The 72089-nt window shown below is 40.3% G+C and overlaps 1 long non-coding RNA gene across 1 annotated transcript; it reads left to right on the top strand.

The window, feature by feature from the left end:
- The first annotated feature begins 27192 nt into the window (after positions 1 to 27192).
- Positions 27193 to 61370, top strand: LOC109271892 (uncharacterized). The gene is made up of 11 exons (XR_002082155.2): positions 27193 to 27290; positions 30051 to 30112; positions 35431 to 35607; positions 35735 to 35943; positions 36474 to 36575; positions 37599 to 37731; positions 39126 to 39200; positions 44928 to 45293; positions 48727 to 48892; positions 59791 to 59871; positions 60180 to 61370. It is a non-coding gene; the product is annotated as an uncharacterized LOC109271892 (long non-coding RNA).
- The last annotated feature ends 10719 nt before the right edge of the window (positions 61371 to 72089 follow it).

The following is a 72089-nucleotide window of genomic DNA, read 5'->3' as shown; positions in this document are numbered from 1 at the left end:
CTGTCAGAGGTCTAGTAAAGGACTTTCAGAAAGGAAATCTCTAAGGACTATGTGGTCATTTAGCCATAGAGCCCAGGAAGCACATGGTGAAGTGGGTGGTTATTCCAGAAGGGCTGAGAGAAAGCTTTAGCGAGAATGAGTATTAACTTCCAATGCTTATGTCACTGTGAGCTCCTATGAGATACCTCTGCTCTTGAAGTGTCCAAGGGACTTCCAGTCATAGCCTTCTTTTTTTTAGTGTTTTTATTTATTTTTGAGAGAGCTAGCACAAGAGAGGGAGGGGCACAGAGAGAGGTGGGGACAGAGGATCTGAAGCGGGTTCCACGCTGACAGCAGTGAGCCTGATGTGAGGCTTGAACTCACCAACCTCGAGATCACGACCTGAGTCAGACGCTCAACCGACTGAGCCTCCCAGGGACCCCCCCAGTCATAGCCTTCTTATAGGGAGCTTAAGATAATTCCATCTTTGATGACTTTTGAGTGTTTGTATATGATGTGGGGTAAAAAGTGGCAGTTTTACTGAATTTTAAAGAGCAATGTTTTGCTAATTTTAGGGTTCTGCATCCCCTGGACTGTAAAGCTATTGGGCTGTTGGCTTCATGTCAGCAGCAATGTTCTTTCTGTTTTTAACATCAATTTATATAAAATATAACTTCCTTTTAAATGATGATGCTTTAAAGACTGTCAAGGAACTTAAGACCTCAAGTTATCTACAGAAGGGATTGAATTTTTTCTTACTAAGGCATCATTAACATACATATGGTGTATTAGTTCTAGGTGTACAACATAGTGATTCAATATTTTTATATATTTAGATTAAATTTTTTAACATAAAAATTTGAAGCATACAGGAATTTTCTTTAAAACATCTAGATTCTTTAAATTGTTTTAGAATAGTTGACACACAAGGTTACATTAGTTTCAGGTGTTCAACATCGTGATTTGACATCTTTTACAGATTATGTTATGCTCACCATAAGTGTAGCTACCATCTGTCACCATACAACACTACTGTAATACCCCTGACTATATTCCCTCCACTGTACCTTTCATCTCCATGACTTATATACTCCATAACTGAAAACCTGTATCTCCCACTCCCCTTTACCCATTTTGCCCATTCACCCACCCTTGCCCCCCCCACCTCCACAGCCATCATCCGTTTGTTCTCTGTATTTATAGGTCTGATTCTGCTTTTTTAAAAACATTTTTTTAATATTTATTTATTTTTAAGAGAGAGAGAGAGAGACAGAGTGTGAGTGGGGGAGGGGCAGAGAGAGAGGGAGACACAGAATCTGAAACAGGCTCCAGGCTCTAAACTGTCAGCACATAGCCCGTTACCGGGCTCAAACCCACGAACCTGAGATCATGACCTGAGCCAAAGTCGGATGCTTAACTGACTGAGCTACCCGGGTGCCCTGGTCTGATTCTGCTTTTTGTTTGTTTATTCATTTGCCTTGTAAAACATCTAGATGCTTAAATATTCAGAAAATTTTGGAAAGATGAAAGTTTTTTGCCACTTCACCGAGTCCAAGTTATTTGAAATTTGCTCAGGACCATTTGGTCAACGTCTAGTAACTTTCTACCTGAAATAATGTCTTAGGTTCTCCAATACAAGATGTGATAGTCTTAGGTCTGGGCTTTCCAGTTTGCCCTCAGACTCTCCTTCCTACTTATCCTGTGACTTCCATTTTAAGATTTCAATTTGTAATGGGATTTTTATTAAAATATGAACCAGAACTATTACTCTTTCACATTTTTAACTAAAAAAGCACAAAATGGAATTCCAAATAAATACCACAGGTTGAGGGGGTAGAAGACAAATATTATCAATGATTTATAGTTATTTTACATCAAGGATTTAAGATATTTAAAATATTATTTACTTTAAAATATTTATTTGTTGAACATTTTGGATTTTTCCAGATATGAATAAGTAGGGTCCAGTCAGGGAAACATAAGGCTCTCTAACTGTTTCAACAGAGAGAGTTTAATATTGAAAATTGCTTCCACAGATGATGGCTTTCCACAAAAGCCACCTAGGGGTTGGTGTAGCATCCCAGACAGTAAGAAGAACAGGAAACTACTACCATCCCTAGGGCTGAAATAATCAAAGAGGTTGATGTTGTCAAAATTTAGAAGGTGGGCTGTGTGGTGGGAAATGGAACTCCCAGCAGCAGAAAAAAAGGACTCTCTGGTCAAATCTAGTTTCTCTGGAGCTACAGGGAGGACTTATCCCTGACACCATTCAAAGGAATCTGGGAAATACGATTTATTGGGATTCAGAGCAGAGCAGGAGCACAGTGGTGAATTTATCTCAGAACATACAGGCTAATGGCCGGGACAATGGGAACCAAGGTAGATGTTGTCTGATACATGAAGCTATGTGACGTTTTTGGTACCAGAGATGAGACAGCAGGCCTATCATCGCCTTGCATCTTGGAGAGCATCTCCAGAATGGTGGCTGATTTGCACTGATTACTCCTTCCTCACTCCTTATTTTGTAAAGGTGCAACAAAACCCATCCATAATGGGCATGACATAATTAAATAGTTTAAACCCATGTGGCTGTAGCCAAGTGTGTAACAAAGTGTATAAGTGTGAGATGCCAAGTATTATGCTCATTCTAGATAATACTCTTTGCATCCCAATGCTGTGAATACTGAAAAATCCACTGACTGACAAGCATATCTATTCCTTTAAGATACAGGCCACATAGACTCAACAGAGAGGTGTGGCTCAGGGAAATGGACAAACTCCATTTGTAGCTGAAGAGGTAACAGGCATCTGAAGAGAGACAGAAGGAGAGGAAGTCTCATATTTCAGCACTTGTGTGGGTCTGAACAATAGCTGGTAGGAACAGGATGTGCCAAATCTACAGAGATACAGTTATTAAAGACCTGACACTTCAAGTGTAAACGTTGAGCAATTGCTGACAGAGAGGCTCAGAAGTCTTTACAGTTGTAATAAAAGCTCTCATGAAAGAAAACAGCAATTCCAGTTTTGGATAGTATAGGATGCAGAAGAGGATCTGTGGATAATTTGGAAAAATAATGAAAGGTAAAGGATCCAAACAGAATCGGAACATTAACATTTTCTGTAAAGATTCATCAGTTCCCTGGTGGGAAAGAATAGGAAGGAAAGGCCTGGACAATGCCATACATTTTGTTTATATTTTTAAAGATGAGTTAACTTTTAGTTCATTTATGCATTCAACAACTATTAAATGCCCATTATGTGCCAGAAGATAATGAGAAACTGGATTAAACATGTTCTACATCCTCTGGGGGTTTGTAATCTAGAGGAAGATACTAACTAGTAAGCAGAAAGCTCCAGAAAACCTTAAGAAGTGTCCTTAAGTGAGTGTCTTGGCAAAGAACCTCAGAGGAGCACCTAATTGAGGTGGGAAAGAAGGGAGGGCAGGGAAAGGTGGGGAGAGGAAGCCAACAAAATTGAGCTCTCAAGGATGAGTGGGAGGTGTTCTGGAGAAAGGTAACTGGGGAGTTAGCATATGTTATAAATGAAATAACTCAAGATGACTGGTAGGTACATGGTTTTGTACTAAGTGGCAAGATGAGATACCGGAAAGGTAAGCAGGCTTCAGGTCCTTATACGTCATATTGAGGAATTTAGATTTGACCCATTCATTCATTCATTCATTCATCTAACTGAATAGTAACTAAGTAGTTTTTAGTTACTCTTATGGGACCTATATGCTAGGGGCTTGGGAAAATGTAAAGGTAAACATGTCTTCTACACTCACAGAACCTAATAGTCTATCAGGGAAATACTGAAAAAAAGTAATTTCAATCAGGCATGAATAGTTCTACGATGAGGTAACTATGTTCACATGTAGGGTTGCCATGCAAACACGCAGCAGAGGCGCTCAATCTGATTTTGTTGGTGGATGTGGTGGTGGGGGGTGGTGGCAGGGGAGATAAAGATGTTCCAGGAGAAATGATGTTTAACCTAAAACCTAAAGAATTATTAGGAGTGAGGGAGAAAGGGATACAGGAGTACTGATGCACAGGGGCACTTGTACCCCAATGTTTATAGCAGCACTCTCAACAATAGCCAAATTGTGGAAAGAGCCTAAATGTCCATCAACTGATGAGTGGATAAAGAAATTGTGGTTTATATACACAATGGAGTACTATGTGGCAATGAGAAAGAATGAAATATGGCCCTTTGTAGCAACGTGGATGGAACTGGAGAGTGTGATGCTGAGTGAAATAAGCCATACAGAGAAAGACAGATACCATATATTTTCACTCTTATGTGGATCCTGAGAAACTTAACAGGAACCCATGGGGGAGGGGAAGGGGAAAAAAAAAAAAGAGAAGTTAGAGTGGGAGAGAGCCAAAGCATAAGAGACTCTTAAAAACTGAGAACAAACTGAGGGTTGATGGGAGGGAGGGGAGGGTAGTTGATGGGCATTGAAGAGGGCATCTTTTGGGATGAGCACTGGGTGTTGTATGGAAACCAATTTGACAATAAATTTCATATATTAAAAAAAAAAAAAAAAAGAGAGTGAGGGAGAGAAGATGGAGGTAGCAGTGTTCTAAGCAGAGGGAAGAGCCAGTGTAAAGAACTCAAAGGAAGCAGAACAGAAAAGGCAGAACATGCCTTTTCTGAAGACGTGGGAGAATTTCTAAAGCATTTCTAAAGTTATTCTAAAGAATAACTGGTTTGAAAGCGTGTTGAGTTTGGATATATCCTAGAGGCATTGGCAAGAAACATTTGGAGCATTCAATAAAATAACTGGATATACATTTGAAGAAATCAATAGATATCCTATATATTAGCAATAATCATTTAAAAATGTAATTGAGAAAAAAAATGTCAACAATAATATTGATAGTAATAGCAAATACATATGAAATCCAATTACTGGTATGACTGGTGCCAAAGCGTCTACTGTGAAACACTCTACAGAATATAAATCTCCTACTCCAGTGCCCTTCACTGCACTACACTGTTTCTAGCAACTTCACTGTGTAATTCATATCTGCATTGGAAAGTTTTCTCTCCCAGATGACTTCTCAGTCCACCCTCCTTCCATTTACTGTAGGGGCACAGGCATTTAGCTCTGCCCCTGCCTAGAGGCAGCCCCGTGACATGCGGTCAGCAGCATCTCTGAGCGCAGTTCCTCGGGTTAGGGCCTGGGTCCTGTCCTAATGCCCTGTCCTGAATCTCTCTGGCTTCCTTTCCAGCGTCTTCTACCTGCTCTCATTGTTCCTTTTTACAGTTCTCCCCCGACTTAAAGCCTCTATTGCTTCCCTGCGCTCCTGGATCATTTCCATTCTGCACGTACTATGTTGGCTAACATACTGACATTTTAAAATGCAATTTTATGATTCTATGGACATGCACATAAGTTTCCCGGCATGCTGGCCTCAACGAACACATTTCCAACAGTAAAGGCAAGGTGCGTGGACAGCCCAGATGTCAGCTAGTTGAAGAAAGTCTCTAAACCTTAGTTAAATGACCTAACATGCCACTTTGGAATTACCATGATGCCTTTGGGAAAGACATTTATCTGGCTATGTTTAATTTTCTAAGGCAATAGCTTCAAGTAAAAAAAAACAACAACCCAGGGAGGATTTATTTGCGCAATTCTTTCTGTGGTGATATTTTTATTTTGTATTAAACATACGCACTATATAAATTCAGTGCTTCCACGTTTTATCATAGTTTAGGTATATTTAAAATATCACATGCTATCAGCATAAGCGTGAAACTTGTTTACTGAATTTCTTCCTGAGCTGAGTCCAGACACTCCTTAACTTAGAACAAATCACACATACAAAATGAAGATAAAATGCCAACATCCAGAGCAAGGCGAGTAAATATTGTCACGAACACTGCTTGAATAGAGGAAAGAGCACTGAGCTTGGAGTAAGAAAAACTGGGTTTGCTACTCAGCTTTTCTCATTAGTAGCAGTGGGACCTCAGATAAAACTCACTTTTCTCATACAAGATTAGGACAGTGGATCTTGCCTTACTTCCTTTTATTTGTTCACTTATGAATTTATTACTCATGAAACCAACATTTACTGAATGCCTACTATGAGGCAGGCACTTTGGTAGGTAAACACTCACAGTCCCTGTCCTCACAGGTTGTTATAAAAGTCAAATGTGATAATAGTAGCAGGTGCTACCATTCATCAAGGGCCATGGCCTTATATTATTATCTCTATTGTACCACCTTCCAGGGACTTAGCTGTCATCCTCGCTTAAACCTTTGCTGGTAGTTCTTACCCTGTTTACACGGGAGGTAACTGACACTCACTTGAGAAATTTGTCCAAAGTTGGATACCCATAAGGAGTCTGACTGGGATTTGAACCAAGGTGGGTCTTATTCAAGTGATCCTGATTTTCGAATAAAGCCTATCAGTAAGAAAGGTCTTTACAAACAAAGCACCATATAAAAAGAAATATTATTTACTTTATTGTTACTCATACCCTTGTGTGATTCATCAAAACCAGAACAGGAAGTGATTTAGTCATGTTACTATGGGAATTCTCATTATAATGCTTTCGATTCCTGGTTTTACAGTTGCAAATTTCCATTCTTTTTGCCCCTGTGGGCACACATTGCTGCCGTTCCTTTTTCTGTCGACAGATCATGGCAGGGCTTTTGGTAAGCATGGTATTTTTAAAAAATTGAATAGTTTTGCTGGAGAATCACTGTGTCAAGAAGGTTGTGTACCTCCTTGATGATGAAAATGCCAATTTCTCATAAAAAGGCAAAACTCTCATTTCAAAAGGTTGAATATAATGTTACTTAACTAATTTCAAATGACTACTTTTAGGTCACTGAAAAAGTCTAAATATAAGAATTATCTCTGGGGTCTGTAACATTTTCATTTGATTCTAGAGTAGATAAATTTTAATTCATTTTAACCTCTTGCCTTTTGGTATTTGGCTCTTCTGACAGGAAGCATCTGTCTACTGTGAAGTTTGTCTCAGTACGATAGCCTGCCTTAACCAGGAGTCTGTTTTTATATATCCTTGAAAGCTAAATAAGGTCCCAAGCCTTCTGACACAAAGTACATATGCTATTTCAATAGCTATATTGAAACTTTAATTGAAATACAACATACATAGAAAATTACAAAAATTGTAATTGTATTTTTACAAAATAGAACATTACGAGTACCTCAAAAGCCAAATGCATGCCATCTTTCAAGTACAGTTTGCCCCAAGGTAACCACTATTCTGATTTCTATTACAGGAGATTAGTCGTTTCTGTTTTTCAACTGTATGTGAAGGACAATAGAATCCTATAATATATACCTTTTTGTCTCTGATTTCACTCACTCAACATATTTTGTAGGATTCATCCATATTGTTCTATGCAGTAGAAGTTTGTTCAGGTTTCCTGCTGAATAGCAGTCTATTGTGTGAATACACTATAACTTATTTCTCTATATGTAGACATTTTAGTAGTTTCTAGTTGGTGACTAGTAAAATTACTGCTGCTTTGAATATGCATCTATATGTCATTTGCTGCATATATGTATTTACTTCTCAAGAGCATAGACATAGAAATGAAATTGCTGGGTATTAGAGTATTAATATTTTATGTTCTAGTTTTCCAAAGTGGTTGCATTAATTTAAAAAATTTCACCAGTGGGGCACCTGGGTGGCTCAGTCCCTTAAGCGTCTGACTTCACTCTGGACATGATCTTGCCGTTTGTGGGTTTGATCCCTGAACTGAGCTCTCTGCTGTTGGCACAGAGCCTGCTTTGGATCCTCCGTCTCCCTCTCTCTCTCAAAATTAAATCAACATTAAAAAAAAAATCTTACCAGCAATATACAAGAATTTCTATTGTTCTACATCTCTACAGACTTTTTAATATTAGCCATTCTTGAGGGGTATAGTGGTATATTATCGTGACTTTAATCTCCGTTTTCTGAACGACTAACGAAGTTGAACACCTTTTCACATTTCTGTCGGCTATTTCTATGTTCTTTTTTGTATGTGTTTTGTAGTAGGTAGAAAATGTCTCCCTAAAGATGTATATCCTGTAATTAGGGTATGTGTATATGTCTATATCCTAATTCCTGGAACCTGTAAATAGGTTGCATGGTAAGAGGGACTTAAGGCTGCAGATAGAATGAAGTTTGCTAATCAGCTGGTCTTAAATCAGGAAGATTACCCTGGAACATCTAGATTAGCCCAGTGTAATCACAAGAACCCTTAAAAGTGGAAGATGGAATCAAAAGAGAGAACCGGAGATAGCACTGTAAGAAGGACTGGCCTCAATGTTACTGGCTTTGAAGATGTGGGAATGGGGCCATGGACCCAAGAATCAGGCCCCCTTTAGAAGCGGAAAAAGCAAGGAAATGGATTCTGTCCTAGAACATTCAGAAAGAATGTAGTCCTGCTAACACCTTTATTTTAGCATGGTGAGACCCATTTCTTACTTCCAAACTATATAACTGTAAGATAATAAATTGTATTATTTTTATCCACTAATTTTGTGTCAGTTTGTTACAGCATAAGTAGAAAATTAAATCATGTGTTGAAGTCTTTTGCCTATATTTCTGTTAGGTCCGTCGTTGATTTGTAGAGGTTATTGATATATTATGTATATGAGTGCTTTGGTTTGTTTAGTATTTCTTACCTATGTTTTTAAGAGAGAGTCACATAATTTTCTTTTCTTGCAATGTCCTCATCAAGTTTTGGTAACAAGGTTTTCCTGGCAAAATTAAAATCACTTTAAGATGTGGTCTCTCTTTTCTCATTCTCTCATAGAATAAGTGTAAGATCACTGTTCTGTATTTCTTAAATGGTGGAACTAATCAATGAAGCCATAGGAGACTGGAGTTTTCTTTCTGGCAAGATTTTTTAATTAAAGGATTCTATATGGTTGGTAGATATAAGATGATTCATATTTTCTATTTTCTTCTTATTTTAGCTTTGATTCAAGGAAAATCTCTTCTAAATTTTCAAATTTACTTGCATGAAGTTGTTCATAATATCTTCTTTTTTAAATGTTTGTAGGATCTGTACTGATGCCCCCTTTTCATTCTTTAATTTGGTAGTGCTTGCCTTCTCTCCCTCTCTCTCTCTCTCTCGTCTTGATAAGTCTTGGTAGGAATTTATTAATTTTACCTTTTTAGGAGGATAAACCTTTGGCTTTGTCGATTTTCTCTGCTGTATGTGAATTTTCTATTTTTTAAATTTCTGTCTTATCTTTAATATTTCCTTTATTCTAATTTTTCTGCATTTAACTTGCTGTTTTTTAAAGTTTACTTAAATCACTTAGTATTTTAGTCTTTACTTATTATCTAATATATATGAATTTTAATGCTAAACATGTCCGTCTAATCACATCTGCTGCAAATCACAAGTTTTGATATTTTTGTTTCACTCAGTTAAAAATTTTTCTAATTTCCTTACTGCCTTCTTTCACCCATGGATCAATTAGAAGTAAAACAGTTAATTTTCAAGTATTTGATAAATTTCTAGTTATCATTTGTTAATTGATTTATTTTTTTTTAAGTTTATTTTGAGGGAGAGAGAGAGTGTGCATGTGAGTGGGGGAAGGGCAGAGAGAGGTAGAGGGAGAATCCCAAGCAGGCTCTGTCCTGTTAGCATGGAGCCCAACATGGGGCTTTATCTCACAAACCTTGAGATGATGACCTGAGCCAAAATCAAGAGTTAGACACTTTTGTTATTGATTTCTAAATTAATTCCACTGTAGTCAGAGCATAGATTCTCTTTGATTTCAGTTCTTTGAAATGTGTTGGGATATGCTTTGTAGCCAAACTTATTGGCTTGACTTATTATTGGTGAATGTTTATTTTACATCCAAAAGATATGCATTTTATAGTTATTATGAACAGTGTTCTATATATATCAAAAAGGGCTAGCTTGTTAATCATGTTGTTCAAATAGTCTGTGTCTCTATAATATTTCAACATCTACTTATTCAGATATTGAAAGAGGTGTGTTAAAATCTACTATGAAAACATATTTATCTAGTTCTTGTCATCCTGTCAGTTTTAGCTTTTTGAGATGATTAAGTATGTACAATTATAGAATTATATTTTTTCCTTGGGGTTTGACCTTTTTAACATTACCAAATGTCCCTCTTTATACTTAGTAATCCTTCTTACCTTAAATCTACTGTGTCTGGTATTAGTTTCACTATGGTGGCTTTCTTTGCTTAGTGTTTGCTTGGTATATTGGGCACTCCTTGTGCATGGCCTCACATTCTCTTGGCCATATGTCTGATTCCAGAAGTAACTGTACAGAAATAAAATTTTTTAAATTCTTTCTAATGTAAAGATTTGAATCAGATCAACTGGTCCCATGTACTAGGAAAACATTGTTAGAGTAATTAATACTAGTATATATCCTAGTGAAGTTATTGAACCTGAAGGCTAAAAAAAATAATAAATTGGGCATTGGCATCAAGACAAAATTCAAGTCATGTACAAAGGGGAAAATAGCAGATTTATATCAGATTTTTTTCCCCTTTATAATCAATGCTAGAAAACAGTATGTTGCATTCTGGGGGAATGCGTACTCCCAAAATTTTCATATGAGCAAGTTGTCCTTTGTTTGAAGCATAATGAACAAACATTTTTGTGTTCATGGACTGTAGGAATCCAGAATTTGCAAAACAAATAACCCAAATGTAACTGGTTTGACAGAATCCAAAAATTTAAGTTTTGAAATGATGAAAATATAATTAAAAAATACTAGTGATTAGCATTTAATCCATCGAAATACAGAACTAAAATTTGAAATCTACTTCATTTAATGGAATGTGAATGCTATAAACCTGAACAACATACAAACAAAATGATCAGAAGGGGGAAAAAGTTTAAGTGTGTCAATCCCATGCTACCATTTGGGGATGGTATGTTTTTGATGATTTAATTTTTTTTTCATCATTCTTTACCTTATCACTTGATTTTTCCTTTTTATGTAATGAACATGTACCATTTTTACAAAATCTATAAAGTCATTTTTCTAAAAAAAACCAAAGGGAAATAGCAATAGAGCCATCTTTAGCTAGATGAATTTTTCCCACCTTTTTCTAAATTACTTTTAGGAAGAAACTTCATATTTTATCTTAAAAGACACTACAGAGTGAATTATTCTTTGTTATGGTGGACCTAATGCGATCAATTTTTATTTGGGTATCACTAATGAAGAGTGAATCCTTTTTCTCTGCCATTCCTATCATTCTCTATCATTCAGGATAACCTTTCATATCCCAGTCTTCCCTGTTTTAAGTCAAGTCTGTCATCTCTTCTTAGATCTATGAACAGACAGCGTCACCCAAAAGGACACTCTCTGAGGAGCAGGATGGCGGTGGGGTGCTACTGGTTTGAAAGCTCGTCAGATTGACGGTCGTTCTGCTGTGTTCTACGATAGAGTCAAAAAATTAAAATGCAGAGTGTCCTATTTTAGGATCAAGGATGAAGAGGACAGGAAAGATTGGCTCACAATTATTGAGCACCTGATGTGTGCTGGGATGGCCAGAGTAAGCCTGTGAGTTAGGTGTTCCCAGTCTCCTTGTATACAGGAAGAAACAAAGTTGGGGAGGCTAGATGAATTGCCTGTGGTCACGTAGCTATCAGAGAAAACCTGTGTTCCACCGTGCCCTTCATTCTCTTTCTATTGCTGTGGTGGAAATGCTCCCATTTGCTTTTTAGAAGTTTTACAATTTTGTTTAATCTTTTTTTATACATTTATTTATTTTTGAGAGACAGAGCACAAGTGGGGGAGGGGCAGAGAGAGAGACAGAGGCACAGAAACGAAGCAGGCTCCAGGCTCCAAGCTGACAGCATAGAGCCCGATGCGGGGCTCGAACTCACAAACTCAGGTGAGATTATGACCTGAGCCGAAGTCAGACGCTCAACCGACTGAGCCACCCAGGTGCCCCTATAACTTTGTTTACTACACTTAAAAAAGTCTCAAAGTTTTGGGGGGCCTGGATGGCTCAGTCAGTTAAGCGTCCGACTTCGGCTCAGGTCATGATCTCACTGTCCGTGAGTTGGAGCCCCGCGTCGGGCTCTGTGGTGACAGCTCAGAGCCTGGAGCCTGCTTCAGATTCTGTGCCTCCTTCTCTCTCTGACCCTCCCCTGTAAATGCTCTGTCTGTCTCTGTCTCAAAAATAAATAAACGTTAAAAAAAAACTCAAAGTTTTACGTCTGATACAGATAGTAAATTTTTGCTCCAAATTGTTTTTACTTAAACAATTTCTGCAAAGACAACAGGAGAAGATGATTCCAGCCAGAATCAAAATTTCGTGGTGAAACAAGATCAAGTCCACAAAGAGTTAATTGTTCTAGCTCTAATTAAGTGTAGTCTTCTAAAAAAAAAAAAAAAAAAAAAAAAAAAAAAAAGCCTGCTTTATCCTGGCAAGAAGCCTGTAAAAAAGGGACGATCTGTCACAGACTCACAGAACACAGTAATTAAGGGCTGAAACGCTTCCCAATCAAAGAACAGGAAGAGTTCACTCAGAGTTAACTGTTTAAACAGCATCCCTTGTGAAATGGCATTGCCACTGTATGTTTTTAGACTGAATTGATTTAATTTCTGACTGTTTGCTTCTACGTAGGAATTAGAGCCTCCATTAGGAATCGCTAGTGGTGCTCATTCTGCACTGTCTTAGCCCAGGACAGAAGAGAGAAGGACTAAAATGCAGCGTGTGTGTTATGTATGCGGCAGCCAGAGCCCAGTCACAGGGCTAATGTTTGCAGCAGGCAGGAATAATGAACAATTAATGAACCCACATTGTGTTTACAGGTCTCATTTTGAAACCAATCATTTATATGCTCTAAGTAAGATGTTATGCTTTCACAAAAGCATTAAAATTCACAAGTGAATGAAAATGTGTGTATTGTTCCAAAAGTATGCTTAAATTTCAAATGTTTCATTTCACAGCAGAGCCCTAGTCAGTCAACACATTCATGTAGTGACACCTGTAACTCACACATGGTGGTTTAATTGAGTAACAGTTGATTTCCTTTCATAATAAAACAATCACCTGAACCCTGCTACATGTATTGGTCCATTGTTCTTCCTTGCTGTCACCATTAACGTGTATTTAGGCTTCACCCAGGACATCTACTCCACTTATAAAGTATAGCAAATGAGCAAAAATGTTGAAATTGTCATTATCCTCTAAGAACCGAGGATACGAGGGTTGCCATTTTTCTCCACTCACTGGGAGTTTGTTTTTATATGCACATCACACGATCATTTGTGGCTTGTATTAAAGGACAGATTTGGTAAATCCAATTTAGGTCTAATGTGGCTTGTGAACAAAAATATGTTACTCACTTTTTAAAAGCAATTAACTATTTCAGTTACTTGATTAAAATAATAGCTAATACTTGTTGAGATTCTATTTTTAATCAGGTGCTCAGACCTTTTGTGCATTGCTTTTTAAAAATATTTTTGGGGCGCCTCAGTGGCTCAGTTGGTTGAGCATCCGACTTCAGCTCAGGTCATGATCTCGCAGTTAGTGAGTTTGAGCCCCGCGTCGGGCTCTGTCCTGACAGCTCGAAGCCTGGAGCCTCCTTTGGATTCTGTGTCTCTGTCTCTCTGCCCTTCCCCTGCTCACACTCTGTCTTTCTGTCTCTCTCTCTCTCAAACATGAATAAACTTAAAAAAATTTTAAAAATATTTTCAATAACCCTATGAAGGAAGTATTATAACTATTCCTGTTTTACATGTGGGGAATCTGAGATTGGGTTGAATAACCTGCCCAAGGTCACGTAGGCCAGGGTTTCTCACCTAATAGCTTAACCACGAAGGCTTGATGGCAGTACCTTGTGTCCTCTTCAGAGATACGAATGGCAGATGCTCTTAGTTTGTGCACCAGAAGACTATTTAATGATTAGAAAGGAGAGGAGAATCCTTTAAGCGTTTAACGTTATGTCCTGATAGTGGATTAACTAGGAGGATATGTCTCATGTCTATGCAAGCAAAATTCTGAATCATTTAAATCAGTGAAATGAGAGAAAGATGCTTTGGGTTTTCCAATTCTTACCCTTCTCATTTCCAACTACCGGAATGTTTTGTACAAGCAGAGCAAATGGAAGGGTCAACCATTTATGGGACCAGATGGATATCCTCTTCCTCCATTTCATTCCCTCTTTGTTTTGCTACCCTTTTAAAAGTTAGTTAAAAATCTCACCACCTATGGGTTTACTAACTCATGCAATCCATTTTCCATTAAAAAAAAAAAAGTATCTTACACTGGAAAATTGTGACAGTCAATGGACCAAGACCATGAAACATTTTATATTTCTTAGTATGATCCAAACAAACTCTTTGGAGAAACTGTGGCCTCTGGCACAATATTTTCACCGCCATAAGAGTTTAGATTCCTGTGATCTCAGTGGTATTTAACAATAAATCCTGGACTACATGGTTAGCAAAAGCAAAGGGAAAATGGATGTCAAGTCCATTAATCACAGATGAAAAAAATTTTCTGGGTTGGAATGTCAACCAGGCATTAGCTGTGCTTTGCACTATAAAATCTATTCAAATGACCTCCTGATTAGGTCAGCTTGTCCTTTTGCCCTGAGATATTTTAAAAACAGAAACTGGCAGTTAGGGCTATAATCCTCATGATACTTCAGGCTGTACAGAGTAGATATTTGGTCATAAGGACAACCATAAGCAACTCCTCTGTAGCATTTTGCTCGTAGCTGTCAGCTTGACCAAATCGCATACAAAATCGATAGCAAACTGCATGTTCTGTAAAGTAAATATGTCCATTAGATGAGAAGTGTTTCAAGGTAATTCAAAATAGTCTGAAAATACACATTTGTAACTGAAGGATTTATTTAAGATTGATTTTGAGAAAAGTAAAAGTAAGCAAAACGATGTTTACTTCGTACCTCCTAGATAAAAGGAAGCACTAAGAAAAAAAATCTGAATTATACCTATCAACACTGATATGGTAGAGAATCTGATGTTGGCATTTGTGACTGTATTAGGGAGTGATATTAACCGCTAGCCATTTGTAAGTTGCAAATGCCCATTTATAAACTCCTGGTGTAAATGTACAGCCACACAATCAAGTGAGTGCATTTACAACCTGTGAATCACTAAAGACTTGGGAGGCAGCCCCTCGTCCCTGGCAGATGCTATCCACATTCCTCAGCTCTCCTGGTGGCATTCAGAAACACAGGCTGCTTCTGAAGAAAACGAGAATAACGACTCCAAAAGGCTTAGATTAGAGCAGCTTTCAAATGGAATGCATTTTAAAAATGTGCTTTAGTGCTGCTGTAAAATGATGCTATTGTTGTGTTTGTCATACTTCTGTTAAAAATGAGGCCATTTATACAGCGTTAGGCTCAGTGAGGTAGGAGGGAGAATTGGGAGATGCTGGAATGTTTGATGATATTCTTTTCCTTTCTGGGCATCGGAAATTCCGCAGTTGTCATTCACATTAGCAGAATGTAGAACATTAGCTGAGCAAAGCCAAGATGCCCTCCTGGGAGGAATGAAGGCCACTTTGCCCATCATGTTAACCTCTTGAGTACCACATTGCTAAAGGATTTAGTGTGCATGGAGTTAGGAGTTTGGTGGGAAATATGATTCTACAAAACAAGATGGGTAAATCCAAAGGATAGGAATATCATAATGTTGGGGGACAGTCTCTGCGGTCCAGAAATTCTGGTACTCAGAGGGGCATCCATTTTACTTCCTGCTTTGTATATTCCATTGCAAAAATGAGCCTGCCCACCTCCCCACCATTCCCAACCTTCTCATCCTCCTCCACACTCCCCTACATGCTTTCTTGGAAGAAAACTTCAGGAGACAGAGAGCGCCACAGCCAACCTATTCTGATTCGTGCACCCAGTGAATGTAGTTTCACTGTTCACCTTAAGACCCATTTCTTTCAGAAAGTTTTTTTTTTTAACTCTTAGATTTATCTGATCCATGTCCTTGAACTCTAAGTTTGAAAATGGGTGTAGCATGTATGAGTTTATTTGGGGGGACAAATGATTTGCTTGTACTTAAAATATCAGGCATCTCCAGTGAACCAAGAGCTTTGTGTGGGGTGCAGCATGAATAAAGTACGATTTCTGCCCTCCAACATCTTACACTGCAGCATCACAGCATAATTGTTTGCATATCGATATGTACAATTCTTCCTTCCCTTTCCCCCCAAGTTAGCAGAAAGATATATAGAACACTCCATTCTCCAGCCCAAGGATCATACATAGAAGTATGTAAAAAAAAGACATTTTGATTAGGAATTGAGAACAGAAAGTCCTTTCTGCAAAAAACAGCTCATGATTGAACAAAGTCTTATTCTGTTTATCTTAAGAGAAAATTCATATTTAAAAATCCAGCCTCCTCACCTTATGCATTCTTTCTGCTTTGTTAATTTCCAACTGTTCAGCTCATAGGTATATTCACTAATTTATCAAGTTTTCTTGATTTTTTTTGTTGTTCCCCAAATCAAGAACCCCACCGTCTAATGGAGGAGAAAGGTATCAACAGAAATTAACTAGTTTCTATCAGAGAATTAGGAAGAAAGTGCAGTAGGGGCAAAGAACAGCCACAAACTAACATGGCTTGGTGAGGAAGTGAGCTGTATCTTTTTGGAGGAGATGATATGAATTTTCCAAGTGTAGAAGCAAAGGAAGTGTAACCTAGGCAACAGGAACAGCATATACAAAGACACAGAAGTGAGAACAATCTTCCAAGGTTGGGGAAATGTGGTTTATCAGAGGCTTCTTGAGAATCAGGCTACAATGAGGTAAAATAGGTGGGAAAGTAGGTAGGAGTGTGAACTAAAGAGTCTTAAAAGGCAGATAAATGAATCTGGATGGTCCTTTTGGCAAGAGAGAGTTATGGCAGGATTTTGAGCAGGAGCATGGCAGGATCAGTATAACATTATGAAGATCATTTTATAACAAGAAAGACATTAAAGCAAAATAAAAAGATGCCATCGTTGTGATGTCTGGTAAGTGATGGATGACCAGCTGTGACTCCATGAGGATAACCCAGAGAAGAGATGCCCAGATCCTAAACAGGACAGTGGTGGTGAGGCTGCTGAAGAGGAAATACATTGGAGAGGCTGTCAGTAAATACACTAAACAGAAAAAGTGGTGACTAATTTGGTATGAGATGAGGTACAGAGAGAAGACATGAATGACTCTAGATTTATCGGATTACTCAACTGATGGTTGGTGGCACAAGGCAAAAGAAGAAAACAAAACAGACAAAAAAAACCCCACAACTGTTAAAAGGAGCATCTGGTGGGGACAAGGCAATGAGATTGGTTTGGGATATGTTGGGTTCTGGCTGTCTGTTGGGATCTGTAAACATCTGCCTAAACTAAACTTGAATGTTTATTTATTTATTATTTTGAGAGAGAGAGAGCATGAGCAGGGGAGGGGCAGAGAGAGAGGGAGAGAGAGAATTCCAAGCAGTCACCATGCTCAGCACAGAGCCTGATGCAGGGTTTGATCTCACGAACCTTGAGATCGTGACTTCAGCTAAAACCAAGAGTCGGACGCTTAACCAACTGAGCCACCCAGGTGCCCCTGACTAAACTTTACACAGAGAGCCTGTCACTACATGCCAACACACAATGCCAGCCAGTTTGGAGCTCTCCTGCTTTCCGCATGCTTCTCTGTGGACCTGGTAGCAACATAACGGAGAAGTAGAAGGACCACCTGAAGGAAGAGAGAAGAGGCTGACCACGGCTTCTTTTTGCTTTCAGACTGCACTCTCAGGGAAGAGAGGTGAAAAACCCAAAGTCCAAACTGAGCTTAAAGCATCCAATAGCAGACAATATGAGACAAGTTAATTACCAATATGGCTGAGTTTTTCTATTTCATTAACTTTGGGACTTTTTGTTGGCTAAGAGTAACAAGAGAATAACTGGAAAGTCAACCAATGGCAGGGAAAGAACTAGTGACACAGAGGAAAGTTGAAGGGACAGTGGGTGAAAAAAGTAAAGTGCATTGTAATCACCATCCCCATCAGGAGTCAACACAGAGGAAGAAGAGAAGGTCTGACACTGAAGCTTGAGTAACACCAACATCGAAAGAGCTGGCAGAAAAACAGCCACCTTCAGAGGAGAGATTGCTGGCATATTCCCACTTTGTTATGGATTGAAACCTCATAACAATGGCTTTTATTACCCATCATCTTTTCAGGTAAGTAAACTGAAACTTATAGAGGGAAATATTAGCCTTGAGGCCACATCACTAGTAGACGGCAGAGCTAGGACCCAGAGCCTGATGTGATTGATCTCAAAGCCACCGTGCTATCTATTCCCTAAATCTTCAAAATATCACCACTTTAGAATTACAAGGAAAATATAAGTAAAGAACTGAGTGATACTAGAACCAATAGCATAATGTTGAACCTTTGAAAGACAGGGATGGTAAGAATGTGATGCTGAGTCAAAGTACTGGAAGTGAAATTGGCATATGATTCAAGATACTGTAAATCTTCAATACCAAACTGTAAACCCTAATAACAAATATGTCTTCTCTCTGATGTTTCCCACAAGGTAGGCTGACATTCAACTTATTTCAGCCATTGAGGTCAGCTGGAGATCCTGACCAGCGTTAGTGACCTGCTGTCCCTGCTGTGGCCCTGTGTCTGGAGGTGATCCAAGGAGACCCCGTTCATCATTTCTCTCTGCACCTACACCTCATTTGTAGGTTTTTAATTTAATTTAATTTTTTATTTTTTTCTATCTGTGACCCATCATTATAGAAAACCGTCATAAAAATAATTTCACATTTGGGCTTCAATTATGTACTGAATGAAGATCTTTAGTGATGTATTTATTTAAACAAAACAAAACAAAACAACCCACAAAAAACCAAACTGGTTTTTATGGGTTAATTCACCTATTTGAACACATGTTTATAAGTGAAGCCCTAAACTGATTTGAGAAGCATAAGCTTCACTTATCATTTTAGTTTTCACGAATAATAATACATAATAAGAATGAGGACAGGAGTGCCTGGGTGGCTCAGTCGGCTGAGCGTCCGACTTCGGCTCAGGTCATGATCTCACGGTTTGTGAGTTTGAGCTCCGCGTTGGGCTCTGTGCTGACAGCTCAGAGCCCAGAGCCTGCTTGGATTCTGTGTCTCGCTCTCTCTCTGCCCCTCCCCTGCTCACACTCTGTCTCTCTCTGTCTCAAAAATGAATAAAACATTAAAAAAACTTATAAAAAAAAAGAATGAGGAGACACTCCTAACTGAAAATGAGCACTAGTGAGCTAGATTATGGTTTGGGAACAGGAGAACCCAGCAAACACTCAGCAGTGGGAGCGAGCCATTGTTAGTGAAGGCTGTCATGCAGTTAGTGGTGATTTTTTTCCCCTTCTTAAAGAGTTTCTTTCTGCTTGACCTGGTCTTCATTTACGTTTTAATTTTGGAATTTTTTTCTGATAGAAACATCATATAGAACAATAAAAATAGGGTTAACTTGTTCTTTTTGAAGGAAGGCAGATTACTGAAGTGAGAGAGCCCAGCGACATCCCCAAACTGCAAAATTTGTACTGTCCAACTAGAAATAAAAGTCTGTGGCATCCTGTTCTCCAGTATTACATATCCATATTTTCTGCTCTTGCAACCTTGCAAATGTCATCTTATTCCAAAGAGTGCCTTACTGGGGCTCCTGGGTGGCTCAGGCGGTTGAGCGTCCAACTCCTGATTTTGGCTCACGTCATAGTCCCAGGGTCGTGGGAGTGAGTGTGGAGCCTGCTTGAGATTCTCTCTCTGTCTCTGTCTCTCTCTGTCTCTGTCTGTCCCCCTATCCCCTGCTCTCTTTCTCTCTGTCTCAAACAAAAATAAAATAAAATAAAAAAATAAAGAGTGCTGTATTGATAGTGCAATTTTCTGGTAAACTGAAATCTTCCCTCTCTCTTTCAGTCTTTTCTTTCTCTGCCCCCGCTCTTTCTTTCTCTCCTTCTCTCTTCTTTCAAACACACACCAACACGCACACAAAGACACACACAACTGTATTACTAGTATAGTAAGGCTGCTTTGCCTGCCATTTGCCCTGGGTATGGACCTGACCACTGAAGGAAGACTCTGTCCTGACCCTAGTGATACTTGTTATTTGATTTCTTAAATTAATTTTTTATTTGTAATCTCAGGTTTTGTTGACCTTGGAGAACTCTCTGAAAGAGCAATCTGAGAACCGATTTCAGTGTGTAGACAGGCCTATGGAGAATACGAAATAATAGTGTAGTCTGATAGGTCAAATTTTGGATTCATATTTCAAAGGTCAGAAGTGCAAATTCCATTAAGGTTGTACTTATGATAAAATTTCCTTTAACTCATTTTTTTTATCTTTAGTTTGGAAATCTAGAAGATGATCTATGATCCAGAATATTTCCTATGTTGGGAAAAAAAGCTGAGTTGTAAAAATAAATATAATGATTATGGCTAAAAATAAGATCTTATTACACTGAAATTTCGTTGAGTTCAATACGAAACAAGGGTTCAGAGGTGAATGGACAGATTTGCAATTGAAAATGCTCCTTTGGAAAAAATTAGAACCCTAATGTCACCAACAGAATTTCTGCTACACTCTTGATGTGACAGACTGGCCCGGTTTCACACAAGCTCTGGGATGTGGGTATGAGTTGGCTCAGGAAGCCTTGGGTGTGGGATGGTAGCTATGTTAGTTTCTAACAATTCAGTCCATAGCATTGTGCGGTTGCCCCCCCCCCCCCCCCCCCCGCCAAATCCTTGTCCTTCTCACATACAAAATACATTCATTCCCTCCCAACAGCCCCCAGTGTTGAAACTTAATCCAGCATCAACTTGAAAGTCTAAAGTCCACTGTCTCGTGTAAATATCATCTAAGACAGATATGGCTGAGACGTGTGGTATGATTCATCCTGAGGCAGAATTCCTCTCCAGCTGTGAGCCTGTGAAATCAGACAAGTTGTGTGCTTCCAAAATACAACGGTGGGACAAGCAGAAAATATATATTGCTGTTCCAAAGGGAGACGTTGGAAAGAAGAAAGGGGTGACAGGTCCCAAGCAAGTCCAAGATCCAGCAAGACAAATTCCAATGGATCTTATGGCTTGAGAATAATCCCTGTTGGCTCGATGTCTCATTTTCTGGGCCTACTGTGGAGGCAACTTCACTCCCACATCTCAGTCCTCCCTGCCCTTCAACTTTGTGAGGTACCACCCTTGGGGGACTGGATTGGGAGAACTCTGGCCCCAGAAACAGAAGAGGCCCCCTACTTTTGGAAACCCAGGAGGAACCAGCCCTAGTCCCTGGGACCGTGGTGGGAGAAGCAATGTTACAACGTCTGAATCCCCTTCAGGGTTCCTTCTTCCCTTCCTTAAGGAATAGTGCACATTCACAGCTGAATAGTTTTATGGGCCAGTCTTGTCAAATCCAGCAAGTCTGGCGGCCTTCCTTCCTTCTGTCCTGCTGTCTCCCTTTGTTCAAAATGGCAGTGTCTTTGCTGGTATAATCCTATTTTCTTTTTATTGAGCCAGGCTGTTGGTGTTATGTTCTGAACATGCATTCTTTCTTTCTTTTTTTTTCTTTTTGCTATATAGACAGGCTGAGAATTTTCCAAACCTTTAAGTTCTTTTCTGCTTAACACTTCCTTCTTCACTTCCTCTTCATTTCTCTCTTCTCACATTTTGCTTTAAGCAGTCAAGAGGCTCCAAGTTGCTCCTTCAACACTCTGCTTAGAAATCTCCAAAGCTAAATATCCAATTTCACTGCTTGCAAGTTCTACCCTCTGCAAACCAGTAGAATACACTTTATAACAAAGACCGTCTTTCCTCCAGTTTCCAATAACACGTCCCACATTTCCAGCTGAGACCTCACCAAAATTGCCCTTAATTGTCCATATCTCTGGCAAGCCGTTACCCAGTTCCGAAGCTGCCCGCATGTGCCTTGGCGTTTCTTACAACAGCATGCCATTTCCTGGCACCACATCTATTTCAACCTCATCTAAACCTAATTACCTTTCAAAGAATCATCTCCAAATATATCAAATTAGGGGAGTAGGACTTCAACACATGAACTGGAGGTGGGGGTGGGGGTGGGGGGATCTGATTCAGTCCTGAGCAATAGAGAAAAGGAAGGGAAAGAAATACTTTTTCCTTTGGCTGCGACTTCCCTGCCTCAGCTCTAGTTGACTCACATTATCTGTGGATGAGGAAGAGCTTGGGAGATTCCTGTGTTCACCTGTCTCCACTCCTAGTTCCACAAACACATGCTTTGTTAATTCTATCATGCTGTGGTCTTGAACAAATTCTTGAATAGTCCTGAAGCACGGTTTTCAGGTTTTCTTGCGGCTGAGTGAATAATGTCAAAGGCTGTGCAGATGATAAAATGTGGATAGAGCTACACCATAAAGGTTTCTGGCAAACCAATAGTGCATGCCCCAAGTAAGCCTATGCAAGTGGTGTCAGTTCATTTTAAATGTCAGAGGCCAAATCGAACATGCTAGACAAGAATTGGCCACACCTGGACTAGATGTTCTCTAAATTATCTTCAAGACTGAACTGTGTGAATTAGCTATAGATACCAACTGTATTTCCTCCTACTCTTCCCATTCTCTGAGACTCAATGAGGATCAGGAAGCCTGTCCCATCCTTCATCACTTAAAAATATTTATTTAAGATTCTCTGCAGTTGTGGTCAATGAGATTGGATCCTTTTTTCCCCATAGAATCTTCCTTGAGATAGTAAGACCATGATGAGGCAGGTCAGATTTAGGAAGATGGTAAGTCAAAAGCACCCACCATGGGGTGCCGGGTGGCTCAGTCGGTTAAGCGTCCGACTCTTGATTTTGGCTCAGGCCATGATCACACAGTTCATGAGTTCGAGTCCCACATTCGTGCTGCACTGACAGCAAGGAGCCTGCTTGGGATTCTCTCTCTCTGCCCCTCCCCCCCACACTCTCTCTCTAAAAAATAAATGAACATTTTTAAAAAAACACCCACTGAGATATTCAACTCTAATGAAGTCTTGACATTTTAAAAATCTGTTATTACAGTTAACTAGCTGGCTCAATGTCTTCTGGAATACTATCTTTTCTCATCCTCATTTCTCAAGAAATGGTAATCACTTTTGCTATTGTCATTTTTTTTCCTTTGTAGGAGAATCTTCATGTGGGGTAGAGAGGGAAATCATCTGAAGGTCTGTATATTCCAAACTGTCAGATATTATTGAAGATCAAAGGGCAAGATTATTGATGTCCAAATTGATTGGCTTTCTTGGCATCATGATTCCAGAGCCACTAAACTGATAAAATCAAAAGGGTATTTAATATTGCATATGAACATTTTATACAGAATCAGATGATGGCATGAAATGTAGGCTCATCGTCTCTTTAAAAGGTTGTAAGATTATTTCATAAGATTTCAGATCATCTTTAGGGATTTTATCTGTAGCTAAGTCTGTTGTTTGGGTATTTATGCCACATACAAACCTAAAACCTGGAGAAATTTGGTTTCAAATGAGTGGTGGGGCGGTGGAGGGTGTGTGAAGGTGACTGGATCCAACAAGAAATTCTGCTGGCATCTCGACTGTGACCTCCTGGGGGCAGGAGTGTCTCACTCCTTTGGTTCCTTTGGATTTGGTGATAATTTAGGGATGGCCCTACTGTTTTTTGTTTTCATTTTTGTCTTTTGTTGTTGTTGGTGGTGTTTTTTTCCTGGGTTATAGCAGAACCCAACAGGAAGGATACACTTAAGCAAAGGGGATCCAGATCTTAGGCTCTGAATCATATTCCTTCACCAGGGACTTGCTGGACCTCAGCTCCATGTGTCCCTGGGGAGTTCTTATGAGGACTGGGTGACCATTATTGTTATATTTGCTACTTCCTCTCTTCACTGCTCCCCTCTGGCACACCAGCCCCTCATTCTGTGGCTTGCCAGCTATCACAAGGCCCTTAGCCTCTGGCTGTGGCTGTGAATCCCCTGTGGCTTTGTGAAGTCCCTGACTACCAGGGGTTTACTACTTTTGATTCTGATGATTACCTCCTGAAGGGAGAAAAGGCTCATTTTCCCTTTAGTGTTTATCATTTCTTAGGCCACAGTACAGACAGGCATTGCTTACTGAGTTCTATTCACTGGCCTTAATGGAGTATTATTTCATTTTATCTGAACTTTGGCACAATTTCCCTTCACTGAATTTGGGATAAAAATAAAGGGGTTTTGTATAGTACCATACACAAATCATTCCCCCCAACCAGGGTCCGTACACTGGTCTTTGATGGAATGAAGAACCCCTCGATCTTTCCTCCCTCAAGTTGATTTATGGTGCCATCCAGCACCCCATCCCCCTTTCCCTCTTCCCTTTCCTTTCTTGCTTCCTTCCTCCCTTCTCTCCTTCCTTCTTGATTGCTAATGGATGTGTGGAGGCCAGACCTTGAGGAAAAGATTGAGAACTGGCTCCTGGTTCTGGGGAAAGATGAGGTGAGCAAAGACCAGGAAGCTGCGAGAAGCTTTTGCAGACATTTACTTCTCCAGGCTGCCTCTGGAGAGCGAGCAGCTCACTAATCTCCCCAAGGCGGGGCCACTAAGCATTTGGCTGTATCCCTTGCTGCCCCGGAGACAGGGGCTTGGACTTAGTGTTCAGACTGCCAGACACGGTACTTTAGGAGCATCAACTTGAGGGGAGAGGCATCAGTAAGAGAGGGGGCTGGGGTAAGAACTGTTTTGACGATGACTATTTTTTTTCAACTGCAAATAACCCAGAATGGGGTCTGTAATATAAGATGAAGAACTAAGGACAAAATGTAAGCCCTGTTTAATTTACCTGTTTGTCTTTGTGGGTTTACGTTAACCCTTATTATTGAGTCCCCGTAGTACTATTTTCTAATTAAAACATATATGTCTAATGAGTTTTCAGAATAACAAAGCATTTATAATACTCTAATGAAGGGCATTCTTTTCATCTTTATTTACTTAGCAGCATAATCAAGACCAACTTAGAAAGGTTAGCTGTGGTCAGAAGAAATTTATGAAGAGTGGCTATTAAGAGATAGAGCACATGTATGCAGACTGTGTTTAATAATGGTAAGTAGGACGTGTTTATTAAAATGATGCAGGGATTTTATCCCTTCATTCTTGATGTCTCTTAGTACCTGACATTATACTGCTACGGTTTCCATGGAAACAGCACACACTCTTCCTTTCAGCTGTCCTGAAGTTCAAGCCCTGCTGTTGCAATAGAAATTCTCAGGAACACCTCCACTTTTATTAAAAACAAAAATACCAAGTCTATGCAAAAAGTAAAAGCAAAAAAAAAAAAGAGGGCAAAAAAAATCCATCGACTATATTGCAGAGAAGAAACGAGAATGTGCAATATTTTCATTAAGAGGGAATCAAGAAACAATTTACTATGCTGGAGGTTGAGAGCATCTGTCATTTCCTTCCCCTAAATTACCTTAGAATTGATCCTCTGGAGCCTGCCTTAACATCTGCACCTTTCATTTCTAATTCAATATATTCTATTTTTAGTTTTCTGGAAATATCTCTTTTACTGATTTAAGAAGTCGTTTCTCTGTGACTCCCCCCAAAAATGTTGATTTCTGTCTATAAGTTGTGACTTTAATAAAGAGAGTTTACATTTAGGATACGATTGTTGGAATAAGACATTTCACATATGTTCACCATGAGGTGGGTCTCCTGTCCATAGTAGCCTTTTGTTTGGTTTATTAGCTAAGATGCTTTGGGTTGCAAGTAACAAAAAACTTAACGTCAATTGTTCCGTATAGGAAAGTGGATTTGTTGGCTTGCGTTACCAAAGCGTCCAGAGGCATGATTTGATCTGGGCTCTGGGTCTGGTCCTCCAAGTGCCAATACAGTCCTCAGGCTGGCTGCTTCACTGTGACAAAATGCCTGATGCAGTTACCCAGATTACACCAGCCTGCCATACAAGAGCCAGAAAATGAGGACATCCTTTTTAGGATCCCCTATGAAATAGCTTCTTTAGATCTATAATTCTGATGGTGTCAAAGGCACGCCCTTGAGTCAATAACTGGGCAGGACAGAGGGTTATGTTGACTGTCCTTGGGCAAGAGACACGTGTTCCATTCCTGGGTCATAAGGGCTGCATGGCAGAGGTATGGATATCAATGTAAAACTTGCGGAGATTACTGAGAGAAGAATGGATAGAGGCTGGAGAAACAGCCACTTTCCACAAATTTTGGAAGAGAGATGTTGCTTAGATGCAATCTCACCTTCTTTCCTATCCCTGATTTAACCTTCCCTGTTTATTCTGATTTAATATTGCAGCCTGCCCTCCCAATCACATTATCTTGTATCACTCTACGCTCTGTTTTCTTGCACAGTACTTAAGACTTTTACCATATTATAAAATTAATGTTTAGGGTGCTTACTGTTACCATGTTTGTTGGTTATTCTGTTCAATGGTGCATTCGAAGCACTTAGTGAATGTCTGGCTTTATAGATATTTGTTGAATAAATGAATGAACTGGATAAATGAATAATTGAATCTGGCAGATACTTTCTGGCCATTTATTAAGCCAATCTGATTGTTCAAATTTTTGACAATTAGAGATAGTGTCCAAAACCCTATTTCTAAGAGATCATTCCCCAGAGATTTTTGTTCCTGCATGTTGTTGGTTGTTGTGCTTCTGTAAGCAGGTGGCAGAAACACCAGCCTGTCTTGGACATTCTGAGAGAGATTTGTTTCAAAAAACCCTTGACTTGGTTGGGAATCAGAATGGTGGGATATATGAAAGGCTTGTTTCTATTGTAAGGACTGTATCTCTCTGCTTTATGCAGCCAAATTCATTCTGGGCTTGAAGGAATTAACTGTGCCTTAGAGGAGTTGTCACCTGGCCGCTTAAGGTGCCAGTGGAGAGGATCTGGTAGCACTTGCCTACAAGCCTCTCTGGACAATTTGAAGTTTTTCTGAGAGAGAGAGAGAGAGAGAGAGAGAGAGAGAGAGAGAGAGAGAAAGCATGAGACTGTGAGAGCAGGGGAGGGACAGAGAGAGAGGGAGAGGCAGAATCTCAAGCAGGCTCCACGCCCAGCACAGAGCCCAATGCGGGGCTTGATCCCATGACACTGGGATCGTGACATGGGCCAAAACCAAGACTGAGCCACCCAGGTGCCCCTGGACAATTTGAAGTTTAATGTCAGCCTGAAAGCAAGATGTCCTCATTTGAGGGTAAAACCCATCTCTTTCTCTACAGTGGCTATTCAGCTGCGTTCATGTGACTCACGAGTGACCTAAGCAGTTTCTTCACAAAGCACACATGGAGAGCACAGACACAGAGGCAAGTTGGGGGAGAGCCCTGGCAGGTAAATTTTCTGTGCTCAGTGACCTGGGAACAGGAATGAAAAATCCTATTGCTCTTTTGGGAGAAAGGCTAAAATTCACAGTGCTGCTTAGCTTGTCGGCAATCCTTGCTCAGGACATTTTGATTGCTGAGGGCACGTTCTAACTTTCGGTTCAGCTCTGTCTATTGGCCTGTCAAGCATACCTCAGGTGTCATACAATGGGTTCCACTTCAGTACAGTGACCCCATTCTCTACCACTGGGGTGTGAGAGTACAGGATTTAGGATACCACTCACTGGAGACCACGTCCCCAGCTCCAGACATAACTTCATCTAATTATTCCAAACAAATGCCTGTTCTGTGGGTTCTCTTGCCTTACACATCAAGTCCCAGTGACTTCCAGAGATGGTAACCACACGAATCAATATTGCCATTGTGTTAGATGTAGCACTCCCTGCCAGAAATCCGTCTCACTGTGATGATTACGTAAAAGGTTCTTAGATGGTTTTCTCACCACAATGCTTGACTCTAGGGTTAGATAAAGTTACCTGAAAAGGTCACCTTATTCAGGTGACTATATGCAAGAATCATCTGAGGCCAGTGTAGTATGAAACCTGTTTAATGCCCTATACAGCATGGGCACCAGGCAATCCAAATGGAGGCTGGCCAATGAGCCGAATGTATCAGCCTTGCCAAAGAACTACCTATGTGAGCGGTGATCTCAGCCTCCAGTTCCCCTCACGATCTGCAGATTAAATGATCACTTTTCAGAGTTTTTGTGTGTCATCTCATCTATTTCAACAGGCTACCTCCCTTTTTTCTAAGGGAGGTAAGTGACATGCTTAAGGTCAGAGGTAATCCAAATAAATTCTGGAACCCCATGTGCTCCAATCTGGATATGTTGTCTCAGGCATAGAAACACAACCTAGAAAACCAAAAGTAACCGTACATCTTTCAAACCTTTTATCAGTTCTTCCAGGAAATGACAAAGAGGAACGCGTGTTCTTAATAAACAGCTAAAGTTATCATCTTTTCTCACCACTGCTTCCTTCCTTAGCACATTTCACATAGACTGCAGCTGCTCCTTTACCAGCCTCTCTATTTTCCTCCTGTCACTCTCTCTGAAGGTCTTCCACATGTGTGGGCTCAACGATCCCCCTTCCACTGCTTAAGGGAGCCCAGTGAGGTCTTGCCCAGCAGCCATCTTGGCCATGCTGCGGGAGGAGCCGGGGAACCGGAAGCCATATTCCCCGTGTCCCCAGCAACCTAGACCTTCATATTTGTTAGGGAGAGAAGCACCCAGAGCCCACCGAGAAATGCAGTTCCTGCAGTCTGACAGATCTTGTGACAAATCATTTTTGGAAATTTCGGTCGAACAAAATTCTGAACCTCTTTGCATGTATACCTGCAAAAGCTAGAGTCCAGACCAAACCCTAGAGTTTCTGGGGTCTGTGCAAATGGAGAGAGAATATGTCTCATTTACTGCCAGCACATAGTTAGGACACAGTAAGTATGTATTAAATCCAGGATAAATTGAGAAATAATTTAGGAAGAAAATGACATTAGGAGGGACCAGGTATTGGATAGTTTTTGACTGTCTGCCTGCCAGCGTGCCTGCCTTTTTTTTTTTTTCCCTACCAGAATGATTTGAATTGACCATCTACATTGAAAAACTTCATTGATTGATGGTTTCATTCTTCCATTCGCTTTGTGCAGACCCTTTGTAATTTACTTTTATGTTCGGTCTCTGTTTTCTCTTCCTGTCACTTTGCCCCTCTCTTTTTCACTGCTTGCCTGAGAGTAATTTTCCATCATATTGTTATAGCCAGAGGTCTCTGACAGGGTGGCAGTAAAATGACACAGCTAAGTGATACAGATTTTAATGACTTAATGCCATAATAATTTCTAACAGAAACATAAGTAGAGACAGGGGTGATGTTTTAAAAGACATAAAAATAGGAAGTGGACCATGGACAAGTTGTACCTGAGAAAGAACCGTGGCAGAAATGGGAGCGAGACAGCTACGGACAAAGTTGGCAGAGGCAGGCCCATAAAACAGATGCTGTTAGTAAAGGGGGAAAAGTCACAGAAGAGAAAAATATAGCATTTTGAAAGTATTCGAGAAAGAAAAAAAAGATGACAAAAAGAAAATGTGGACTGGCTTCTTAACAGAGAAAAAGAGAAAATAGGAAATTACAGAAAAAGGACAGAAGGCTTGGCCTGTCTTATGAGCCAGCCAGGCTTGGTGACAAAGGTAACATCCAGAAGAATACTTAAGGTAATAATAGTCAATGAGGAAAGAGCACGGAGAAGCAATGCGCCTCAGAATGCCCAGGGTAGGAAAATCGCTGCAGACCACAAAAGGAGAGAACAGAGGAGTGCAGGCCAGCTGGCAATTATTTCTGAAACCTCGTGGAGGATTATTAGGTTCCTAGGAATTTGAAAAGGGAAAGATACCAAATTGTTATTTTGACAGTGTGATGAAAATGTGTTAAAGTAGGTCACAGAAAATCTGTGGAATTGGTGGGCTTCCTTGGCACCAAGGTAAACTCTTGGTAAAATGAAAAAAGTGGCTAAAAGATAAATGCATAGCTAACTTGCCCACGGGCTCATGTGTGGGTCTCTAAGGGCCGTGGGTCAGATGTCCGCCTCTTTCCATCCCCGCCCCCATTGCGTGAAAGCTGTTTGTTCCTCTGAAGTTGGCTACAAATCCACCTGTGGTAGACCTAAGCGCCTCTCACCGGGGGTTCTGGTTCTCTTCCCTTCTGCGCATGCACGGAAGGACCATACCTCCTCACCCCAGGGCAGATGGGGATGAACTTGTCTGGATGGACGCATTCAAGGGTAAGGTGTGTTTCTCCATATTCTTTCTTCCCCTGTGTTTTAAAATCCAGTGTATTAACAGAACATTTGAGGTATACTAAGGCCAACAGATAGGGAAGTGATCACCACTGTAAAGACAATTTACTTACTCCTGGTTCTCCTGAGAAGGAGGCACATGGTGCCTCGCAGGGTCACACAGGGGGCCCCAGGGTGTGCCACAAAGCAGAGGGAGATGAAGGAACTATGGACCAGGGCTTTTATTGTGGTTCCTGCAAGAAGGAATGAGCGAGGTAGAGTAGGCAGGCCTAGAATTGGCCAGTTTGAATTATTTCAGCAGATCTCAGGGCATAGAAGCTGTCCCTAGTTTTCTGCTCCCTGGACCTGGAGTGATTAGGGCAAGTGGATAGTGGTCCTGGGTGTGAGCGCCTGATAGAAGAGGTGGTTGTGGTGTTGTTTGGTTGGTTTTTATTTATTTTTTTTATTTGAGAGAGAGAGAGATTGGGGGAGGGGCAGAGGATGAGAGAGAACCCTCTCCCGGTGGAGAGGCCAATGCAGGGCTTGATCTCACCACCCTGGGATCATGACCTGAGCCGAAATCAAGAGTCAGATGGCTTAACCGACTGAGCTACCCAGGTGCCCTGTTTAATTTTTTAATTGAGAGTGCGCCCTAGGGAGGAGGACTCTTCCAGAGGGGTAGGAGGGTGATAAGAGAGGCAGGCGGCCAAAGCCAGGTGACTCAGGCATATTGCTGGGTTGCCCAGAACAAGGCATGTCCAGCATATGCATGTAGGGCAGGTGTTAAAACATCAAGCCGACAGAAGCTAGAAGCATGGTTACTATGTCCTGCCTCAGTGACCATGGTTGCATGTTCCTAAATAATCAAAGCAGCTTGGAGCACTGCCGCTAGGAGCTTATACCCGTTGCATGATTTTGCGTGAGAAATAAACTTTTGTAGTTATGAAGCCACTGAGATTTGAGAGTTATTTATACCACAGCATAACCTAAATTATCCGGACTAATCACTGCCATGCCACTTGCAGTGGGAATGAAGTGAGGTAATCCAAGTAAAATACTTCCTGACACATGATGTAGTCTCAACAGTGTTAGCTATTATTATCATCCTTTGCTAATATTCTTCTGCTGCTTAGTCTGCTCTCTTACTTTTTCCCTGGCACCGGATAAATTAGTATTTATCTCAAATAAGATCGGTTGGCTTGTTGTAATATGTAGCTATAAGCTATATATTCCTGTTCATATTTATCTTCAGAACAAAGGGTAAGGTAGTTATTAATAGAATAACGAATAATAATAACTGCAATAATAATTATGTTATTGTTGTTATTTTTACATTTTAAAGATGAGGAAACTGAAGATCAGAGAAGGCATATAACTTGTCCAAGGTCACATAGCTAGTAAGTGGCTGAGATAGGATTTGCTCCTGTCTGTCAGATTCTAATACCTAGCCCTGACCACAGTATTATGCCACCTCACATGTCCAGGATACCTTACAGATTGGAGAGATTCAATGTAGTGAGATATTTAGCTGAAAACTCTGCAAAAGTAGAGAATCTTCTTGGCACAGAAGCAGCCTTCCAGCGGCACCAGAGTGGCTTAGTTAAACTTCCAACTCTTAGTTTCGGCTCAAGTCATGATCTCAGATTTTGTGAGTTCAAGCCCTGAGTCAGGCTCTGCACTGACAGTGGGGAGCCTGCTTGGGATTCTTTCTCTCCCTCACTCTCTGCCCCTCCCCAGCTCATGCTGTCTCTGTCTTTCACAGAATAAATAAATAAACTTAAAAAAAAAATTAAGAAACAACTTTCCATCAGCTTCACTGCCCAATTTGCATTTAAAGGTCCTCCCTAAGCAGCCTACTCTCTAGTCCCTAACGTTGGGAGAAATCGAACGTTGATCCTGAGGCTGGGACCAGATTGTAAAGTTATCCTGCCTAACACACTGCCTTGTTTCAATATGGCTGCTTCAACCTCTTTTACATTCTGCATTCTCTCTCCCACCCGCCTTCGGTCCTTCCCCTGCATACTGCTGATTGACTACTTCCTTCTGCCATTCCCACCTCTGCGACAGAGGAGGGAAGGTCAGCAACCACTTGCTCAATCTCCCTGACAGCTAGGTGGCCACAGGAAATGGCACTGGCCCATGGGACACGAATGGGGTCTTCTAGGAAAGTTATTTCACTTCCTGATGAAAGAGACGAGCATAAGAGGAGACGTTTCTGATACCGCCATTTTTCCCTTGTCCCTGCACTGAAAACAGATGTGATACTTGAAGCCACAGAAGTCATCTTACTACTATGAGGCAAGAAGCATAAGGATAAAAAGCCAAGGCTTGTCAGTGACACACTGAACCAGGCGCAAGAGCCTGAGTTCTGATGTTATCAATGAGCAGCTACATTAAAAACAGCAACCACCAGCCCCCAGGCCTCTACTTATGTAAGAAGAACAAACCTCTTTTTGTTAAAGCTACTGTTGGTCAGGTTTTTCTGTTATTGGCAGCTAAATGTGTTCCTAAATTATATACCATGCCATCATAAATCTTCACATACATCATAAAATACCATACTTGGAATTTATCCTAATTTGTGTATCTAGTTCTCAATTTTGGAGAATTTAGATTACACCATTTTAACTACTTTAAATAATCCCATGTTGAACATCTTTGTATATAAAGCCTTTTCCATATTTATGATTACTTTCTTTACTCAGGATAGAACTTTCTGGAGTAACTTCAGACTCTTGACACATATTAACAAAAAGCTTTACAAAAAAGTGCACTAAATCTCAACATCTTGCCTCTTGTAAGATACCATATTATATGGATTCTATATTTGTTACACAAATTTAAAAAATGGACAATCTAAGCAAATCAGAATGAAACTCTACATTCTAAATTGTGTGCATTTTCCTCCCAGGGGAAAAAAAAAACTGCCTTCATGTGTGTTTCAACTTGTTTGAAAAGTATAAAACAATCTTTCTATAAAATAAAGCATTAATATTATGTAATGGTTGTCTATGAATGGGTTTTTCTTATATTTACCAAGGTGGATGCCCTGGTGAGGCGTTGCAGATGCATTAATTTGGGTAAAAGACTAGACTGAAATCTCACAGGTTTTGTATGGGCTCAAAGGTTGGCACGCTATTTGAAGCATGCAGGTAGGGAACAGGCGAAATGGGTAGGGTTGGGAGACATTGGCCTGGTGCATGTACCTTCCAGACTTCCTCTCATGTATTATCTCACTGTAGTGTTTAAATGATCTCATTACTGATTCCATTTTACACATAAAGAAATGGTAGCCTGGCAATTTAAATCCCTTGCCAAGCTCACAGAAATGGTAGCATTGCTGGGATTGAGCATAGGTCTGTCTGATTCTCATGTTTCTGTACTTCCTATGCCTCCTCATCTATAAAAATGGGGGAAAACAGTGGATGGAGAGGCTAACATGACTTTCCTCACACAGAGATGATCTAGAACCCAGTATGCCATGCACTTTACATTCTAAGCTTTGACTTCTCAAGGGAAGTGGTGAAAACCTAGGGAATGAGATTTAGCAAAGGCACAGCCATACTGGTGTTGTGATTTTCCAAGTGACATTGATGCTGTTGGATTGTAGTGGTTAAGCCACATGTCTCTTACACAGTTTGGGGGATAAAGTTAACCTGATGAAATATCATTTATGATGATGAAGGATTTTCTCAAGGAAGAGATATCTGAGGGAGACAGTACTGTGAGGCTGAGTGGTTAAAACTGCTGTCTCAAGTTTAACAGATCTGGATTCAAGTCCTAGCTTCATCCTGTGTTAGCCATAGGACCCTGGACAAGTTATTTAAATCTCTCTGTGTCTCAATTTTTACAGCTTAAAAATTGGCATAAATAATGGCATAACATAGAAAGTTTTTGTGAGGATTAAATGAGACAAGAAAATGAAACACTGGTCTGTACATACTAAGTGCTCACTAAATCAGACAAGTCCTGGATTGTAATGATTCTATAACTGGATCCATTCCCCTCTTTATTTTCTTATCAAGCTTTATCTCTATGCTGAAAGTGTCTTTAACTTCCCTGGTCACCGTCTGGCTGAATGCCTTGAATCTAGTTTCTGTTCGGCAGACTGAAACTTAGATGCTCTGATTCCAAATGTTCTATTTGGAGAAGGGTGTTTCACACAGAAGTTTTAAAGTAGATCAGTATGGTTGACTTATAGCTTGCCAGCCTCCCTTGCAGTAGGTTGGGGTCATTTCTACCTTAAAGATACAATGCAAGGGGCACCCGGGTGGCTCAGTTGGTTAAGGAACTTCGGCTCGGGTCATGATTTTGTGGTTCATGAGTTCAAGCCCCGCGTCAGGCTCAGTGCCTGGAGCCTCTTCAGATTTCTGCGTGTGTCTCTCTCTCTGCCCCTGCCCTGCTTGCACTCTCTCTCTCTCTCTCTCTCTCTGTCTCTTAAAAATAAACATTTAAAACAAAAGGATACAATGCAAGATTTCAGCAGAGACTTGTGGCTCATTACTCGTTCTTCAGACTCAATTCAAATATCTTTGGCGGTTTCTAATTGCCTAAAACCACTTAAGGTTCTTCTTTGTACATCCAGTCACCAAATATTTATGTGGTTACTTCTGGCAAATGAACTGTGTGTAGAAATGACATGTGTGCTTCTGGGTCAGAACAGCTAGAAGCTAGCTAGGTGCCTCTTCCCTTGTTGAGATGAAGCCACATGTTCCAGATGGTGTAGCTGCAAGATGCACAAGACCTGTCCGGGCCACAATGGGCTTTATGTGAGCAAAATATAAATATTCATTGAGTTAAGTCATCGAGACTTTGGGATTTATTTGTTACTAAATGAAGATTAGGCAAGTGGTTCTCAAAGCGTGGTTCAGGAACCCCTAGGTATCTCTAAGTCCCTTTCAGAGGGTTTGGCAAGTGAAAACAATTTTCATAATAATGTTGAGGTATCATTTGCCTTTTTCACACTCATACTTTCCTGACCGTCAAGCAGAGCTTTCCACATGCTATATAATGTGTGATGATGTCATTGCTCTGATGTCTAATGGAATGTGTCTTTGTGTATTTCTGTGTTAAAAAATGTTTCTCTTTTCATTTCTAATATGCCAAATATTGATAGTTGTAACCCTCATAAACAAAAGCTCTTTGGGAGTCCTTAACAATCTTTAAGAATGTAAAGGGGTCTTGAGACCAAAGAGTATGAGAACCACTGGATTAGTCTACCTTGCATAATGCAGAAATCATATGGGCAGTTTGAAGTGGGATGTGGTGATCCCAACCTATTTTGTTCTTAAATTTTTTTTAATGTTTACTATTTATTTTTGAAGGAGAGAAAAAGACAGAGCATGAGCAGGGAAGGAGCAGAGAGAGAGGGAGACATAGAATTCGAAGCAGGCTCCAGGTTCTAAGCTGTCAGCACAGAGCCCGATGCAGGGCTCAAACTCAAAAACTGTGAGATCATGACCTGAGCCGAAGTCGGACGCTTAACAGACTGAGCCACCCAGGTGCCCCATCTTTTGTTCTTATATTTAATTTTCAAAGCTTTCTTTATGAAGGAAATACACAATCAAAAAAAGCTAATGTACTTTTAATTCAATCAAATACTTGATAAAATAGTTGTTTTTTTTCCAGTGGACTGAAAGAGATTGGGAGTTGATTGGATAGTCAGAGATGGGTGCAGAATTTAAACTCCTGGATCATAGAAAAATTAATGAAATAGCAGAAACAATCGTATAGTGGGCACATTTTGTTGCTGAACATTTTAGTCAAATGTTGGTTGATAATTTCTACCTACAACGTTAGCAAGAATTTTGGTGAATGGACTATGAAAAGATGGGCAGGTAAGTTTAAAAGACTGGCTGTACTGTAATTAATTGTTAAATCAAAGGAACTAGGATTTTATACAAACCTACTATCTGCTAGATCTTTTATATACATTAATAATAATGATTAATCCTTATAACTTATGAAAAAGGATTTTGATTATAACCTCCACTTTATAGATGAAATCAACACTGTTAGAATCAGAAATTTAACTTTGGTATATTTTTTACTCCAATCCTTACTTTTTCCATAATTCCAAGCTGGCTTGATAAGATTATCAAGTCAGAGATAAACAGAGATGCATTTATGATGGGATAGGGGAAGAAGTCATGGCTTTTTTCTGATATTTTGTTTTTGGATAGTTGCCCCTGAAATGCAATTTCTACCCCAAAGATGCAATGCAAGATTTTGGCAAAGACTTGTTTCTCATTTCTCTCTCTTCGGACTCAGTTCAGACATCTACAGTGGTTTCTCATTGCCTGAAACCACTTAAGGTTCTTCTTTGTACATTCAGTCACCCAATGTTTATTGAGTTCCTATTATGTAGAGACACTATCCGGGATGCTGGAGATACAGCAGTGAACAAAACCCACACACCCCTCTGCCCCCTGGGAGCTTACATCAAAGAGGGAGGTGGAGAATAAACAAGGTAAATACATAAAATACCTAAGATTGACCGTGATAAGTGCAAAAAAGAAAAATAAATAAAAAAGGGTGCCATTCTTGACAAGGTGGCTGGAGTAGGTGACCTGTGGCAAGGTGGCCTGTAAGCAAAAGGCGTGAGGACGTGAGGGCTCTGTGGATGTCCAGAGGAAGAGTTTCCAAGGCAGACTGAATGATCAAAGGCCGTGAGGTGGGAATTGTAAGAGCAGCAAAGAGGCTATGTTGGCTGAAGTTGAGGGAATGAAAACTTGCACAGCCTTTGGAAGAGTTTGGGGCTCTCCTGTGAGCAAGAGAAGGGCATTTTCAGTCTTGTGAGTTGAAGAAAGACATGGTCTGCCTTGCATTTAAACAGAATCACTGTGGTGCCTGCACTTAGAACCCTGTGGGTACAGGAGGGGAAGGTCTAGGTCTGTTAGGAGGATGTTGAAATCCAGGTGAGTGAGGATGTGGCTCAGTCTAGAGTGTGGCAGAGAAGGGGAGGAGGAGTGGTCAAACTCTGGTTGTATTTTGAAAGTAGAGTCAACAGGATTTTCTAATAATTGTTTGTGGTTGTGAGCAAAGGAGGAGTTGAGGTGATGACCCCAAGATTTTTGGCCTGAGAATCTGGAAGGCAATGAACCAGAAGGGGAGAGTTGGAGGAAGAGTAGACCTGGAAAAGAACACCAGGCAGTTTTAGGACTCATAATATTCTGATGTTTGTTAGACTTTTTGGTAGAGATGGTCTACGGGCAACTGAATGTCCCAGTCTGGACACTTCAGGACATGCACTGAAGACAGAAACTAGGGAATCATCAGAATAAGGGTGGTGCTTAAAGCCACGAGAGTGGGTAAGCTCGTAACAGATAGGAGTAGAAAATGGAAGGGGTCCAAGTACTGAGCCCTGGGCTCCATTATTTGAGGTGAGGGCAGGAGACGAAGAAAGAAAGCAAAGGAGTGTGAGGTGGAGCAGCCAGTAAGGAAAGAGCTCAGCCCACCTTTCTCAGAATCTCATCAGCCCACCTCTTCACAGACTCCCTGTGATCTGGCTACATGCTGTAAACTGCTCATAGTGGTTCCTGCCTCCACGCCTCATGAACATGGTTCCTGTGTGTAGCCCAATGCCAACCAGTTCTTTCCTGACATGACTTTGTCCTGGGACACCTGTAAGGACCATTTTAAATGCCTTTCCTATATCCCCAAATCTCTCCCTTTTATTTGTACGAATGACCACATTTTAAAACAACTTACGCAGCAATTTCATATTCCTCTTATTACAGTCCTTTGTGTACGTGTATGTTACTTCTCCAAACCATGAGGTTTTTGTAGGTAAGGGCCATGCCTTCCCCGAGACCAAGAAAGACTGAGCAGGATTGCATTTCACTGGACAATTACTGGGCGGGGGGGGGGGGGGGGGGGGGGGGCGGTATATATAGACAGGAGGAAAATGCAAAGAAGCGTTGGGTGTTTTAGACTAAATAATACCCTCATTTGTTATTATGTGCTGCTGTGGGAACAGACAGGCTACACTTCTGTAATAATAAGAAACAGAAGTAGTGGCTCATCTGCTTTTGGTATAGGCTGGACCTTACTGCTGCGGTGCCTTTTGATTTAAAAATCCTCCTTGATAGCCCATAATCAAAAGAGAATTTTGAAAATCCTCCCAAAATAGACATAACACTGAAATATAATAATTTTAATAAAATGGGAGACACAATTCAGTTTTCCATAGATAAATACTTCTTTAAAATAGCTCTGGAATGATATCATAAACTGGTGACCTGTGATCCAAAATTCAGCTTGCAGACATGCATTTGCTTTGTGTGCAGTGTTCTGTGCCCTCCAGTTGATGACAGGCCCCTCTGCTTCATACTGTTGTGTCTAGGGCTGCTCCACACATCGACCTTACCTGCTGTGTAGCACCACTGGGTGTCCCAGCTCCACACAGTTATTAATCCCAGCCCCCCCCAACATGGAACGCAGCATTGAGTGAACGGGGCCTTGTAGTTGTGCAATTTCAACAGGCTGTTTGGCTCCTGAAGGCATTTAAGTGGGTGACCTTTATTTAAGTTAGTAAGTAACATATAACTATTTAAAAAAATTTTTTTTAAATCAAGTCTTACCATTGCCTGGTAAATAACGTATCTTCATTGTTACCTGGGCTAGAGAAACCACTAGAAATGAACAAGAAGATTCCGACCAGATGTAAATAGACTCAAAACAAATAAATAAAAAAAGGACAAATATAAAACTTGAGAAAACAAGGGGCACCTGGGTGGCTCAGTCGGTTAAGCACCCGACTTCGGCTCAGGTCATCATCTCACTGTTCATGAGTTTGAGCCCCGCGTCAGGCTCCGTGCTGACAGCTCAGAGGCCAGAGCCTGCTTTGGATTCTGTCTCCCTCTCTCTCTGCCCCTCCCCGACTAGTGCTCTGTCTCTCAGAAATAAACATTAAAAATAAAAAAAATTTAAAAATTTTGACAAAAGTCTTATTCAGGAATGAAGTTTTTAGTTTTGATCTTCATTACTGACTGGCTTGATTTTCTTATTTCTACTTTAGGCTCTTTCCTGCCCTGGAGACTCAATGATTTTATGTCTGGAGGTTCATAAGTCACAAGATATCTGGAATTAGGTGGTAAGTCTTTTTCTTCCTTTAGTGTGAGCTTATAAAACCTCAGCAGTTTGTATTTTAAAGCAATCAAAATTAAATGGAGTCTTGCATAATTGGCTCTCTCTTTCTAATGTTTCCATAAAAACAAAATACTATAGACAACCCCTGAAAATGTAGAGACCTTTTTCTTCCTGAATGTAAACAGAATGAAAATTATGTTAGGAACACTCTCCTTACTTTGATACGTGTACACACACACACACACACACACACACACAAATAGATGGATACATTATATATATAACATACATATAATGTGTATATATATATATATACATTATGTATATAATGTGTATATATATATGTACATTATGTATATAATGTGTATATATATATAATATATATAATGTATGTATCTATCTACATGTGCACAAAGCCAAAAGTGATGAAATACACACACACACACACACACACACACATACACACACACACAAACATATGACAAATATCACTTTTGGCTTTGTGCACATACTATAGAGCGATCAGAAATTTGGAGAATAATTGGAGTAATTACTCTTCTTAAAGATGAAATGCCAATAGGGGCACCTGGGTGGTTCAGTTGGTTAAGTGTCCGACTTTGGCTCAGGTCATGATCTCATGATTTGTTGAGTTCAAGCCTTACGTCCAGCTCTGTGCTGACAGCTCAGAGCCTGGAACCTGCTTCAGATTCTGTGTCTCCCTTTCTCTCTGCCCCTCCCTGGCTCATGCTCTCTCTCTCTCTCTCTCTCAAAAATAAAATAAACATTAAATTTTTTTAAAAAAAAGATGAAATGCCAATAGAAAACTTTTGAATAGCTTGAGCTTAGAGCACGAAATGATGATGGATCATTATTATTGTGTGAACTCCCTTCGAAATATCTCTAAAAATAAAAGGGATCAGAGATAAGACCAGTGAAGCCTCAGAACTTTTATTAAATTGCCCATCTTTTCATTTTTATATCTTAAGAGTAGTCAGCTCTTTTGCTGTTAGCACAAAATGACCCATATGATATGTGCAATGGATTTTCTTAACCTTTTATTATAAGAAATATCTATCCTTGCTTTTCACCTTCTGGGGGCTTTTGGTCCTAGAACTTCTAGAAAACCAGAAAGAAATGCCTGAAGGAACAATGGAAGCTGACTTGGAAGATCTGGCCATGGTTTGGGTGATAGGCTCTGACACTGAGTTCAGAATTTTTATTGTGATGGGAGATACTATTTTTAGAATCAAACATGCTACTTTATGGAAACATACAGTGTCTTTCTTCTAAAGTGCTGGCACTTTGATTGGGCCAGAACAGCATTCACGGGAGGGGCCTGGGGAACACGGCTGACAGGAAAAATCGGTAGACACAGCTCCCAGCAGAAGTGGGCTTCTGGGAGCTAGTTGAAGATGAAGATAGAAGGTATCAGGGTAGGAGATTATTCTGAACGTAGGAAGGCAGCCCAAAGTAAGGCACAGAGTGCAGACCTGGGGAGCCCAAAAGAAGTTGCTGCTGGGAAATAAAAATGACAGAGGAAGGTCAGGTGTAACAATGTATAAAAGAAATAAAGAGCAAGGGGGAAAATGGAGAAGAATTTAAAGAGACTTACACTTGGAGGAGAGGGCCAAACAGAATTAAATGACCTGGGAAAATAACTGACATATCCTAATGGAATGGCTACTGCGTGATGTGTCATGTCTGTATTTTCTGGAATTTTCTTCTGTCAAAATAACTCAGAAGTCTTTACTGCAGGTGGAGTGACTGGGCCAGAGGGCATTAAGGTTGTCTTCTACGGTACAAATTCTACATTATAAAGACTAGGAGGAGGATTCTTGTGGAAATGACCAGAATGTGAAAATAAACCCAATTAATTTATGGCTTAAATATCTGGAATACATACAAGGGAGCAAAAAATTATTTATAAACTTACCAAAGTAATAATATTTTCAAAAGTAATTGTTACTAGTACCTGAGAAAGGCCAAGAAGAGGCTAACAATAAAACAAGGGAAGAGAAAGTGTGATTTTAAGTCTAATTGGTACATGTATGATTTGGCTGTTAGGAGAGAAATTGATAAAACTCAATCATCTGTCTATAACAGAAATAATAATGCAAATAGGACTTAATTGGCTTCATTTAAAGGGTTCAAATGGACACAGCATAATTGTGGAACACTTTCTGAAGTGAACAAATTTACCACAATTTCATACATAAAGCAGAAGAATTTAAAACTAATGAAGATGTGCCTTATAAAGCCCCCAGATCACAGTATTCCATTTGCTTATTGTAATTGCTAGAAATACTACCTGTCTAAAAACAGTGGATGGGGCTAGAAGATATAAGGAGCCAATAGGTGGCATTTTAACTGCATCACTGTGTAAAGGTGTGGCTCGTGTCCCTATACTCGCTCCCCTTCTCTTCCTTGCGCTTACCTCCACTGGTCACTATATATACATCTGTCTTTTCCTGCACAAGACTTGTCTTGTTCAATGCCCTATTGGACAGCCTAAAGCATTGCCTGGCAATTAGTAGGTATTCAATAAATTTTTTTTTGATAAACAAATGAGTGAATAAATTAGACAGCAGATATCAGATCTTGGCGTGGAATAATGGCATCCATGCTTTTAGGTTAGCGTCTTAAATATCTCCTCAGGGAGAAGATTAAAACCTTGTTTCAAATATACAGAGCCTCTGTATTTGATGACAACGAATTTTAACCAGACTTATTGTGGTGATTATTTCACAATATCTAAATACCTTGAATCACTATGTTGTATACCTGACACTAATATAATGTGATATGTCATTTATGTCATTTTTTAAATGTTAAGTTAAAAGAATAAAGTAAAATTTGACAAAAAAAAAAATACACAGCATCCCTTTTTTCTGCCTGGCAAAGTATCTCATAGTATTATATACTATTAAATAATACATGTTCAAACATATTAATGTGTTTGAGTGAATTTATTGAAGATGAAGAAATGAAAGGAGGAATAAAAGGTGCTCAGGAGGGATACCAGAAGAAAGGAAAATGATGATGTATATAAAGCTGAGGGAACCAGGGCTGGGGGAGAGCTGAGGAGAGGAGCAGGTAGCAGGAATTGTGATACATTGCTCCCTCCAAGTGGGCTAGGCTGAGACTGTCCCAGGTAGCAAATATTTATCACATCTTCAAATAAAAGTACTTATTTATTTATCTATTTATTTACTTAACATATTTTTAAGTTTATTTATTTATTTTGAGAGAGACAGAGATCGTAAGGGAGGGGCAGAGAGAGGGAGAGAGAGAGAGAACCTCAAGCAGGCTCTGCACTGTCAGTGCAGGGGTTGACCCCATGAACTGTGAGATCATGAGCTGAGCCCAAACCAAGAGTCGGATGCTTAACCGACTGAGCCACCCAGGTGCCCCTCAAAGCAAAATTTTAAAATGTGTGTGTGGTGTCTATTTAGAAGCTAGGATGACTCATGGAGGAAGGACGGAGAAGCAGGTATGCCCTTGGTGGCAGCCTTCAGGTGTCCTCTACTGCCCAGCTTGGGCCCTAGACTTGTATCCCCACAAAACATGGGCTCTGGAGACCCACCCACATGTGGAGGCAGCTTAGCCAGGCCACTTGGTCTTCTTACCTCCTCCTCATGTCTCCGTATCTCTCATCCCAAGTAGCTTGTCAAAACATCCACCAACCAATACTCTGTCCATCTCATCATCCCTCCAGAGATGTTTAAGGTCCACTCTCAGTTGCATTACCAAGCTGCTGTCTGGCTTCCATCCATCCTCACTCTTGAACCTAGCATTGCCTTTGGTGAAGAGTTCGCTGGAAAATGAGTTAACTACAAATATTTAGGGGTAGATTCCAGGAATATTAGTAAAAAATGTTACTAAGTGTGGTTATATGCAAGGTAATAAATAGTTGACACAAAAGGAAATCGTATCATTAGACCCTAACCATGTATCACTCATTGGGCTTAGCACCTGACACATTATTATCTCAGTTCATCCTCATAGCCACCTGATGTAGGAACAGATATCCATGTTATACAGGAGGCAGCTGAGGTTTAGAGAGGATAAAGAACTTTCTCAAAATTATAGTGCTGCTTAGTGAAGGAGTCAAGCCTTAAACTGAGATCCATGCTGTACCCACTGCCTCGCCTGCCACAGTGGGAATTTATTCTCAGCTAGAGGAAGCATTGATATAGATGGACATCAAAGAAGTAAGCGTATCATTGAGGAATCAGTACAGGCTGGTGCTATTCATTACAGAAATGGGGTAAAGAATTGCATGACAGGGACGTATCTCTGTCTTGTTTCTGCCAGTAGTTTCCATGCTACACCCTAGAATTATTTAAATGTTTTCAAATATTAGTGCCTATTATGAACCAGGTGTCATATCTGAACTTGGGACACAGTGGTGAAGAAAACAGAGCTGCTGGGATTATTCATACAACCTCAGCCTTGTTACCCTTTTGGGAAACAGAGCTCTTCATGTGGCCCTACAAACCCAACCTTACCATCCTCTTGGCCTTATGAACACACCCCAATCTATCCCTCTCCCCTATGCAACCTGCCTTTCTTTCTTCTTTCCTCTGACACCCAACTGGCTCCTGCCACTCACTAAGGCAGCTTACTTGCTATGTGGTCCTATGGGAAGGGTCTCAGCAGGGCCACATAATCAATTCATAAGTTCTAGATGCTTTTGCCTTTGTGGGCCCTTTGCTTCATTAAAAATAAAAGTAAAAACTGTATTTTATGGCTGCCATAGTATCTAGACGAATGTAATAATACTATATATTAAAACGTTTTCTTTGACTAGAAGTTCATTTTTTTTTTCTTATGCTTCTAAAGTAAATGAAAACATTCTCATACGCCCTTGAAACTATTGGAGGTCCTTGGTCCTGTGCCCAATGTGCCTAATGCATATCTTGAGTGTGGGTCTAAGCACCATTTGCTAAAAAGCTATTGCTTACCTATTGCTGACCAGGAAGTCAGACAAAATCAGGCAAGAAATATCCTCTTTGGTTTATTGTGGTCTGACTGGGAGTGACTTCTCTGGGAGTTTAAGACTTGCCCTTTTGCTTTGATGCTATAATCATCCCTCAGTTGTCACTTGGTAATTGCCTAATTATATTATTTGGTGATAAGTGAAGTTTTTCAGCCAAAAATCCTTCTGAACAGCTGTGATTGGATTCGCTTTTGATATTTTATTTAATGTACAATTGCATTTATAAAATCATAATTAATCTAATTTATTTAATGACCGCCCTCCCCCCCCCCCCCCAACACAGGCTGTAGAACATTTTCCAAGGGTGTTTTAATTACACATGAATCAACACCATGATTTTAGGAGAGCTTGAGTGAACTGAACACACATAATTCTCACCATTGGTGAATTTTCCCCCACAGTAAAAAGGTTCTTAATGAATATAAAATGTTTTTCCAAAAGGTTGAATTCTCTTAGTAATTTAGAGATGTATCTTTTTCTTTTAAAGTTTTGGAATCTCGTACCTGACCTTTTCTATTCTGCACCCAAGATAAATATATTTTCTTTGGATAAAGTTAATGATGTTATAACTGATCCTGAACAAAAGGTTAAGTTCTTATAAGAACCGCAATTGAATTTTTGGTTTATCTGTTAAAAGTGGTTTCCTCTGCATTTTTGTTTTTCCTCTAAATGTAGGTGTATCTCTTAATTAGCTTTACTTTAGAGCGAATTTGTGTCATTTTTTGCTTTTAGGGAGACCATGATGGTGACATTTGGAAGAACCTGGCTGGGGAAGAATGAAGCTCAATTATTTTTGTCTACTTTGCTAACAATTCAGAGTTCTGAAAAGTCTGGATCGCACTATGAGAAGTTTGTGTGCTTGGTGAAATGTTGTCCAATTGGCCAATCCACTTGGTCTTGGGAAATGTCCTAGAAGCTTGGCAAGAAAATGTTCTCAAGAGAGCACAAATGCTGCCAATTTCCAATTGGCCAAGACACATTACAAGGACAACCTTCTCTCCAAGCAACCTGGCATTTCCACTCCAATTGGAATCTGCAACACAAAGATGCACGCGGGGGAAAGACTAAGTAAACAAACCTTTCAGATTTCCGCTCCAGGTGAGTCTTTCATTCTGGTCTATCTGGTGAATCTTTCATTTTACATCTGGTCAGCTCCAATCTTCTTTTGATCACTGACCACTGCAAATATGAGGGAACAGTGGGTGCCTATTACAGGTTAGTTTTAGACGTGAGAAACAGCCAAGGTGAATGCAGGAAGAGTGAACGGATCTATTTTTACACATACACACAAGACATTGAACCTGCCTGAACAGTCCAAATTGTTGCTAATAAAATTTTAGATTTGCTATGTGAGAAAACCTGCCTGTCATATTGGCCCTTGCTCAAGTAGCTCCCAAGCCCCCGGTGCCTGTGTGGAAAATGATGACAGCTGTGCTCTTTGCCTGGTTGCTTCCATTTATGAAAACATGGGGGTAAATGGCAGCCACCCCCACAGGCCCATTTACTGTGAATCTTCTTTTGTAGCCACAGCCAAGAGTAAAGGGCCCCAACAGAATTGAATAGCATTCAGGCCCTACCTCAAATAGGTTTAATTTGCTTTTTACAAAAAAAGACCTCAGGAAACTGGAAAAAAAAAAAGATATTTACCTATTTGGAATTTCTGAAAAATTTTTTTTTCTTATAAAACAGCACTCATTTTATGCTATTTTAACCAACCACTTGTGACAGTTTAGGTAAGCAAGACAAAAATATCCGATTATGCCAAATAAAATTTTCCTCCTACAGTTTATTTTTGGGTGTGGCTGAGGAGGGATTAGAAGGCTTGGAAGCCTACACATGTCCCTTGGCAAATCTGGCCTTATTCTGCCTGTAAGCACTGTCAATGATGTCACCTCTGCAAACAGAGCCTAGTAGCCGATTAGTTGAGATGGTTCCTTGAGTGGGTTTATTTTTTCTTGTCTCTAGAATTCCAGTTTCCTTTATTGCCACACCTCTCAGTCCTGTGCTTCTGGGATTGTGATCATGCCCTGTAGCTCTATCTGCCTGACCATCAGAGCAGCGCAGTGTGGTCCCTGCCCTGCCTTGTGCAGACAGCCCAGAAGGGGAGCTGAGGGCACCTAGAAGCAAGCCCAGCCCCATCCCGTGTACTCCTCTTGACCCATGCTCCTGTAACCCGAAAGCCATTCTCAGAAAACCTCCTCCACACTAGCCTCTTTCATTTCTGTTATAGCCACATTACTGTAAATCCCTTGGCCACCATAGAAATCCCAGTCTAGAAGGGCTTTAGCTGGTGAAGGTCTCTATCAGATGACTGGCAATCAGTAGAGATTTTGTCTTTTGCTCCTGTTTGGTGTCATCGTTCTGTACCAGAGATGTGACTCCATCCTCTGTATGGAATGCCTGGGGCAAAGCTCTCCTCACACATTAGTTATAAATGATGAGTAAATGAGTGGAAGGATAATCCCAAGGGACACACACCTATCAGCTTTCATGCCTTCGATGAATGCTGGGAGACCTTCCCAGATTGTTCCACAGGTTTTCATTCCAGTGTTTTAGCACTCGATTTGCTATCAATACATATTTTTCACCCCTCTTTGGTGCCAGGCATTGTTAAAAGTCCGATAATTCAGTGTCTTGGGCACCAGCCATCAAGTTGAAGGGATGTCAACTCAGCAGACAATCTAAAGCAGGTGGAAGGTGCTTTGACAGGGACATGCACAGGTGTGGCGGGAGTCTGGAAGGAGCACCCAACCCTGACTAAAGGAGTTAGGGAAGTCTGCCCGGAAGAGATGCCACCTCAAATTAAAAAAATAGTTGGCATTAGTGTAGTAAAGAAGAGGTAGGAGAAGGAAGAGAAAGATTGACTTTTTGAAGGCATGCAGGCCTAAAGCTTACTGAATTAAAAGTAAATTCACAAGTTCTTTATTGTATCCAAATCACGTCTTCTGTCTTCTTATAGTCCATTTCCTTTTGTTGGACTATCTTTGCAGGTGGGAGACTCATCATCCAGCATTTCCCACATAGTCATCTTCACATTTTTTGTGATAAATTCTGTATCCTCTATCTTAAGAGGGAGGTGGGGACAGTGGCGTTTGCTCAGAAAACAACAACAACAACAACAACAATGTTGTGAAAGAACTTAAGTTGGGACATGAAATAAATTTCTGAAGGAGCTGGTGTTGTTCTGCCTGAAGAAGGGCTCCAAATTTTTGAAGGATTATAGTTTAGAAGATGGATTCATCCAGCCTTGACAATTCTTAATGGCGCCACTGGATTTCCTGTCAGATATCAAGAATTAACCCAACCCCATGACTGTGGTGCCAATAGCAGTCATTACTATGCAGTACTCTGGATGAACTTTCCTCACTATTCTGAGGTTGGACATTGTCAGGGTGCTGCTGAGGGTTCAACTGAGACCAGTGGGTAAAAGACAGGGATTCAACTTTAGAAACGGTCAGAGGTGCTCAATGATGGAATAAGTTGCTCCTAGATGTGGAAGTCTCCTAACAGGAGAAGTTTTCAGAGGCATGTTTTGGGGAAAATGTCAAACTACCAAGTCTCCTGAAGGCTCTACCCTCCCACACCCAGCCGTATGGTGAAAGAGGCAAAAGAGAAGCTGTCTCTGAGAAGCAGCAAAGTCAGAGATCAGGTCAGGGATGAGGGGCGTGTTCTTTGCATCACAAGGGCTTTGAGCTCCACAGGGGAAGATGCTCCAAGGAAGGCTGGACCCCACACAAGGTGCTTCCAGTCCTACCACAGTATTCATGTAGGGCAGATAAGAGCATCAGTCCTGCAGGGACTACTAGTGGCTTGGAAATTTGGGATCTTAGGGGCAAACGTGACAAGCTAGAGAGTGATGGCTTCCACCCCTGAAGCCTCCCGAATTCTAAAGTGTCTCTGAGAGAGGAGAGGGACTTCAGTAATGGTGACATAGACTTGCATCTGCTCACATCACTCTAGACAGATGCTCTCTGGGTGTCCATTTCTCACAATTTGTAAAGGTGTCTCTGGACACTTGCTTGCGGAACTATTTGCCACACAGAAACAACAGAACTCTATTTTAGCCAACTTTGGGTTTACTTAGATCCACTCCCACCACCCAGGTTTTGGGTATTCTGCCCCCAAACCTGACAAATTCGATGAATACTTACTTGACGGGTCACAGCCAACAACTCCGAGTTAATAGGGTACCACCAACCTGTGAGGAGGGGCTGGTCCTGTTCTGCAGTATCTGGGATACGAAGGGCCTTTGTTGTGCTTAAAAAAAAAAAAAAGAATAGGTTTTCTTATCAGTTTCTAAAGGTTGCTTTGGCAAGCAACTAGGGAGTAGGCTTGTAATATTTCTTACATACTATGCTCGAAATCGCTAATGCAAAATCAATTATCCCACCATCATTTTAGACACTGTGTGAAAAGTACAAGAGTTATACTAATGATTCAGAGAATACAATTTGCCCCCATGGAGGTTGTGCTGCTTTATCACCAATAGTCCCCACCCTGTGCTTAACCTTGAACGATTTTCCTTTTCCAGCCAGTTGCCTGGTACCATGATGTCACCTACTACTGTTTAGTTTCCATCCACCAGGTCTACACTAGTGAATACTCCAGGACCAGTAAAGTCACTTGTTTGCCAGCAGCAGCAGTTATTTCTGCATTGACCAAGCTGGTACTTTGCTCATCATCAAACCCAGTCCAAGGTAAGCCTTAGAAAAGGTCCAGGTGTTGTCCATCATTGCAAGACACAAAGACTATTTCCCAAGGCCAGGTGTTTTTCCAGAGCTAATCAGACTGCTGTTACAGAAAAGTCCTAGGACAATGTCACAGTGAGGAAAATGTCCTCGATAAGCACTGAGAATTAAAACTTGGTTGCATTTTTTTTTCCCCAAAAGGTAGTACAGCACAAAATGACTGGTAGCCTTCAGGGCTTTTGGTAATGTTATTTATTATGGTAGCTAACATATATTGAGGACTTTCTATGTGCCAGGCTCTGTGATATGGAATTTGTTGGGTCATGTTATTAAATCCTCATCACCTGATGAGGCATCAATATTTTCCCCATTATACGAATGTGACACAGAGTGCTTAAGAAGTTCGCCAGAGTCATAAAGTCAGTTCATTTTGGAAAGGGTGGAGGAAAGGTCAGAAAAGATTTGGTGGCTCTGGCTTCCAGCATCACTAAATTGCCTCCAGTTTTGGACCAAGTGCAAGACCACCTTACTTGAATCCTGGTTCCACAGCTCACTTAGACTGTCTCAACTCAGCTTCTTTGTTGACCAAATAAATCTAATGACAGTATCAACAGCAAAGGGTTGCAAAGATTAAAGGGGCAATAATAATATTAACTAACACTTATAGATGCTTATCATGTGCCAGGCACTGTTAATAAGTTCATCGAACATGTCTGCTTATTTATTTCTGACCACAAATCTGTGAAGTTGATATAACACTATCTGCTTTCAGAGATGGGGACACTGACACACACAGAAGTTAAGTTACTTTCCCAAGGTTGTATAAAAAGTCAATGGTAGAGCTGGGATAGGAGCCCAGGCAGTCTGTGCTTGGAACCACCACACTCTGTTACCTTCCATAACGTAGCCAGAGCCCTTAGCACAGTGCCCATCCACCACATGGTAACTGATCAATAAACGTTCATCATTTAAGAACATAATTCTGTGCCAGATGCTATGATAGCACTTTATATAAGTTATTTCAAATAATTCTCATGACCATCTAATAAGGTAGAAATGAACCCACTTTTGCATATTTGGACACTAAGTTGCAGATGAAGTACTTTGCCCAAGATTACATCTCTTTCTAACATCACATGCGGGTGACTCCAGTGGAAAAAGACCTTTTGTGTCTTGAATCACAAAATATATGGTTTTGACCAAAGCCAAGTAGCCAGACCATTGCTACTGGCTTTAGGAATAACAACCAGATAGTAACATATTTTTATGCAAGCCTTTTACTTACATTTTTTTTGTATCTCTCAAATGGCTCCCACATAAACTTTTTGAAGCTTACTTAGGTTTGGCTTCTGGAGTCATGAAACTGATCATGGTTTACTACAGTGTGTTTTTTTTTCTTTCTCCCCTCTGCTCTGACATACAAAGTCTCCACATTTAGTGAAGCTTTGGCACTACACGATCCATTTCACATTCTAGGGCTCTGCTGCTCCTCACTTTGGGGTGATATATCAGACAATCAGTCACAGCAAGACGCTAAATGCCAGATGTTGCTTTGTCAGCTAGGATCATCCTTTGAACATCTGTCTCCAGTCCTGAGAGGGGAAATGCCCTAATGTGCCAAAAACATGGCTATTTATAAGGAAGAGTCTAGCTGCTAAGTAGGCATCAGGAGTGATCTGAAGAAGTAAAGTTACTGGAAAGGAAACTGGTCACATTCTGTAAACTCTGATATTCTCAGTGGGTGAGGATTGTAGGGATATTGGCATACTCTAGGGAAGAACTTATTCAGGACCCTTTTCTTGCCTTCTTTCAATCCCAATGGCTATGTGGTCTTCCTAGGAACTTTGTGTGTGTGTGTTTAATTTTTTAAATTTCTACAAATTTTTAAACGTTCACTTATTTATTCTGAGAGAGAGAGAGAAAGAGAGAGAAAGTGGGGGAGGGGCAGAGAGAAAGGGAGAGAGAGAGAGTCCCGTAGGCTCCACATAAACCCAATGTGGGGCTCGGTCCCATGAACTGTGAGATCAAGACCTGAGTGGAAATCAAGACTGGGACACTTAACCCACTGAGCTACCCATGCACCCAGGACCTTCTTTGTTTTTGATTAATCAAGTAAAGGAACGTTTAGAGAAGGCTTGTATTTAGGAAAGCCACTGTGCTATGTATTGGAGAAGCTGTTATTATAAGCTCTTTGCCCTTTCAGAATTACTGTTAAACACAATTTGGTCAGTGTGTCTTTGTAGAATTAAAACTATTTCGATTCACTTGTTTATCCATTCATTTAACAGTTTGGTTCTGAGTACCTAGTATATCTTTAAAATTAATTAGAACCATGACAATACTAAAATAAGTGTTTGGTTTTTAAACATTTTTTTAGCTTTGTCTTTAGTAAAACAAGTTTAGGGGTTAACCAGGAAAATTTTTATCTTGTATTAGTTTCCTACTGCTGCTATAACAAATTGCCATACACATAATGGCTTAAAACAGCAAGAATTTATAATCTTACTTTTCTGGAGGACAGTCCAAAATGATTTTCACCAAGGTGCTAGCCAGGCTATGAAATCTTTTTAGACTCCTCCCCCAACCTTTTTATAAGTGTTTTTTTTTTTTTAAGTTTTTGTTTGTTTGTTTGAGAGAGAGAGTGCACGCATGAGCAGGAGAAGGGCAGAGGGACAGAGAGAAAGGATCTCAAGCAGGCTCCATGCTCAGCGTGGAGCCTAACACAGTGCTCGATCCCATGACTCTGGGATCATGACCTGAGCTGAAATCAAGAGTCAGACGTTCAACCAAATGAGCTACCCAGGTGCCCCCAAACCTTCATAGGCTCTAGATGGCAGTCTGTTTCTTTGTCTTTTTCAGCTTCGAGGGACCTGCTGCATCCCTTGGTTTATGGTCTTTTCCTCTATCTTTCAAGCTGGTACCATATCATCTTAAAATCTCTGACAAATCTCTTTTTGACTCTGGTCCTCTGCTTCCATTGTCATACATCTCCTTCCTTTTATGACTCAGATTCTCCTCTCATATCTCACATCTCAAAATATTCCCCTCATAAGGGCCCTTAGGACACTTGTAATGACATGGAGTTCACCCAGATAATCTAAGATAATCTTCCCACCTCAAGAATCTTAATCACATTTGCAAAGTAACTTTTACCATGTGTATTAGTTTCTTTAGGCTGCTCTAAAAAAGTACCACAAACTTGGTGGCTTAAAACAGCAGAAACTTATTGTTCTAGATGCTAGAAATTCCAAATCAAAGGGTCAACAAGGCCATGTTCCTCCTGAGACTCTCCATAGAAGTCGTCCTTGCCTCTTCCTAGCTCCTGGAGGTGGCTATAACTCTTGGCATTCCTTGGCTTGTGGCTATATCACTCCATTGTCTGCTATTCTGGTCACATGGTTCTCCCTTTGTTTGTCTTCTCATGGCATTTTCTTCTTCTTATGTAGACACTAGTCATATTAGATTAGGGCGCACTCTAATGACCTAATCTTAATTTGGTTACATCTGCAAGATCCTATTTCCAAATTCGGTCATGTTCATAGGCACAGGGGTGTTAGGACATCAACATGTCTTTTTTGGAGGATGCAATTTAACCCATAATACCATGTAAGATAATCATATGCCCTATATCCCTAGGTTACAGATAATAAAATTAAGAACCTCCGAGCATAAAGGGCTTGCTTGGGTTCCCAGTGAGGGTCTGAGCTGAGTCTAAAATCCAGATCTGTGGACCTTCTGGACTATGCAACTTCTTCCTGGGTAGGTAAATGCTTACTCTAGTGTCACATTAGAGTCCTTGGAACAGAAATTGTGTTCAAATCATTGACAAGGACAAAGATTTAGAAGTTTTGATGGCTATTTTTAGGGAATGCAATGGTCTGGCTTTATGGCCTTGAGGAAATCACCTTTTAAATCTGACCTTAGTTACTTAAGCTTTGAAACCAGATTATCATACAAATTTAAAATAAAATTGACTGGTGACTAATTAAAGGATCCTAACGAACCCAATGAACAGGGAGAGCCACAGAATGAAGGAGCAGTACTTTATGTTAAAAGCCTGCAGGCAGAGCATAGGCATGGGTGTGGGATCAAACACACGAGCAGGACAAAGTTATTGCCGGCTGGTCCCTGATCCCTTCCTCTGCATGTCAAAACACTTAGAAGCTACCTTCTTGCTTTCAATGATAGCGTTTAAAATCTAAAGCCCATATTCCTTCTTTAGCACCAATTATTAAAAAGAAAAAATAGAACATTTCAGCTATTTTAGCCCTTCCTGAATTTCCTCCACTTTTCATTTGTTCTTAAAACTCTCAAGACTCTAAGATGAAAATTTTTCCTTTAATTAATAAAGACGGTAGGAAATACTTCACACGCCCCATTGTCAAACCCATGGTTTAACTTGGAAAAATGAAAAAAAGTGAGAGTTGGAATCTCCCCAAACCCCAATTAGGTCAAGTGGAGCTACATTTTAGAGAAAGAATGAGGAAAGCCTCCCTCGCGGATCTGTATCTCTAAATAGGTTGGGGATTTGCCAACGCTCTGGGTTAATCATGATGAGAAGGGAAACGGCTGGCTTTGCTGTCACTTAATACACAGGGAGCAGGAAGAGTCTGGAAATGTGAACTTGATCTTTTCCTCTTGGTATGTCATGTATATGTGATATAAGGGGCACACTTTTACAGAGGAGCCCACGGTTTCTTTTGAAAATGTTCTCTGTGCAAAGTGGGAGATAATATTGGACGGATCCATGCACGGAGACCTTGATGAGCAGGTGCACTCCCACCCAGCCCTGCCCTCCCCACTCCACTTCCTGTGTGACTTGGGGAATCAGTTGGCCTCTCTTGCCATTAGATCCCATACCTATAAATAAAGGATCGGATAAATCTTAAAGGACTCTATAATTCTGTATGACGTTCAAAGAATAATCTCTTCATTATTATCTCTTCATTATTACCAAGGACATGTGTGGAAAGTATCACCTCCTCACACAGTGGTTCACTGTAGATTTGCACGGCCTCATGGTCCATACTGAGAAATATATTGTATGAGAAATGATGCAGGAAGGAAGTCCAAATCCTTTGAATGGTATGGTAGGTGGACTCTCCCTTCTAAATGCCTCATGAAAATAGGGAGCTTATGATGAGCCTCCTTCAGAATTTCCCAAAGTATTCTCCCTGCAAGATGAATTCCAGAGGACCTATCAGTTATGACGGTATTCTGCTGCAAAGAATAGAAAACCCTATCACCTTGCTACTCAACGTGTGATTCGCAGACAAGCCTCTGCATCACCTGGGAGGTGGGGAAGGTCCCCACACCACATCTACTGAATCAGAATTTGCATTGAAACAAATCCCCAGGTGATTTGCACACATATTAAAGCCTGAGAAGTACTTCCCTACACTGCCATAAACAGAAAGTGTTTATTTATTCGATGTGGTACGAAGTCCAGGAGTAGGCAGCTCTGGCTTAGAGCAGTATTTCAGTGATGCAGTCGAGGACCTAGGCTTTTGCCATCTTTGTGCTCCACCGTTCTCTAAAATGTAAGGCTTTGCCTTCATTCACTGGTCCTAGAAGCACATGGTGGCTGCTTCCGCTGCTAACTTCTGGCCAAGAGGAGAGGGGGAGGGCAAAGGCAGCCAGGAAAGAATAAAGGTGAGGCCTCCCTTGTTGATTTTGGAAGGGTGCCTGTCTCCAGTGGTTCCCCATCTTACCATAGCTGTGGAACACTGCCCAGGATAGGCACAAGGCAGGCTGAACTGTAAGTATTTAATGTTGCGGCCTCTGTGCTGCAGAAGGCACAGAAGTGGGCTCTGAGTTGCTCTTTGGTGGCCAATCCACCTCATTTACTAGATTTGTTAATATATGTTCATAGAGAAAAACATAACCCATTCAGTTTGGGAAATGAATCTAAATAGGTTTCTTTTATACGGGACTTCTTAAAGTTTTTCATATGCCAAAGTACATTTTTAATCTCCCCGAGGGGAATACAATATGTAGTGTCTTCCATTTATCTGATCACAGAACTTTTCCTAAGAATCGGTTTTCTGCCAAAAAAACACAAATGTCAAAAAAAAAAAAAAAAAAAAAGGAAACGTAGATTGATATCACGTGATTTTTTTAAAGGGCTCATCAAACTTTTCCGTAAAGGGCCAGATAGTAAATATTTTTGGCTCTGCAAGCCATATTTTCCCTGTCCAGCTACAGAACCTACCATTACAGCATAAAAGCCTTGGACAATACATAAATGGCTGTGGCCCTCTGTGGTCCAGATTTTGCCAATGGGCCATAATTTGTTGACCTCTGTTTTAGAGTTAACTACCACGAAAACAGGATTAAAAGCAATAGAGCCACAATAGCATCTACTAATACTGTAATGGTGCCCTAGATTCTACAAAATATTTTAATATAAATTTATATTTATATTTTTATATTTAATATAAATATATATGTATATATATAAATTTATATATATATAAATATAAATATGTTATATATATGTATACACACACACATGCACACACAGACACACACAATCTCTTCTGATTGTAACAAACCTGTGAAAGAGATTATCACCATCGTGTGGTTTCCTGAAAAAAATTAGACGGTCAATTTCCCTAAAACATGGAAGCATTCACCAGGGCTCTTGATGTCGTATTTAGTTAATTGTATAACCCCTATAACGTTTTGAATTTATATATTTTTCCCTCAGTATGTTCAGGGAATTTCTTCAATCTAATCTTCATATTTTTTCTTTGAGGGAGGTTCAGAATCCATCCCTTTACTCACATGGGCCTTTGAAAGTATTACATGTGCTTTGGATTTACTATCGGGCTCTTAAATTTCCAGACCATAAATGCTTCCCCGACCTCCTGCTGCAACCATACTGGATGTTTAAAGGCAGTTCGGCTCCACTGTTATTATGTGCTACTATTATACTATGTATGTGGGTCTATGACAGTGGTGTCTCTGGTGTTTTAGTGCATTTGCTCATGTGAATGCCTATGTGTTTTCCCTTGAGAAACAATAAGCCACTTGAGGGCCAGGCCTGTGTGTGTTCGTTCTGTTTGCCCCTGTGCCCTCAGCGCTGAGCAGAGAACATGGTAAATGAATGTTGCCGAGTGAAGTGTTCCATGTTAACAGCAGGGGTGGGGTAGTGCGGGTGCAGCTGCTGGGCTGCCCCTGGGGTTTCAGAGCCAATGTCTTCACTCACTGATGCTCTGTCTTCACCAGTGCAGTCGGCCATCCATTCTGACTCTGCTGGTATTTTCTGTCACGTTGCAGCAATGAGAACAGATCCCAAGGCGACCACAGCAATGTACCTGTGGATTGAGTTCAGGCCATTAAATTGCCATCATGCGACCTATCTAATGTCATTATGATCCAGTTCCAGCAAAGCAGAGAAATAGAGGGGAAAAAAAATGACACAATTACCAATGGACGTGTTCTCAGACTTTTAAACGAGCCTAAAGGAAGAAGTGTCTGTAATAGATAGAATGGTACCTACCCACACCCACCCACACAAGCGCACACACGCACACACACCCACACACAGCCACCCCTTTGGAGGGGAAGTCTGTAAACCATAGGAGGAAGAGAATTACTAAACTAAGGCTTTCGTTTGCTTGTGAGCCCAGTGCACTCCCTCTGGAAACCTCCACAGCCAAGTCTGTTTTCCAGGGGCTTATGGAGGAAATGTTGCAAGTTCAAACGGGGGAGTTTTGAAAAGCTGAGGCTCTTAAATCATGCTAGGTATTTACCTGGTGATATAGGTTGCCTTGCATTTTACTTTGAGGTTAAAAGGAGACCAAACAGCATTGCTGAACCATGAAATGGGTTCAATAGCGTATAATAGGGCCCTATGTAATTTTATATTGAACACCCTGCAGCTTGGATTTGCTAACTACAGAGTGACTCTTAGAGATGCTGTTATGGTAGTTTGGGTTTGGAATTTGTCCCCTGAAAAAGTGCATTAGGGACTTTCAGGTAGTTTCTTGCTTTAGCAGGTTTCCCAAGTAACATCTTGCACAGTGCATTGTGAGGCTCTCCTGTCTCTGTGTTCATGCGCTTTCTTTCCTTTGTTTTGCTGTTGTTGTATTTGGCTCATTTCTTAGGGAAAGTGTTGTGCAAAATGTCCGCTTCTCTTGGCTTCTTCCACTTTTCCTATCAGTCTCTCTCTTGTCACCTGGTCTTGCAAACAGGCCTGGGAACTTTGGGCGTCCTTGTGCTTTAATATCATTTTAAAAAATGCTTCCCACCTCCTCTCTAATTAACTGTAATCAGGAAGGCTAGTTGGTGGACACATGGTGTCGTAGCTCTGTGAAATGCTGCCTGATGGCTATAAACACGGCCATATGTTCTCGGTGAAAGATGGCTGTAATCACCAGCAACAGGGACAGCCGATGGAAGACGAAGGCTCAGCTCTTCACTTCCTCCTGCTTTATTCTCAAAACCTGCGAGGCACTTTGCAGATCAGCTTAATATTTTCTCTTAGCCATCACTGCCTCTGCTAAATTTCCTTTGTATTTCAGCTTCAGTTCTTTCCTACATATACTGGAGCTTGAAATTGCAGTTATCAAAGGAATATGTTTAGCACCTTCCGGTTTAACATCACAACACTTTAATTAGGATGGCCTCTCTTTAAATCCTGCACTACACACATTACACAGGTTTCTAAAACTAAGTGGTTATCAAGAAAGAGGATAAAACCATCAAAATTTTCACAGTGAATGAACAAGAATTTCTCAGCAAAGTTCAATAGATTTGCCCTGAACTGGTGCAGCTTATAAAACCCTTGAGCCTAATTGCTTTCCTGCATTTTGGCAAGAAAAATAGCTGACTGGCAATGGAGTAGAAAGAGAGGTTTGGAAGAAAGTGTCTTTTAAGAAAAGCTTCCAATGAAAATTTCAATCAATATTTTTAATCCCAGAAGACTAGATAAAATATGATATTATGTTGCTTGCACTAAGAGATTGTGGATAGGGTTGTTCTTCAGTGTCGGAAGGAGAGCGGTTTCAGGAGCAAAGCCGCCCAGTATCCCTTCACTCTGCAATGTGGACAGTGAGCTACACACTGGCATTTCAGCAATGCCTTGTGTCTCAGGTCTAAGACGGTGGCCCTTGGATGCCACGTCCTCATTGAACCCGGGTGGACTCCTGGTTTCGTGGCTGGCTGCGAGGCACAAATGTCTGGCTCTCCCGTGGAAGCAAGGGAGAGGAGCCGTGTATGAGACACATAATGTACTCACGTCTCTCCACTTAGCATCGTTTGGCTGCATATTAAAGTAACCAGACAAAATTGAGTGCAGAATAGACACATTGATTGCTTTTAAGCCTTCACTTTCCCATTTAGAAATGTTTTAGATTACTAAATTTGATAATCAAGTTTTTTACCTTTAAGATTTCATATATATGTGTAGATATAGAGATAGAGATATATCTCGAAAGTTTATTTTATTGCCTCTCGAATGCTTTTAGGGCTTTGTGAAAACAGGGCTCTCACCCCTTACCCTTCTTTGCTTTTTTTCCTTTTACCTTGTATGTACTGCACAGGCTATTAAACTGTGTGCAGGTGATTGATCTCTTTAATAAAAGCAAGTTCTTTAGTAAGCAAAGAGTGATAAAGATAAACAAATGTACTGGTTTGTCCAGTGCTTTGGAGATTATGGTAACACGAGGGCATCAAGAAAGCCTATTAACAGATAAGTTAGATGAAACACATCAATTCTGATCTCAGTAAGTCAGGAAACCATTCCCTTTAAGTTAATTTTACCCATGTTTTCTCTTCATTTGTAATACTTTGTTGGTTTTAACAGGAAATATTTAATAGTGTGAAGTGCAGTCCGTAGATAAACGATGTTGGCAATTTCTCCACCCAACTGCTTGTCAGGCCCTTTAGCAAGGTACACAACGCCCTGCAGTTTATCATCTCGCTTTCTAGATTGTTTTGGAAGATCATTGTGAGGGCTGAGACTCCCCAGAGGACTGTGCTCTAATCCTGTCATATTTTTTAAAATGCTGGAAGGTATAAGGTTACATGGTAAGTTGGTTTTACGTAGGCATTTCTTCAGCCCGTCGCCATGGCACATTCTTTCCATGGTAACCACTGTTTCCATGGCACGTACTGTGAGCTCCTCCCGAGGAGCTGAGGGGTTTATGAAGATGCCCAGCCACCCACAAGTGCGCACACACACTTGCCTTCTTTCTCTCCTATCGGCACAGATTCAGCCCACCATTTATGTGAATTTAGGCACCTTTTCTAGCGAATTCGTGAAATGGAGCAAGGCTAATTTTAAAATAAAACCTGCTTTTCTCTCTAACATGTGAGGAGACGAATAACTGACGTGGCCTTTTCAAATGATGTGAAGATATAACAAAAGACTCGCGTTGTCCTCAATGATATGGAGTAACGGGATACAATCTTGGGAGGCAAAATTTGACAGAAAAGACAGTCATCCCTGGACCAGATTTTCTAAATTTATCTCCATTTTTTAGACCCTGAGCTAAGTCTATACCCAGCATCGTGTTAGACGCTGTAGAGGATAAGAGAAATTTATGTCCACGGGGACCTTGCATTTTCTGCAGGCTTGGGGGAATGAGATTTAGACACATGTAATAATTAGAAAACAATATAGCACTGTAAATAACAACAATACATTTTTCACGTAGGATAACTTCAACATTTTTAGGTTTGGGGACAAACAACATGGCTGTTATTTATTTATTTATTTTTAAATTCCCATCGCTTTTATTCTTAGGACTGGGGTAACCAAAACATTTTAGGAAAATACACTGGCTTACGTGGATATAATGGTAAATGACTTTTTTGAGGTGCTGATTAGTTTTCAAGGATACATAACAGTTCTGTTCTCTTGTCACTGACTTCATAATTGGCATCTTATCCTGTCTCAGTATAGGTGGCTGCTTCTGGAATTAACTTCCAAATGCTGGATGGAAGTCAGGTGTGTTTTCATCGGGTCCGTGCAAATCCAGGTAAGCTGAATTCTCATCCTATTGACTATTCTTATATTATCCTTTTGTTTTGAAAAGCAGAACATAGCTTTGGGGTTAAACAATTGCATTTGAATTCTGGATCTTTTGCTTAATTACTCGTGGCCTTGGCCACATTAACTGACCTCTCTGAACCAGGACAGCAAGATGTTACTGATACAAGGGTGGGTATATATGTTCCTCTTAAGGCAAGTGTGAGGATTAAATGAGATATTGGTATGTTCAATAAATGAAAGCTCATGTGTTCACACTGTTCAACGAATATGCATTAATGTTCCACTGTGTTGCAGGCATTGAGTTGATGTTGTGGATATAACAGGATTGATTTCTGGCCTTTGGGGAGCCAGCACACAGACAATGAAGCAGGAAAACATGATGACCTATGATCCACCAGAATGGAAGCTCCATGAATGCAGGGTGGTGCTTTTTTCTGCTTTTGCTCACTACTGTATCACAAGCCCTTAGGGCATTGCCTGCAAGCAGTAGGTACTCAACAAGTATTTGTTGAAAGGTTAAATATGATAAGAGAAAAGTAGAAAGGTGACCAAACGTGGGATAGAAAGGAATGTTAACCAGAGGAAGTGACCTATAACAACCCCCTAAAGCATAAGTGAGTTAGCCTGGAAAAGTAGGGAGATCATGATTTTTTGCTTTTCACTTGCTTTTTATTTGGGGTCTGTACTGCTTCCTATGATGTCTCCATAGCTAAATTCTTTTATTTTTATTTATGTTTCTGACAAACTGACATGCAGTAAGTATGGATCTTTATTTAGCATTTGCAATGTCCAAAGTGGAATTCTTAACCGAAGCTACTACTAGCTTCTGACTATTTAGGTCTCCTGAGATTGCTGAGGCCAGGTCCTGCGTGCTTAATTGAATACGTCACTTATGTATGCATTCACGTATTCATTCATTATACACGTGTTTGTTCAGCACCCACCATATGCAAGATAGTAGCTATGTACTAAGGTGCCAGCAGAGACTGATCAGCAAGCATTGGATCAAGGAATTGACAGTTCCCCAGATTTGAGAGTTTATGGGGGAAATTGATGATAGAAGAATAAGGTTTCGAACAGCCGTGGTCTGTGTCCAGTCCATTAGCAAGCGATTTTGGCATAAGCAGCATAGACATTAGCAGGTCATGCAACTAGATCTTTCCCTTCTGTAGTTGAATCAAATTATCTCTTAGGGCGCCTGGTTGGCTCAGTTGGTTGAGTGTCTGACTTCGGCTCAGGTCATGATCTGAGCACCCTGGGTTCAGAGTCCCGTGTCGGGCTCTGTGCTGACAGCTGAGAGCCTGGAGCCTGCTTCGGATTCTGTGTCTCCCTCTCTCTCTGCCCCTCCCCGCTCATGCTCTGTCTCTCTCTCTCCAAAATAGACATTAAAAAATTTTTTTTAATTATCTCTCTATAAATTTTTTTAATGTTTATTTATTTTTGAGAGAGACACAGAATGTGAGTGGGGGAAGGGGAGAGAGAGAGAGAGAGAGAGAGAGAGAGAGAGAGAGAGAGAGACAGAATCTACAGCAAGCTCCAGGCTCTGAGCTGTCAGCACAGAGCCTGACGCGGGGCTCGAACCCACGATCCCATGACCTGAGCCTGAGCCGAGGTCTGATGCTTAACTGGCTGAGACACCCAGGTGCCCCCCGCCCCCCAAAAAGAATTATCTCTTAAAGTGAGCCTTACCTGAGTATGGTGCTTGGAAAGTGTTCTTGGTAAAGAAAAGTCTAGGTAGTCATACCCAATTCATTACTTTTTTCAAGGAACATTTATTTATTTCCCAAGTGTGTCTAACACTTTCCATAAAGAGTTTTCTTTTTTCTCGGCAAGAAAAATAAGATAACTGTGTGAAGCAACTAAGGAACAACTGAAGCCTAGAGGCCCCTTGGAGATTCAGAATACAATAGAAATTGTGAATTGAGGTGAGTCTAAGATAATGTTATAAAAGTGCTGTTTCTCTAATTGTACCTCAAAGCAGCAGCAGCAGCAGCAGCAGCAGCAGCAGCAACAATGAAGGATGTGGGTGGGTAGAGAGGAAGGGGAAAGGTGTGATACAGAACCTACAAAGGATGAAGGCAGGAATGAGCCTGGTATACTATGTTAAGTGAAAGAAGCCAAACACAAAATTCCAAGTAGTTTATAACTTCACTTATATCAAATGTCTGGAGAAGGCAAATCTATAGAGACAGAAGATGGGGCTGCAGATGAGAATGGGATTAACTATAAATGAGCACAATGTATCTTCTTGGGGTGACAGAAGTAGCCTAATACTAGGTTATGGTGATGGCTGTATGACTTGGTAAACTTACTAGAAATCAGTGAATCACAAACCTAAAGTAGGTGAATTTTATATTATGTAAATTAGGCCTTAAAAATGCTTTTTAAAAAATATAGCAGGAAGGGGCACCTGGGTGGCTCAGTCAGTTAAGTATCTGACTTTGGCTCAGGTCATGATTTCATGGGCCGGGAGTTTGAGCCCTATATCGGCTTCTGTGCTGACAGCTCAGAGCCTGGAGTCTGCCTGGATTCTGTGTCTCGCTCTCTCTGTCCCTCCCCCAGCTTGTGCTCAGTGTCTCTTTTTCAAAAAAAATAAAAAAAAATTAAAAAAATAAATAAATAAATAACTGAAATAAAAAATATAGCAGGAGGAAATGAGTGTAGGACGAGTAAGGGATGGTAAAGAAATTGACATGGTTGCAGTAGGGGCATCAGAGTCTCAGAGCAGGGACATAAGTTGACCAAAGTCACATAGTTGATAAGAGATAGATCTTGGTAAGTGGTAGAACCATCTGGTTCTATGATAAGTTTGGATAAGTGAAGTGGTGCCAATTGAGGTACAATATTGGATTAATTGGGAAAAAAGATGGGTTTTTTTTTAAAAAGCTATCTGGGATATTTTTGACTCTTCACTAGAAAAGAGGCATGCCAAGAGTGGCATTTTAGGAAGCTTAATTTAGTGACAGGATTCATAGATGGAATATATTTTAATAAGTGCAATTATCCAGGTGAGATGAACCTAGGTAAGAGCTATAGGAAAGAAGAGGGGGAGGGATATTTGAAAAAAGAAGAGTCTAGTTATGGTGACTGATCCCATAGGATTAATTGCATATGAAAGGGCTTTGTAAACCAACAAGTGTTTAAAAATGTAAATAATGAATCTTTGCTATCGGGCACACTGAAAGCAGTAACAAAATATGTAGAGAAACTCAAGATGTTGGAGAGGAAAGTGATAAGTGTGGGAATAATATCCTTGAGGGCATTATGGGTAAAGAGGGAGATGTTCTTCAAAGAAAGCAGCAGAGGAATTAAAGCAGCATATCATGCACATATAATACTGTGTGTGTAAAGCACCGTGCTGGATACTGCAGATGTTTCTTAATCAGAGGTTTTGGTTGCATTTGACAGAAACCCAATTCAAACTAACAGAAGAAAAGCAGACCATGTATTCTCATAATACTAGGAAGTCCAGGAATTGGATGCTTAAGCAGTGCAAGAATTCTCCCTATTTAAATCTCAGCTCTGCTTTCCTCTGTTTTAAATCCATTCTTAGGCTGGCTCTCCTTTTTTTTTTTTTTTTTTTTTTTTTGCAAAAATAGCCACTAACAGCTCTAGATTTGCATGTTCCTTGTAGTTAGCAATCCCAGAAATTATAAGAAGTTTCTGTCGCAGTCATCATCAGATGAGTCACTAGGTAGACTCTGATTGCCCCACTTGGGTTATGTCCATGAGCCAACTCCTGTGCTTAAAGGTGTTGCTTCTCTAATTGGCCAGGACAGGGCCTTTTATCGCATCCCATGGAGACAATCAGCTTCATTCAAGCCAAAAGGAGAGTGTGGTTTTATTACTGAAGATGGAAAAAGGACCAGGCAAAACTCCCAAAATGTGCCCACCTTGTGTTGGAATCTCGTAAACTCTCCACAATAGGCTTTGTTCTTTCCATTTTAAAGTTGTGGAGACCAGACCTGGGAAAATCTAAGAGATTTGCCTGAGGGTGTATAGTTACAAATAAAATTGTAAAGCTGAGATCTGAACTCAGTTCCATTTGTTCCAAAGCCCAGCCCTTTTGAAGAGAATAGTTGATGTAGAACAGGTATATGTGGAGATGAAAAGGGGCGGGGAGGAGTCTCTCCTTTGAGGTATTAAACACAAGTACAAATCAACTTGAATCAGTAGGCAATGTTGAGGAAGGGAGAAGTGGGAAAATCCGGGGGCTGGGAAGAGAGAGTTGTTAGTTTAGCTGTTCGTTGTTAGAGAAGAAGGTTCGGAATACCCGCTTCAGAATACGAACCAGAATTTCAGTGACAGGTGGTAGTAGACTTGCCAAGTGGTGGAAAAGCCAAATTGTAGTTGGAGCTGGTTATTTAAGTTATGGGGTTATTTCAGGAAGCACCCTCTCGCCTAGAGACAACACAAAAGTAGAAACAGTGGACATTTTAAATGCCCAAGTCATGGTACTTTTTCACAGGGAAAGTGCCATGGGCTTGGCTCTGTGTTTGACTCTAATCCTGGCCGATGAAATGGCAGGTCAACACTGTGGGAGGCAGCAGTGAGTGTTTTGATGCCAGGCCTAATGCAGGCTGGCTGTAGATACATGCTGGAGGGGGTGGAACTGAAGAGGCTGAGCAGAAGGTGGCTGCTAATAGCAAGAAAGTTTGAATATTTAAGAGAGGTATAAATACTTTGAGTAAGTGACTGGAGTTCAAAGAGCTGCTGAGGAAGGAGAGAGGAAGGAAATGGAAGCAAAGTGAAAGACAACTCATACCCATCTGAGTGAGTTAGGGTAAAACACAGTGAGAGATGTCAGATAATCTAACACAAGCCAGGTTTTTTTCCAGGTAAGGATATAGAAAAGCTTCTGATGGATCGAGGTGTGTTTTGACCTGCTGATCATGTGGGCAACTACAGAGAACATGGACTTTGGAGTCAGCTAGACCTTGGACTGAACTCTGCTCTGTTACTTGCTACTTGTGTAACCATTGGCAAGGTATTGATCTGTGAGTTTCCTCATCTACACAATGGAGATAAATATGTAAGTATGTATATGAGAGAGAGAGCCTAACATTCACAGATAGGAAATAAATGGCAGCTTGTCATAATAATAGCACATTTTAGGATGCTTTGCTCTTAAAAACTTTGTTTTGCTCTGAGGTAAGTAAAGAATAAATGCTGAGTTTTGGTTTGGCTTGAGAAGTCAAAAGCGGACCGATCTCAGGGCACCTGTGTGATTCAGTCCGTTGAGCAGCCAACTCTTGATTTCGGCTCAGGTCATGGGCTGACAGCATGGAGCCTGCTCGGGCTTCTCTCTCTCTCTCCCTCTCTCCCTCTCTGTGCCCCTCCCCTGCTCACATCCTCAAACAATGTTAACTAGCCGAAGTTATTTTATCCCTTCTTCAAATAACCTAAGTTTTATGTCACATATTTTTAACATAAAAATCATCCACGTTCCCTTTAAATTGTGGAACGCAGTATTAGATGTGCTGGTGGATCTGCTGGATAGTTTATCTTGGGTCGTCTTGAATTGCCTGGGTCTCCATCTTTCGGTCTACCTTGGCTTTGCTTGTGGGAATGGCTACTGTTGCATATGCAGTTGACTGATTGTGTTCCATGGGTATCCAACCTTTATTTTTTTCCTCCTTGACCTTATGCATATCTGATTCCTATGCTTAAGAAGCATGAGCCATATCTTCTTGCTCCAAATCTCCTGGTAGGCTACATCCAGTCTGTGTTTTCACAGGGGGACTGATGTAGATACAAAGAGAAAAACAAGTATTGAGATTCATTTATTAATTGTTCATTCACTCACTCAACAAAACTTTATTTGAAACTTTCTAAATGCAAAGCATGACGAGGTGCTATAAGAAATATACATGACAAGAATACATGTTCCAAGGCCTCAAGGACCCCACAGTCTAGCATACTGCCTGTGAGATATTAGGCCTTATATAGCAATGGGAGGAATATTTCTCCCTTCAACTGGATCCTGCAGAGTATGTGGAACAATCTAAATAGTTCTTTTCTTAATCAGCTTGAGAGGAGAAAAGTCAACTGGGCCTTTCCCTTCTTTGATATTTGAGATATTCTTGGAATGGTATTTCATTGCCCTTTGGTAGAATAGCTCACAAAAGCCAAATAATACTTTGTGTAAACTATAGACTTCCCTGAAAGAGTGTGTTGGAAATTTTTGACTCAGCTAACTTTCTGTCAAGTTAAACACCCAACATCAAGAAGAAATTTGAGCATTTGTACAAAAGTCTAACAAATTCTTACAAATTAGGATAGAATTAAAGAAAATTCATTATGGTCAACAAGCTTGTGGAGGCTTTATTTTATTCAGTGTATCGCCCAAAACTGATTTTTTTTCTGGTTTTATTGAGATATAATTGACAAGCAACACTGTATAAGTTTAAGGTGTGCAGCATAATGAAAAAACACATCTATATTATGCAATAATGGCCACAGTAAGTTTAGTTAACATCCATCACCTCATACAGTTGTGAATTTTTTCCCCTTGTGATCAGAACATTTGCATTTTACTTTCTTGGCCACTTTCAAATATACCATACAACATTGTTAACTATAGTCATCATGTTGTATATCACATCCCCAATCCTTAATTATCTTATAACTAGAAGTTTGTACTTTTTAACCACCTTCAGTCAATTCCCCCACCTCTCACCTCCTGCTTCTTGAAATCACATATCTGATCTTTTTTTTTTCTATGAGTTTGTTTGTTTGTTTTTGATTCCACGTATAAGTGAGATCATACAGTATTTGTCTTTTTCCGTCTGACTTATTTTACTTAGCATAATGCCCTCAAGATACATCCATGTTGTTGCAAATGTCAGGATATCCTTTTTTTCATGGCTAAACAGTATTCCATGTAAATGGGATTACTGAACACTTAGGTTCTTTCTATGTCTTGGCTATTGTAAATAGTGCTTCAGTGAACATGAGGGTACAGATATCTCTTTGACAGAGTAACTTTGTTTCTTTCAAATATATACTCAGCAATGGAATTGTTGGATCATACAATAGTTCTATTTTTAATTTTTTGAGGAACTTCCATACTGTTTTCTAGGATGGTTGTACCAATTTATACTTCTACCAACAGTGTACAAGGGTTCCATTTTCCACACATTTTTACCAGTATTTATCTCTTGTCATTTTTTAAATGTTTATTTTTGAAAGAGAGAGAGAGAGAGAGAGAGAGAGAGAACAAGTTGGGGAGGGGCAGAGAGAGAGGGAGACAGAGGGTCCGAAACAGGCTCTGCGCTGACAGCAGAGAGCCTGACATGGGCTCGAATCCACAAACTGTGAGAGCATGACCTGAGCTGAAGTGGGCTCATGGTGAGAGCATGACCTGAGCTCAACCGACTGGGTCACCCAGGGACCCTTATCTCTTGTCTTTTTGATGCTAGAGATTCTAACAGCCCTGAGGTGATAATCTCATTGTAGTTTTGATTTGCATTTTTCTATTGATTAGTGATGTGCAGCTTTTCATATACCTGTTGGCCATTTGAATATCTTCTTTGGAAAAATGTCTATTCAGGCCCTTTTCTAATTTTTAAATTGGATTAATTTTTTTGGTTTTGTTTTTCATGTTTTGGTTTTTTGCTATTGAGTTGTATGAAATCTTTATATGTATCATGGGTATCCAAACTGAGTTTTAAATTATTATTGATTTGGATTACATCATGCTCACCCCAATTTCGCATTTCTGGCTACCTACATACTATGGAGCCAGATTGGGAGTAGGCCTCTTTCATAAGTTTTTCTCAAATCAGCTTGAAGGGTTTATTTTAAGCATAATGTTCAAATGCACTAAGTACTGTCCCTCATTATTCAGTGGAGGAAGTTGAGGCTTGGAATAGTCCAGAAACCAGACTGCAACAGATTAAATGGTAGTGATATCAAGATTTGAAACTTGCTCTAGACTCATTTTTATTGGACATTTTTGATCATTTGTCTTTAATTTCCTAGCAATTTATAGTTTCTTTGGCAAACCATTCCATCCCCAGTACTAAGACTAGAATTCTATTCTTCCCATTCTCCTATTTGCCCACCAGTCACTCTTCAAATATACATGAATTTTGAAAATATATTTCTAAAAGGTTAGCTTTTCAGTTTCACCAAATTTCCACTAACTCCCTTTGGTTCTTCCTGAAGAGTCAGAATATTGTAAAGATTCAGAGCAGGAGTCAAAAAAACACTGGGTTTTGGTTCTAGTTCTACAATTTATTAGTGACCAGAGCAAGCTATTTGGTAATGTGGTAGACTGCATTGATGCTCTGTAGGACTTCACTTTCTTCCACTTCTTCTATGGGGTCTATGTTTTTCCACACAAATGATGACAGTTTTGGCTGTATCATTTACTTTGTTCAGCTATGTTATCAAGAAGAAGCTTTGATCAAACGTTACCGATATAGAGTATCATAAACGTACTTGCTGATTTGGTTTGGTCTCTTGTTCTCCTGCCATCAGACACGGGAAGAGCATGCTCTGAGTAGCTGTTGGTCCCAGAAGAGAGAAGTCTCGAGCAGATTTAAAACCAAACTGCAGCTTGTAGTCTGGGGCCTCTCCCGCTATTCTCAGTTTAGGCCACAAAGCCATCCTCGTTAACCCATAAACTTATTAGTAAGAAAACTAAATATTTGTTTTTGCAAGTCAGTGACATTCTTGGGTTGTCATGCAGCATTATCATAGTAATAGCTGACTAATACAATTTCTCTGTGTCTCAAATTTCTGATCTATAATGTGGGGTAATATTTATACCATACTTAATTCTTTCATGTTTGAAGATTCATTGAGATGATACATACATTATGTTTAGAACATTGTCACACTGTATAAATACCATCCATTATTATACATTATTTATGTATGTATGTATTTATGTATGAACTATGCTCTCCCCCAAGTAATTACATCAACAAATATATGTTAGTATCCTTATATCACCTTGATATAACTGAGTAATACCTTCCAATAGAGGAAGAGTACAAGGAAACACTATGAGAGACCTGAACTCATCAGCATTAGTTATACCTCTCTCCCAACTGCCTAAGTCCTTGCTTGGATAAGGGGCAACAGGAGCCCATTGATGGGTAGTAGGGCTCTTCTTTCTACAGAATACCTTAGTACTTCTGCCTGTGTCTGCTACCTCCAGAGCATATTAAGAACGTAACGGTGGCTGAAGCAGGTACTCTTGATGCCCAGCTGACATTCCTAAGGCCCATGTCTGAGTTGCATACACACTGAAAGCTTTTCTATCTCAGACACTTGTATATCTTTACTTCTCAGCCTAAGAGCTTTCTCTAGTGCCATGGAAGCTTGTTTAGCAGGGTAGCCAAGAAGTGCCTATGGGGCAGTCTTTAAGCCATGAAAAATGGTTGATTAGTTCTCTAGTTTTCCTGTCCCTCTATAAGACATTTTGAGTAATATTTTATTAGATTCCAGCAGAATTGAGCCCCAGTTTCCACAAATGGTAACCCTGGCATACCATTTACTGGGTTTTCTCCCTTTTCTGTCTCACTGCCCTCCTCCCTCACTTGTACTTTCCTGGATCACATCCCCCCAGAACTGCCTGAACTCAAGTCTCTTCTCAGAACATGCTTTTATGGGTAACATATTCATATAGTGAATTAACCCATCTTTCCTCTTTTTGTTTATCCTGTTTGTGAGCCAGAAGGACCATGGCAGACATCCACACTTATGTTGATACATTAGTAATCAATCTTAAATATGTTTTCTGTAACTCAGTAGCTAATGGAAACCAGTGCTTTTATTTGAATAGGCTTGTTACCTCAGTGGAAGGAGGATGCTTTACTCAAGGTTATGTGCCCTTCCTAGGGGCAGTCCATATCAAATAACTGCTGATATAGGGGTTCAAAGCTTAGCCCTCCCTTGTCTCAATTTGATACACTTCTGAAGGGGATTCTTTTCTTCCTAGCCAACTGTAGAGCTGAGGTGGTTAGGACCTGTAACAATTGTATTTCTTCCTCTTTTTTAAAAAATGTTTATTTTTGAGAGAGAGAGAGAGAGAGTGGGGGAGGGAAAGAGAGAGAGAGGGACAGAGGATTGGAAGTGGGTTCTGGGCTGACAGCAGACAGCCTGTTGCGGGGCTCCAACTCATGAACACTGAGATCATGACCTGAGCCAAAGTCAGATGCTTAACTGACTGAGCTACCCAGGCACCCCATGGTAGCAGTTGTTTTTTTTTTTTTTTTCCTTTTTATTATTAAACTTTATTTTTTAGAACAGTTTTAGATTCACAGCAAAACTGAATGGCAAGTACAAAGAGTTCCCTTATAAACCCTGACCTAACATATGCACAACCTTCCCCGCTATCAACAACCTGCACTAGAGTGGTACATTTGTTGAACCTACACTAACACATCCTTGTTGCCCGAAGTCCACAGTTTACATTAGGGATCATGCTTGGTGTTATATATTCTATGGGTTTAGACAAATGTATAATGACATGCATCTACCATTGCAGTATCATACAAAGTAGTTTAGAATATCCTCTGTGTTCTGCCTATTTATCCTCCCTCGCCTCAAGCCCTGGCAGCCACTGATCTTTTTACTGTTTCCATAGTTTTGTCTTTCCATGAATACCATATAGCTGGAACAATATAATATGTAGCCTTTTTCAGATTGGCTTCTTTCACTTAGTAATATGCATTTAAGTTTCCTTCATGTCTTTCCATGGCTCCATAGCTCATTTCTTTTTAATGCTGAACAGTATTCCATTGTTTGGATGCCCCACAGTTGGTTTATCCATTCACCTACTGAGGACTATCGTGGTTGCTTCCAATTTGGAACTATTATGAATAAAGCTGCTATAAACATCTGCATGCAAATTTTTGTGTGGACGTAAGTTTTTAATTAATTTGGGTAAATACCAAAGGGTGTAATTGCTGGATTGTATGCAGGATAGTTTCAGAAGAAGCTGTCAATCTGTCTTCCAAAGTGGCTGCACCATTTTTCACTCCCACCAGCAACGAATTAGAGTTCCCGTTGCCCCACACTGTTGCCAGCATTTGGTGGTGTCAGTGTTTTGGATTTTGGCCATTCCAATAGGTGTGTTGTGGTATCTTGCTTTAATTTGCATTTATGTGATGACTGTGCAGGATGGTTTCATAAGCCTTTTTTTTTTTTTTTTTTTTGGCCATCTACATATCTTCTTTGGGAAGGTCTGTTAAGATCTTTTGCCAGTTTTTTAAAAAACCAAGTAGTTTGTTTTCTTACTGTTGAGTGTTAGAGTTCTTTGAGTAGTAGTCCCTTATCAAATGGGTCTTTTGTTTTTATTCTTTAATGTATTTATTTAAATTCAAGTTAGTTAACATATAGTGTAGTATTGGTTTCAGGAGTAGAACCCAGTGATTCATCACTTACATACAACACCCAGTGCTCATCCCAACAAGTGCCCTCCTCAATGTCCATCACCCGTTGTAGCCCATCCCCCCACCTGCCTCCCCTCCAGCAACAAGAGAGGAAAACCAGAGACTCCTAAATACGGAGAATAGCGTTTTCAACTTCTCATTCTGTTCATTCCTGATTCTCTTTCTTTCCCACAGCTATTATCCCCAAGAGCACTTTCCAATAAACCTCCTGCTTGCAAATCTCTGTTTCAATATCCACTTGGTGCCAGGAATGGTCCTCGGAAGTAGACTTTAAAATGGGATTTTGTAGCTGGAGCATCCACTGGCTAGCTGACAGTGAGGACTCCACCACAGATAGGAAGTGGGGTACTGATTGCCCTTGGCTTGCTGTTGTGGTGCAGTTGTTGTAAGAGGAATGAACTGCGATGTGACACCAGTGGAAGAGAATGCCTTGGCTTGGCTCGTGCAGTATCTTGGGGATTTGAGGGGTCTCGGGGAAGTGGTCATTGCAGACTATGGAGTCAACTGTTGCTTTGAACTGTTCCTGATTTAATGAATGGAACAGAACACAGATGCCAGAAATAGACCTACATTTATAAGTCAATAGATTTTCAATAAAGGTGCCAAAGCAACCCATAAAAAATTTGTTAAAATAGCAACTCTGGAACAACTGGATCCCAGGTGGATAACTTAACACTTTTGCCCTATTTCATAACACTCACAAAATTAATCCACCATGAATCTTAGACTTCAGTGTAAAATCTAAAACTACAAAGCTTCTAGAAGATAATACTGAAGAATAATGGTAGGCAAAGAT

The sequence above is a fragment of the Panthera pardus genome, unplaced genomic scaffold, assembly GCF_024362965.1.
Source record: "Panthera pardus isolate Hobbes unplaced genomic scaffold, ASM2436296v1 HiC_scaffold_11, whole genome shotgun sequence".
Classification (NCBI taxonomy): domain Eukaryota; kingdom Metazoa; phylum Chordata; class Mammalia; order Carnivora; family Felidae; genus Panthera; species Panthera pardus.
This window is presented reverse-complemented; position numbering and strand designations above follow the sequence as displayed.